General features: G+C 42.4%; 1 protein-coding gene across 5 annotated transcripts; it reads left to right on the top strand.

Annotated features, from left to right (window-relative positions):
• Positions 1–16,544: 16,544 nt before the first annotated feature.
• Positions 16,545–56,073, top strand: ELOVL5 (ELOVL fatty acid elongase 5). Of its 5 annotated transcripts, none has more exons than XM_005518100.3 (8): positions 16,545–16,607; positions 39,265–39,333; positions 41,187–41,374; positions 48,235–48,312; positions 48,910–49,081; positions 50,602–50,726; positions 52,555–52,689; positions 54,168–56,073. In XM_005518100.3, the coding sequence occupies exons 2-8, from the start codon at positions 39,276–39,278 to the stop codon at positions 54,297–54,299; spliced, it is 888 nt and encodes a 295-aa protein (XP_005518157.1). In that variant the 5' UTR covers positions 16,545–16,607; positions 39,265–39,275; the 3' UTR covers positions 54,300–56,073. The 5 variants fall into 5 exon arrangements, with proteins under 5 accessions (XP_005518157.1, XP_087908918.1, XP_087908917.1 ...); XM_088052792.1 differs by having other exon boundaries at positions 16,588–16,607; positions 39,268–39,333; XM_088052791.1 differs by lacking the exon at positions 16,545–16,607 and adding an exon at positions 20,359–20,377.
• Positions 56,074–60,948: the final 4,875 nt, after the last annotated feature.

Consider the following 60,948-nt stretch of genomic DNA (forward strand, 5'->3'; position numbering starts at 1 on the left):
AGTGGTGCTTTGTTTCCCTTGTAAAAGTAGGTTGAAGAAATCAGGATACATCAAAGCTGACAGTTCATTGAATTTGGCAGCAGTTCAAAGATAGAACATCTTGTCCATGCTGTGCAGAGCTCACACCCACTATCTGCAAGAGGTAAGAAACAAGGAGCATGGACATCTCACACAGAATAAAGGAGTGAACTGATCATGCTTCCAAGTCTGAGAGGATGCTCTATGCAGCCCCCTACACAGGAAATGCATATAGTTAATGAGAAACTACTGTAATAAAATAACAACCCCTCTGGCTGGTAGGTGGCATAAAGGAATTATGTAAAAAAACACACTCCATTGAGCCTCTAATACTTCTACTGGTATACAACAAAAAGACAAGAAAAGATGTTTACAAAGACTATCCATCCAATATTTTAAGTCCACACAAAAAGTGGAAGGTGAGGAGGGTGTGAGGATATCATCTATCTGGAGCTAAAGCTTCAAAGCAGTTTTTCTCAGTGATAACTGCATCTGGAGGTTAGTGCATTTCAGCTCAGACAATTTTTAACTTGTCTAATTATAGCATGTTGGTAGTCATACTATAATTATGAGAACAGAGGCACTCTCATATACATGCCTCGAAGAGTTGCTGGTGCCAAGGAGAGCTGTTAGCAGCAGTAAGTATCCTCAGCATCAACTGAACTACTTTAGTTCTTGTTAAAATATATGTAAGGGCTCAGGAGCCTGCACCTGACCAAGTGCCCGTGCAGGAGTAACAGCTAAAAGCTCTCAGTCCTCAGCAAAAGCAAAGCATGGTACCTTTGATCTCAAAGGTTTAGACTCGTGCACTTCACAAACAACTTAATTGTGTGGCTTTATGTGGTAATTCATTAAAGAGCAGTAACTTGGCATTTCTGAGTTGCAGCTGTTCTGTCCTGACACAGAGAAGCCATCCTGGAGATGAATGGCTCCAGGGACATCCCACAACAGCCATTCCTACACAGAGGCTGGGGGCAGCAGTGAACAAGCCGCAGCAACTTTCAATTTTAGAAAAATTCAGTGTATAAAATTACTCCAACAATAAAATAAAAACAGCCTTTAGTCCAACCATACTAAAGAGCTTCATTTTAAATGAGAATAACACAATTACAAGAATACAGAATGCCTCTAAATTTGATTAAATACAAATTTGGTATTTAAAGTTATCAAACTGTAACAGTACAGCTATTTGACAGTGATACAGCTGAAGCAGAAAATGAGATCAATTTCAGAAACAAAATCTTTTTGCCACAGAAATCACGGAAAAGATAAACCTTAAATGCAAGAAACAAAATTGTAGCAGGACTCAAAAAGAAGAACTTGCCTCATTTAAAATGAAATTATGTGGGAGAAATAAGGACAGAGAAGAAAAAAAAGATTGGATCTCCTAATTCAAATGCTTTCATAAAAGTGACTGCTTGGAGGTGTGGATGCATTAACCTTCCACTCAGGGAAGCAGTCAACATGACCCACATCTACCACATCATCAGCACCATGAAGCTAACTAGGATGGATATGGATGTGAAAGGTCACTAGATAGACTGACAATAGTGTAATCATGCCATCCTCCTTTTCAAACAGACCAATAAACACAAGAAACCCTAGTAATTGTTAGTCAGATATTGCTGCTCAAGTACTGAAATGAAAATTTGTGTCAAAGGATTGGAAACAAAAGTAACAGCAAATAAACAGGTTTTAGCAGACAGCCGCTTGAAAATGCTAAAAATGCAATAAATTATGAAGGCAGGAAGTTGGAAAGAAGACTGTAGACCAAATGTGTACCAGAGGCACAAAAGAAATGTTAGGTATCACAGAATAGGTGTAAGGCTTAATGAAAAAAAACATTGAAAACAGGACTATAAATTTATATGCAAAAGACAAGTCTGGAGAAATGTCATCCCAGCAGCATTTAAAAAATAGTTTTGGAAGCAAACTCAAGTATTTTAAATACTATTTTCATGCTGAAGTAAGTAGACACTTTGTTTAAAATGAGCTGTAAGGAAGGAAAGGCACTCAAGAAATTAGTGAGACTGACCATGGCATTGTTTTAAATATAATTTATTTTCAAAAGCATAAATCAGGCTTGTTTCTTTGAAGATTGTCCCTCAGAGACTGCAGCCTCTGCTCAAAGCAAGAACTCTTCTTTCCCAGGACCCTATCACGACCTCCTGTGGACTTCAACATGGCTTTGGTTGGCAGTCACAGGCTCAACCTACACCCTTGGGACTTGATGATCTGTGGGGCTGGGGGATGTTCTTTTTGGCTGCTGACTTTGCACAGCAGGAATAGTTCAATATCTCTGGATATGCTGAGGAAAATCTCACTCTGCCTAAGGGTGAGGGAATGGATTCAGCCATCTCTAAGACTTTTGTTTACTTACAAACTCATGATGAGCCCATGACACTGCTCTGGATAGCGACCAGGACTGCAGCCAGCCTTCCCCTAGAGCTCCTTGTGTCAAAATTGCTCCAGGGGATGTGACATTTCTATACCCTTCTCCCATCTAAGTATTTGAAGTGTACTATGCATGCACATAGTGGGAAAGAATCCCTGACCTGAGTTTACAGTGCGAGTGGTCAAAACAAGATAAGAGTGAGGGAGGAAGAGAGGAATATCCAACATTTTAATCTCATTATTTACCTATATCTTGTATTATACACAGCTAGGAAAAGAATGTATTCCTAGGAGAATAAAAACCAAACCACCCATCCGTCCCAGGGAAAGCCAAAATACTTTTTGTTGTAATGCAGTTAGGAAAAATGGTAAGACCCAAAAATGTACCCCCGAAAATGTAGAATTTTAAGTTGCTTTCCCTTATCTTGGTCTCCCCAGTTCCCCTTATTGGTTGTGTAAATTCCCCCCACCCTTTTCCCCCGTCTTCAAAAAGGACTGCTTATCGATACCTCTTCCTCTTTCCCTCCTGCCATCTCATCCCAAAGGGTCCCAAGAAATAAAGCTGAAACTGCCATCTCAGCTAAGGGAAAGAGCCTCATTTTTAGGATCTTCTTTGGCAAGCTAATCTAACACCCCTGTCCCCCTGGCTGCTGTGAGCAGACAGTAGTGGCAGAGGGGCAGAGGACCCTAGAAATTATAGCAACTTTTCATCTGACAAGAAGTAGGGTTATGTTAAAATACCTCCTACACAAAACCTGACCTGGATTGGTTGCCGTATCACTCACCAAAGATTATTCCCAATAGCTGGAAGGTTGCTGCTGGTAGCTTACAGCTGAGGAGCCCCATCACAGTTCTCCTGAGGCCAGCAGCAGGGCTAGAAATATCAGCAGCTAGAAAAACAGCAGCCACTGCTTTGAGTGGCTCGCTCTTCAGCTGCACGTCTCCAGGGGACTCTCTGAAGATGGTCAGTGAGAATGGGAAGAACCCCAAAACACCAGTTGTTTTGTATATTTAATTTTTATCCTGGCATCTTTTTCCAATTGCCTATAAAATACATTCTCAGCCTTCCTTTTTCCCGGGCCACATGAGTGGAGGTCCCAAGAAAACTGCAAACACCACAGGGCAAAGGCAGGTTCTGCCTTCCCAGGTAAGAGCTGGAATAATCCTTAAAAGTGGGAAAGGATATGTGAACAGCAAGCAACAGATACAGCACATTGTATTTGCATATTCTGCTGGGAAGATGGGCAGGGGAGAGCTCAGAGATGTGTACTGAGGCTTTAGTACCCTGCAGCCAGGAAGGCAGGCTGCAGGCTGGTCTGCACAAATAGTGATACTTCAATAAAACAGACTATTAAAATAGTATACAATACTATCACATTACTATTACTACTAGTACTATACCAATAAATGTCCAGGTATAATGGTTTTCTCAAAATGCCGAATAGATTTTCTATGGACACTTCAGGCTGAAAGATAAAAGGAGTTATATCAGGATCAGAGTGCTCTGTAGGGAAACAGCCTCCTCAAAAATATGACTACAGTGATGACTTAAAAACTATTCTGACTATCAGGAGTTGGGACCATGACATCCACCAACAAAGCAGTTTGAATGGATTTCATACTTTAAAAATTCCAACACGAAATGACAACCATTCAGATTCATGTACATGTTTTCATACAAACCAGAGCATTTACAAAAATACTTTCCCTCATCTCTTTTTTTTAAACATGATTTACTGTTTGCTCTAAGCAGGAAGACAGTGTTTTCCCTCGACAGGATTATCTCAAACAGTTTACACTGGTTGTGACTGGTTGTGATTAAAGAGAAAGGGATAGACAGCATGGCACATGAAGCGGGACTGCAAATGCTACCCTTAACTGATTATCTAAATCAGAACACCTAATACTCTTCATGGAAATACAGTGTTTCACTCTTACCAGCTCCCTTATACTAACATGACAACTCCAAATCCCAGTCTCACTAGTTCTGAGATTAAGAAGAAAATTGTTGTCAGGCTGCAATGGACAATGATGGATAAACCACATACTGTTTTGAAGGATTAGATGTTGTAATCCATACAGCAAGTCAACAAAAACTCATAGCAGAAACAGGCAAGGAGAAAAGCATCCAATTACTAATGCAAAATAATGCAGTTTATGCTTTGTTCACTGCACTGTGATTAGCATTAGCTATTATAAAATCACTCTCCTCCAGAAGAAGCTGCTTGCTATATGAAGTGAAAATATACTTTCCCCTTAAAGAGCTTCTGCTCCTCACTGTAGATGTGCCCAAATTTTGAGGGTAATACCCAAAAGTAGGCAAATAATACCCAAAAAGCAGAGCAGTAGGACAGAGACACACCAGGGTGACTGTCCATGCTGCTCCCTCTCCAGCGCACTGCAGCCACCAGCAAATCCCTGGATGGGCTAAGGTGGGTCATGCCCTGCCAGAGGCTGGGTCTGCCTCAGGACGAGAGGTGTGGTTTGAGTACAGGCTTATAAACAAGCCGGTACTGGTTTCCACTTCTCTGGCAGATACTGTGAAAGAGAAGGCAGTCTGCGGACAGAAGACACTAACCACACTTGTTAGCTAACATTAACTCAGTAAACTGAGTAAATTAACAGTAACTCTGGGTTAAGTGACCACTCTCTTCATGCCCATTTTGGAGCTACTTGATGTCTTAGTTTAGGGCAAATTAGGAAGGAAAACTCCAAATGGGGATTTCCCCAGGGAAATGCCCCTCCCCACTAACTGGTCCGGGAAAAGAAAAAAAATTCTTTAGAGAGAAGTGGAAAAAGCTGTTTATTTAACAGAAATTGATTAATATTAAATAATAAAACTTCTTGCTGTTCGATGGGATGGCAAGTCTAGGAAGAAAAGTCTTTTTCATGTGGTGTAGCTCGGCTCGCTCAGGTTCTTATCAGTCCCTCCGGCGCTGGAAAGTGCCGAGGCCCAGGCCCCGGTGGGGCCACAGGCGTGAGCTCCCGGGGTTTAGCTGGGTGTCAGTCCAGAGCAGGCTTGCACAGATCCAAGAAAATTGGGAAAAAAAACAAACAAAGGTCTAGGGAACTCCTCTGCCTCAGCTAGCTAAAACTAACTAAAATCCAGAGAGAAGCTCTGTCTCGCTGTCTGTCCGTGCTGCAGACACCACAGTCCAGGAGCGGGATGTGTGGGAGTGATGTTTTTCCTTAACACAAACTGCGCGCTTCTTCTTCCCCCTCTCTTGCTCTCAAAGCCAGTCTTAAAGGTGCAGAACTTAATATATAACATAAACCAGACGATTGGGGATACCAGTATCATAAAGTCACTCCAGGACATTCCACCCCTTATCCCCATATCGTCAACTTATTATCAAAATTAATATATATATATTTTAACTCTACAACACATACATTATATGCAGACAAGGGCATTTATTCATGATTTTTACTTAACCATCAGATCTCCCTGAGGTACACATTGTGTTGTTCCATCTTTCCGCATTATCCACCATGTGCAACCCGGTCCTTGAGCAAAAACAACTCCACGAATGGGTTTGTCTGTACTTGAAGTAGAATTGATCTAAACTGTCTTTCTTAACAAACCTCTGAGATGTACTGCTGGGACTTTGTCTCCGTCTACTTTATGCAGGGGCTCGGATTGGGCTGGGCCTGCTCGATTGGTGGAACCTCGGGTATTAATTATCTAGGTGGCCTTTGCTAGATGTTGCTCTCAATTTTTGAAAGATCTCCCACTCAACGCTTTCAAGGTAGTCTTTAACAGTCCATTGTACCTCTCCACTTTTCCCGCAGCAGGTGCATGGTAGGGGATATGGTACACTCACTCAATGCCATGTTCCCTAGCCCAGCTGTTTATAAGGTTATTCTTGAAATGAGTCTCATTGTCTGACTCAATCTTCTCAGGGGTGCCATGCCTCCAAAGGACCTGCTTTTCAAGTCCTAGGATGGTGTTCCGGGCAGTGGCATGAGGCACAGGGTAGGTTTCCAACCATCCAGTGGTGGCTTCTACTATTGTGAGCACGTAGCGCTTGCCTTGGCGGGTTTGGGGCAGTGTGATGTAGTCAATCTGCCAGGCTTCCCCATATCTATATTTGGACTACCGCCCACCGTACCATAGCGGCTTCAACTTCTTGGCCTGCTTGATTGTGGCACACGTTTCACAGTCATGGATAACCTGGGAAATACTGTCCATGGTTAGATCCACCCCTCGGTCTCGTGCCCACTTATAGGTGGCATCTCTACCCTGATGGCTTGAGGCATTATGGGCCCATTGAGCTAGGAACAACTCTCCCTTGTGTTGCCAATCTAAGTTTATCTTTGACACCTCTATCTTTGCAGCCTCATCTACTTGCTCATTGTTTCGGTGCTCTTCATTAGCCCTACTCTTGGGGACATGGGCATCTACATGACGGACCCTCACAGACAGTTTCTCTACCCTGGTGGCGATGTCCTTCTACTCATTAGCAGCCCAGATTGGCTTTCTTCTGCGTTGCCAGTCGGCCCTTTTCCACCTTTCCAGCCATCCCCACAGAGCATTGGCTACCATCCATGAATCAGTGTAGAGGTAGAGTTTTGGCCACTTCTCTCTTTCAGCAATGTCCAGGGCTAGTTGAACAGCTTTGAGTTCAGCAAGTTGGCTTGATCCACCTTTTCTTTCAGTGGCCTCTGCGACCTGTCGTGTGGGGCTCTATACGGCTGCTTTCCACTTCCGGTTCATCCTTATGACGCGACAGGAACCATCAGTGAACAGAGCATAGCGTGTTTCTTCTGCTGGCAGTTGGTTGTACGGTGGAGCTTCTTCAGCTCGTGTCACTTGTTCCTGCTCCTCTTCATCAATGAGACCAAAGTTTTCACCTTCCGGCCAGTTTGTAATTATCTCCAAAATCCCAGGGCGATTTGGGTTTCCTATACGGGCGCGCTGCGTGATGAGGGCGATCCACTTGCTCCATGTAGCGTCGGTGGCGTGGTGGGTAGAGGGAACCTTTGCTTTGAACATCCACCCCAGCACTGGCAGTCGGGGTGCCAGGAGGAGTTGTGCTTCTGTGCCAATCACTTCTGAGGCGGCTTGAACTCTTTTATAGGCAGCTAAGATTTCCTTCTCTGTGGGAGTGTAGTTGGCTTCGGACTCTCTGTAGCTTCGGCTCCAGAATCCCAGTGGTCGGCTTCGAGTCTCCCCAGGCACTTTCTGCCAAAGGCTCTAGGACAGACCGTGGCTCCCGGCTGCAGAGTAGAGCACATTCTTCACATCTGGTCCTGTTCTGACTGGGCCAAGGGCTACTGCATGGGCGATCTCCTGTTTGATCTGAGCAAAGGCTTGTTGTTGTTCAGGGCCCCACTGGAAAGTGTTCTTTTTGCGGGTGACCAGGTAAAGAGGGCTCACAATCTGGCTGTACTCAGGAATGTGCATCTTTCAAAAACCTATGGCACCTAGGAAAGCTTGCGTTTCTTTCTTGTTGGCTGGTGGAGACATTGCTGTGATTTTGTTGATGACATCAGTAGGAATTTGACGCTGTCCATCTTGCCACTTTACCCCCAGGAACTGAATTTCACGAGCTGGTCCCTTAACTTTGCTCTTCTTGATGGTAAAACCGGCTTTCAGGAGAACCTGGATGATTTTCTCTCCTTTCTCAAAGACCTCTTCAGCCGTCTTTCCCCAGACAATGATGTCATCAATGTACTGCAGATGTTCTGGAGCCTCACTTTTTTCCAGGGCAGCCTGGATCAGTCCATGGCAGATGGTGGGGCTGTGCTTCCACCCCTGGGGCAGTCGGTTCCAGGTGTACTGCACTCCCCTCCACGTGAAGGCAAACTGAGGCCTGCATTCTGCTGCCAGAGGAATGGAGAAAAATGCATTAGCAATGTCAATAGTGGCGTACCACTTCGCTGCCTTGGACTCCAGCTCGTACTGGAGCTCCAGCATGTCTGGCACGGCAGCGCTCAGCGGTGGAGTCACTTCATTTAATGCACGATAGTCCACAGTCAATCTCCATTCTCCTTTCAGATTTACGCACAGGCCAGATGGGGCTGTTGAAGGGTGAGTGGGTTTTGCTGACCACCCCTTGGCTCTCCAGCTCTCGGATCATCTTGTGGACGGGAATCACAGCATCTCGAGTTGTTCTATATTGTCGGCGGTGCACCGTTGAGGTGGCAATTGGTACTCGCTGTTCTTCCACCTTTAGGAGTCCTACTGCAGATGGGTTCTCTGACAGTCCAGGCAAAGTGTTCAATTGCTTGATGCCCTCTGTCTCTACAGCTGCTATCCCAAATGCCTACCTAAGCCCCTTTGGGTCTTTAAAATACCCACTTCGGAGGTAGTCTATGCCCAAAATGCATGGGGCCTCTGGGCCAGTCACAATGGGGTGTTTCTTCCACTCATTCCCAGTCAGGCTCACATCAGCTTCTACTAAAGTAAAGTCCTGTGATCCCCCTGTCACACCAGCAATAGAAACAGATTCTGCCCCTACATATCTTGATGGGATTAGGGTGCACTGTGCACCAGTGTCAACCAAGGCCTCATATTTTTCGTGGTTCTGATGTGCCAGGCCAACGAATCCACACAGTCCAAAAGACACGGTTTTCTCTAGCTCTACCTGGCTAGAGGCAGGGCCCCTCTAAGCCTGGTTATCCTTCTTTTCTTGGGTATATGTCTTGGAGGTTCCTTCAAGGGAGTCAGACATGTCATTATAATACTTGTCCAGTTTCACTCCAGGCTACTGGAGCGGCTTTCTTTTTGGTAGAGTATCCCCCCTGAGTCTTGCTGTCTTCCAATTCAAGCATCCGTTTTGCCAGAGCAGCAGTAGATTTTCCATCTCATCTTTTCATGTTTTCTCCACAGTCACGTAGGAAAAACCACAGCTCAGCTCGTAGCTTTTTCTCTCTATCTGGGGAACTTCTGCGTTGAGTACCAGGGCTCCTGGTCTGTACTGCCGAGACTGGAAGAAGGTCCTCCCTGAGTTTCTTGAGATTCTCCTCTATTTTGTTTTGGAAGTTTTGCATATCTGTTCTCACAGTTGTAATTGTTGCCTGCATGGGGCCATGCACGGTATCTGCATATGCTCGAAGCTTTTTCGCCATATCTAGCACAGTCTCCTCCCGGTCATCCCGCTTCATTGTTGCTAAAGCAGAAGCGTATTCTTGTGGCCCAAGTCGAACAAGTTTTCGCCACATCACAGATGTACATGGCACCAAGTCTGGATTTCTAGTACCTAAGTCACCCACAAAGACAATCTCTACTATTGCCATTTCTCTCAAACGCTGAATGCCTTGTTCTATGGTTTTCCAACGAGTTTGCTGTATATAGAGATCGTCTGCACACAGATATCTTTGTGCCACGCTTCTTAGGACCCGTTCCCAGAGACTATAAGGGTCAGCCCCCCTCATCATCTCCTGGTCAATAACCGGATCGTGTGACAGGGACTTCAGATGCCTCGCTTCAGTGCCATCTAGAACTGTAGCCTCACCTGCAGCATCCCACAGACGGACTAACCAACTAATTATAGATTCATCAGCTCGTCGAGTGTAATCTTTTCTCAGGCCACGAAGGTCCTTCAGGGAGAAAGGTTCACCAGTGCCTTCGGATTTTTGATCAGTTGCTGGTCTTGAGGGTCCTTCCTCCGCATCACCATTATCATTATCTACTGGCCGATCGGTTTTGGTTTTGAATTTCATGCCTCTCGTGGCAGGAGCAACAGACACTGGCTTAGGCTCACTGTCTGGTTTGGCTGCTGGCTTAGGCTCACTGTCTGGTTTGGCTGCTGGCTTGGCTGCAGCCTGAGTGACTGGGGTAGCTGCTGATTTATCTGCCTGCCCTACAGTATCTAGCAGCGTGCGATAAGCATACGCTAGGGCCCAGCTTATTGCAATGATATTTTTCTTCTTAGAATCATCACAGCAATTCTCTTCCAGATATTTCCCTACTTCATCTGGGTTCTGAATTTGTTCACGTGAAAATTCCCAGGCTGGGGGATCAGAAAATTCCTTCAGAGTCCGGCCCATTCTCTCCCATTCTCTACACCACTCAGGATTTCCCACACCTGAGTCTACTTCTGGGGCAGGGGTCTCGTTGGCTCCTCTGGATATCTCAGCCCTCACTCTAGAGAAGTTGCAGACCGTATAGAGGAAGCTCAACAGCTGAACTACCAGGAAAGTGACCAGGAATGTGGTATCCTTAACACTCAGGGGAAACTGGATATTCTCAAAGAGGGACATAACAGATTCAAAGGAGAAGAAGGAAAGAAAAGGCTGAAAAGCCTCATCCCCTGGTCTTCTTCTAACAAACTGGGTGCTATTACTAATAAACTCCCAAAATGTGCTACTGGGACTGGGAGGCAGGGTCGGGCGAAGAAACCATAAACTAAACATACCTGACAGAAACTTCAGTAGTTCTATAAACTTCTTATAAATCATTATCACCGAGCCCAGCACAATAACCATTTTAATCCGTGCCTCTCTACTGTGAAAGAGGGCAAAGACAGGTATTAAAACCTCAAAAACTTTTAGGGACCAGGTCCACATGAAGGCCTCCACCCCAAGAGACATTATGTATCCAAACAACATGGCTACTGACTGCTTTATCCTAATACAGAATAAATACAACCAACACTCAGTACAGGTTTTTCCACTTTCTCTTGCCCCACGTTGGGCGCCAAAAAACTGTATTTGTCTTAGTTTAGGGCAAATTAGGAAGGAAAACTCCAAATGGGGATTTCCCCAGGGAAATGCCCCTCCCCACTAACTGGTCCGGGAAAAGAAAAAAAATTCTTTAGAGAGAAGTGGAAAAAGCTGTTTATTTAACAGAAATTGATTAATATTAAATAATAAAACCTCTTGCTGTTCGATGGGATGGCAAGTCTAGGAAGAAAAGTCTTTTTCATGTGGTGTAGCTCGGCTCGCTCAGGTTCTTATCAGTCCCTCCGGCGCTGGAAAGTGCCGAGGCCCAGGCCCCGGTGGGCCACAGGCGTGAGCTCCCGGGGTTTAGCTGGGTGTTCAGTCCAGAGCAGGCTTGCACAGATCCAAGAAAATTGGGAAAAAAAACAAACAAAGGTCTAGGGAACTCCTCTGCCTCAGCTAGCTAAAACTAACTAAAATCCAGAGAGAAGCTCTGTCTCGCTGTCTGTCCGTGCTGCAGACACCACAGTCCAGGAGCGGGATGTGTGGGAGTGATGTTTTTCCTTAACACAAACTGCGCGCTTCTTCTTCCCCCTCTCTTGCTCTCAAAGCCAGTCTTAAAGGTGCAGAACTTAATATATAACATAAACCAGACGATTGGGGATACCAGTATCATAAAGTCACCCCAGGACACTTGATCATCAGAAGCACCTTGTTATTCTTTCTGTGTCTCCTATTAACAGCCCCAGCACTGCCATAGGAGCAAAATGGCTGTTACATAGTGACAAGATTCTTGGCACTCATTATTCTCTGAACACGGAGTAACTAAAGCTTTAGCAGCATTGACAAGGGTGGACTTTAATCACATTTTCTCTCTCTGAAATGATGAGCAGCACGGTGAGAAAGAAGAACATACCAACACCAGTGACAGAGAAAATTCCATAATTATTTGACCTTTTTGACAATTGAAACAAAATATTCTGGTCTAGTGGGACACTGTTTGGGGTAAATCTGGCTCATAAAATACACTGCAAGTTTGGTGAGTTGGTGCAGGTCTTCAATCCTATTGAATTATTAGCCTACAGCACCGCATGCTGCAGAGAGACATAAGAGGAAATGCAGCATAGTAACTACTGTTAATGTAAAATGCATGAAAATGGATTATAAGCACAGGGCCAAGAATTTTTTTCCACTCTAGCCCGTAAGAATTTTGCAAAAAGCACCCTCAAGAGCTAAGACCAGGTTGTAACGTGATATACGTCATACCTCAGCACAGATAGTGAGCGCATTCACACCAGCTCTGTGTTGGAATCTCAAAATAGAAGCTTCATCCAGTCACTTGCTTATGAGACCTGAAAATACAAAATTGTGAAGGAAGACTTGCTTGGAAGCTTTTTCTGCAAAGGTCAGGTACTTAAAGGTTAGACAAAGTTGTACACACAGCATGAAACATTTGTCGTCTGCACAACAGAAGAAAACATCATCTTCAGAAGAAATAGATGCTGCAGTTTCAAGCCTGATTCTTTAGTCCAGTGTTTGATCTAGGAACAGTAATCGTATCCCATTTACTGTACTGATAAAAAACATGAAGCTGCCACAGTCAGTCTGGATGGATGCCAAGGCAAACTCAGGCAGAACTGAAAAATCCCGTTAAGAGGACTGAGTGGCAAATGATGGTTATTTATTCTAATCAATTTGTTAATTTACTTCTGGAAAAACTGGATTAATTTGTTTCTAATCAAAATAAAGGCCTATTCATTACAGTGTGTATGATGAACCACTACTACATAGGCATAGATAGGATTTCTAAGAATTTTTTTGTAAAAAGGAAGACAGATTGGGTAATTCACCCCCCCAAAAAAAAACCCATTTGGGCTTGTTTCCCTGGAACACACACTTCTAACCCTTTATCCAGGCTAATTTCAAACACCATGCTGGCGGGCCTTCCATTCCAAGCTCTTTTGTCCTCTCAGTGCTGCAGCCCTCTCTGACTTTTCACTCTACTTTCAAATATTCCAGCTGTTCTCTTCCTACCCGTACTCTCAAACACTATTTAACCTCCTCCCTTTGCGTACCATTAAGTGAGGACAACCCTATCTGCTGAGGCCTCTTTGTCACCTCTGCTGCTGCTGCTGCCTAGCAGGACTTAGCTTTCCACAGTGCTCAGATTCTGCCTCTTCTCTCTCAAAAGGTAGGATTACAATAGTCATGAGTCACAGGTCAAAATCATATGCAAGGTATAACTTATTTTACATCAGCCCTAGAAATCCTTCTGTCTAAATCCTGGATAATGTTTAATTTGCCCTTCTCTGAACTCTAGCGTCATTGATTCCACTCTGATAACAAGGTCTCTGAAGCTCCTCCTGAGCAAACATACCAGCAGCAATTTCATCTCAGTGGAGAGGTCAATGATAATGTCTTCACTGCTGACAAACCTGCAGATGCTCCAAGAAGGTGAGGATGATGCTGGGACTCAGTACATCTGCAGCCCAGAATGACACTGGCCAGCTCCTACCCCTATTAAATGTCAAACATTTCATGCCAAAACATTTGGCATTGTTTGCTTAGTTCTCCCAAATGGGTAATTCTGAAATGACATTTCCCATTCTGTGACCTTGCTCTTGTTCTCTGACTGATAACAGCATGAGCACTTTGGAGAGACTAGGAGAGGGATGAACCAGCAGACCAGCTAGCAGTCTGGTAGCCCCACACTGGAGCCAGGCTGGCAAAACCAAAACCTCACCCCCCAGCCTCATCATTTCTTCCATCAGCTGTTGTGTCCTCCCTCTCCAGTGCCACTTACTTGGCACCCTGGGTATACAGTGTCTCATTAAAACCCCACTACCCAAGCAAGAAAGGCAAGCTCCAAAGTGAAGGGAGGCACATCAGATATGTGCCAGCCTCTGGTGGGCCTGGGGCACACTTCCCTGCCTATGGGATGCAGTGTGAGGATCAGGAAGCAGCACATCCCTTTCCTGCACAGGGTGCTGCTCACTCCCCAGCTATACTCCCTATGCTCTGCTCCATCCCCTTCTGCATCTCAAGTTCTTATTTTTTATTTTTAAACAGCCAGATTGAGTCTTAATTATTTAAGCACCTTCCAGATTTAGAAAGCTGTTTTGGCTGTGAAAGTAACACTCAGTGTAATCATCCTTCATCAATAAACCATGGAAACAAATGTGTATGCCTGTTGGGAATGAATTTTATTTAAAGCACACTGAAAAGTGCTTTAAATAAAGTGTGAAAGATGTGAAAAGATCTAATGCTGGTCATGTTTCAGTGAGCTCAGCACATTTTGGCTCAAGTGAGAAAAAATCGGACTTGTGCCTTAGTCAATTAAGATGGCTTGACTTCTCACAAATAGGAAGGGATGCCTCAGAAACATCCAAAACACAAACTTGGGTGAAGGGCCCTCAGAAAGGCACACTCACCTGACAGTTGTGCTGCTTTTCGCAGGGTTTGGTGTGTTTTTTCCAAAGTGTTAAAACACATAGGCAAGGGTCTGGTCCTTCAGGGAAATAAAGATTTGAACTTTAAAACAAAAGGAGGAAAAAAACACCTCCAACATCAACCAAATAGCATTCCTAACATCTTACTGTAATAAAATAAATAAGATTAAAGAACAGTGGAATAGCCCCAATGTTTACTTTAGTGAGAGATTTTGTCTTATCCCAGAAAGAGCTTAAGGAACATAATTTCTGATCCCACTGGGAAACACTCTGCATTATTGTACTCAAATCATAGAATCAGTATATGCTGAATTGGAAGGATCAGGATCATTGTATCCAACTCATGACCCTGCATAGGACACCCCAAGATTCACACCGTGTGCCCAAGAGCATTGTCCAAATGCTTCTTGAGCTTTGTCAGGCTTGGTGCTGTGATCACCACCCTGGGGAGCCTGTTCCAGTGCCCAATCACCCTCTGGGTAAAGAACCTCTTTCCTGATAGCCAACCTAAACCTCCCCTGACTCAGCTCCATATTTCCTCCAGTCCTGCCTCTGGTCACAAAAGTGAGGATATTGGTGACTGCCCTCCACTGTCCCTTGCGGCAACATTGAAAAGCACAATGAGGTCTCCCCTCAGTCTCCTCCAGGCTGAACAGACCAAGTGACCTCAGCTGCTCCTCATACGGCTTCCCCTCAAGGCCCTTCACATCCCTGTGGCCATCCTTCTGACAGTCTCAAATAGCTTAATGTCCTTTTTAGATTGTGGTGACCAAAACAGCACAGAGGATTCGAGGTAAGGCTGCCCCAGTGCAGGGCAGAGTGGGACAATCACTTCCATTGACCAGCTGATGATGCTGTGCCTGATGCACCCCAGGACACAGTTGACCCTCCTGGGAGCTCTTCTTGACTGTTTACAGCCCAGCACCACCTCTGAGCTTCAATAGCGAGGTTGCAATAAATTGCTTCAGAGAAATGACCATGGACTTGGGTCTTGGTAAACGACTGTGGTCCAGGAGAAGCAACTAGATGTTGGTATAGTCAGTTTTGATGGCTTCACCCAACCAGCTGTCCTCTGTAGCTGAGGGAAAGCTCCAGAAAACCCTTTTTACTACAACTTTCTAAAATTGCTAACTGTTCCCCATCGAGTGGAGATGCTTGATCTTGAAGAAACCCCATGCAAATTTCTGCTTGACTCCTCTCCTTTGCAAAGCAAAGCTGCTCTTTATTTATGTAGCATTTTCATTTAATTAACAAGGAGATGGAACCAACCTTAGGGAGGGGGAAGAAATTAAAAGGTCATCTTCCATCTCGAGGGAATACGTGAGAGAGGAAAAGAAACAAACTGCTTTCTTCCTGTTTGCCATCTGAACAAGGCACCCTCACTGCTGCCCCGTTAGGACCTCGGGGAGGTAATGGAGTGTCTGAAGAGCATGGACAGAACTTTTCTTCCTCTGTTGAGCATCCCTGCCATTGGAAAGGAGCCAAAGAGGGTGCTTTGAGATTCCTTCCTCAGACATCTGACACTGTGGGGACCAGCTCTGCATATGCATGTAAATTACATAACAAAACCAGCCGTTTTATTGTACAACCTAATTAAAATACTACCTACTTAATTGCAGCCAGAACTTACATTCAAAAATACTGTCACGTTGCAAAGCCCGTTACTTCAAAACACAGGAAACACCAACTACATCTGTCCGTGACCTTTAAGTAGGCCCGCGGCTCATCTCATTATGATAGTCTTTAATTACATGGTCCCATATTGTTTTTCACAGGGGCCCCCCGCTGCCAGGGCCCGGGCTGAGAGTCCTGAGGCCCGAGGGGCCGCTCTCCGCTCCCCCGCCCGCCCGGGACCTGTTGGACGCGGCGGCCCCGAGCCCCGGGCGGCGGGAGCCCCGCGCGAGCCGCTCCCGAGCCACCGCCGCCGCCCGATTGGCTCTTTGCCGCCGTGACGTCATAGCGCCCCTCTGCCACCGCCCGTGAGCCCCCCGCACCACTCTTACGTCACCGTCAGCCCACGGCCGGCGGGGGGGCGGGGCCCGGTGCCCCGCGCCCGCCCCTCGGCCCCGCCCCCGCGGCTCGCAGCGGGACAGACCGGCCGGTGCCGCCCGCTGCCCCCAGCGTCGCCGTCGCCGCCAGGTAGGGCCGCGTCCCCGGCCGGGAGGGAGCGCAGCGCCGGGGCTCTCCGCCCGGAAACGGGATGCGGCGCGGCCACTCGGGCCCGCAGGGGGATGCGGAGGATGAGGGGGACGGGGGCCACGGGGGCCACGGCGGGCGGGGGGCGCCCCCCCGCGGGGCGCGCAACAAGTGCGGCGGCAGCGCGGGGGGTGCGGGGAGCGGAGGGGGAGCTTGGCGCCCGGCGGGGAGCGGCGGGGCTGCGGCCGGCAGTGGCGGGCAGGCCAGCCGGGGAAGGGAGGGGACGGGGCGGCGGAAGGGACGGGGCTCTCGCCGGGAGCGTCTTTTCCCCGGTGCAGTTTAGTCAAGAGCATGATGCAATCCCGCATTGCCATGGATACTGCATCCCGGGCGGCGGCGGCAGCGCCTTCCGCCGTGCGGAGCACGGGGTGGGGTGAAATAACAGGGGCAGGAAGGGAAGAGACCCCGCGCCTCATCCCCCATCCTCGGCCGTAGCTGCCTTCCCGGAGAGCTCGCGGAGGGCTGAGCGCTGCCACGGCCCCAGACAAAAACCCTGACCCATCTTTTCCCTGGCGGGTGTGTGGGGTGTGCAGCTGAGGCGGCTGCTGGCGGCCAGGGGAGCAGCCGGGCGGAGAGGCGGGGTGTCAGCGGAAGGGGTCGTCGGCCTTGGAAAGGAAGGCTGTTACTTCTCCTTCCCTGAGCTCTTGCCCAGCGTCCCTGGCCGCCTTAGTGGTTTAGAACTGGAGCCGCTGGCACGGTAGTTCCCGGGTCTGTGTGTGGGACAGGGCAGACGCCGCGTTAAACCAGCGCCCTGGAGATGTGCAGTGCTTCTAAAAGGGGCCGGGCCGTTTTAAAACCTAGATCTTTAAAGAGTGTGTGCCTTAGGAAATGAGCAGAAAAGGAAGGGCAAATGGTAGAAATGTGTCAGTGTGTCAGATGCCTGTGCAGGGACTTTCTTAAAAACTTTATGACTTTGTTTTTATCTGTTCATCTCCTGGAAGCCCTCGGGCACCAGCAGCATTAGAAGCAGTGCCCGGGGTTATGTGAGGTATTGTCTTGGGCAGCGTGTTTTCTCCTTCTCTGCCGCGTTTGTTGCTCTCCTGCCCTCGTTCCTTTCCCCGTATTGCCAGGGATGCGGCATCTGAGGATCCCGCTCCGAGAGCTTTCCGGTATCGATCTGTGCTATGAGTCTGCAGACAAAAGGTCAGTTTTGCAGAGCTGGCAGGAATAGTAGCACCTTGGTTGCTCAGCAAGGAGGGCTCCTGGCAGACGACAAGAGGCGTTTCTCCCTCCGGCAGCTGGGTGCGCCGAGTCCCGGCCGCGGCTGAAAGGCTGTGCTCCGTACGGCTGATTTGTATTCTTCTCAGTGTTTCGCGTGATCTCTGATGCTGTGGGATTCAATGCCATGGCAGAGTTCTCATGGCTGTGACAGAAAACTCCAGCAAAGTGCTCAGCCGGCTCCTAGCGATGGGGAGGGAAAACAAGGCAGGGGCATGGCTGCAGTTGGGATCCTTCCCATCAGGAAGTTTCCAAAACCGCTCTGTGGAAATGGAAACACGCCCTGCAGCTGAAACTAGAGGAGGATGAGCGTGCCGGTGTCTCCCGTGGCGGCACAGCCTTTCCCCGGAGTTTTGAGCCAGGTTGCTTCCAGGGTGAGGTTATCTCTGCCACAGCAGCTCCCTGCCAGCGCCAGGCAGCCGCGGGCCTGCCGTGAACCGCCGGCTGAAATTATCGCCGGTGGCCGCGGTTGGGTGGAGGGTTTGTGGCTGCGAAGTTTTTGTAGATGCGAGCTAATGGTGCTGCTGCATCGGTATTAAGCTGCTAGCGTAGAGGGAGGGGTTTTATTTGGTTTAAATAAGAACTTGTAAATAGCGCTGAGGAGTTTTGGGATGTATTCCACTCTAAGTCCTTCTCACTCCTTCGGTGCAGTCGCAGCCCGAGATTATCCTCTGCTGCTAAAATACTCCATAGCTAGAGGTAAGTTCTGGTACAGGCTCACCGCTGCTAACAGCGGCTGAAGCTGTGTCGGAGAGAGTCAGCCTGTGGCACACGTGATCGTCTGATGCTCTTTAGCAATAAAAGATGGAGTTTTTTGTATAAGTATTCATATATTTGTGATGCACTAGGCATAGTCTGCTTTCAGAGCAGCAAGTATGTACTCTGTACATGTACTCTGGCTGTGGGTAGCTGTATTGTACACAGAGAGGGGATTTTACCTGAAACTTGTGGTACCTGGAGATAGCTGGGGTCAGCTGGGTGGAGATCCCTTCCCAGCTCTTTGTGAACTTAGAAGCAAATGAAAAAGACCACTGTGCTGGGTTTGCCGAAGTTAAGCATGGTTTTGCCCTCAGGGATGCTGTTGCCAGCTGATACTGGTCAAGAGCAGTAAAAGACATGCCAGAACTTTGCTTGACTTTACTGAATTTTGTACAAGGCACACATTACATATGTAATGTATGCTGGAAGCTCCTCTTTGTGTTTTTTATTCATAAGTAGCTAAGTGAATTTATCATGTGTTCTGACTTAAGACTCCTGTATTTTAGCGTTCAGATGCAACCAGGGAGAGCAGCAGTGAAATGAATATGCAGTGTGGCTTTATCTTGCAAGCTGACAAAGGTCTGGCTGATGGTCTCTGTGCCTCATGCTGCTTTTTAAAAAACAGCTGCACTTTGTGAGTTAGTGCCTTTTACTTAGCAGCAGCTGATCAGATGGTCTATCTTTGATTAAAACTCATGCATATTTGGTACTTAAATACAGCATCATTAATGATATTTAGTTTATGTGCTGTCTGACCAGTCTCTGGGTTTACTTATTGCAGTATTTTTAGTAAGTTGATGTTGTTCTTAAATTTCTCAGCATGAAGTCTTTTTGTTGCATTCTTTGTCTTTAATGCAGCCACACTTGAAATAAAATAATTTGAATTCTCTGGTCTAATCTTCTTTGCCTCCTGACTTTCATTTTGTCTTGTTTATAAGAGGAATTAACTCAGAGATGATAAGTTAACAGAACAAAAAAAAAAAAAAGTAAGTTGGAAGTAGTACTGTAGATCCATCAGGCCTCTGGACAGTTCCTTTAATTGCACTTTCTTTTGCAACTTACTAGGAGCAGATTTTTGGAAGTATGCTTGAAGATTCAAAATTTTGGGAATGATGGTGGAACTGACAATATTTTAGGATTTCAGGCTGTCCAGGTGCTCAGATCCAGCAGGCACAGTTGGAGAGCCCAGGGCTAAGCGTGATCCAGAGCTGCCCCTTTGCATACATGCTCCTTGTAAGTGACGTTCAGTTGCTAATTAGTTAAGTGCTCTCAAGTACTGAGCTGACTGCATTCCTTTGCCTTCCTCATTTTTGGGGCAGTAAACATTGCAACATCAAAGGCTTCTGTTTCTGCTGAACTTGGAAAAAAATGACACTCAGGCAGAGCACAAGGTTAAAATTGTTTTCTGCATTACTCTGGTGGCCTCAGCAACCCCCACTCCATGACCGACAAAGCAGATCTCTCAGTTAATGCTGTCTGTATCCCACCTAAGAAAAAATTTTGGAAGAGAAACAGCAGTTGCCTACAGTGGCACGTTAAAAAGTGTCATGCCTCTGTGTACTCTTGTCCCCTCTGGCCCTCTTGGACTTAGTGCTAAAAGGATGTCACCAGTGAGCATTCATTCTCGCTGCTGCCTGCCTGGTGGGCAGGGCATGAGCAGAGTGGTGGTGTGGAGCAGTGACTGGATGGAAGGGTGGGCTCAGTGCCATGTCAGGTGTCACCCTGCTAGCCACATGGTAGGTAACTTAGCTCTCTGAGTCTGCGTTCCCAGCACAGCAGCAGGGAGCCAGAGTGCCTGCTGTGCTGAGTTGTTCCCTGTGACAACTCATGCCAGCAAGGCTCTCTTGGATTGAGAAAGCCCTTTGGAGTGAATGGGCTCTTAGTGGTGTGTTTGGGGGTTTTGGGGTGTTTTTTTGTTTGTTTTTTGCTTCTGGTTTTTTTTGTTGTTGTTGTTGGTTTGTTGGTTTTGGTTTTTTTTTCAGTACATGGAGGTTTTGTTCTTTGACTTTGAACTAAGAGAGTCAAGGGTGCTCTTTCATTGATTAGTAGCAGAGCCACAAATACCTCTACCTATTCTTTCTTGGCATGTTGTTTTACTCCTGCTGTCTTAAGATGTATCAGAAGCAAAATGTTGGTTCTTCACAGCTACAAAAGCTTCACTTAGATTTGGCAGCTCTTCTTTTAGGGTGTGAAGGAAAATATAGGTAATTATATTGTTTGGTATAACCTCTCCTGCATAACAACTCATTCATTTTGTCATCTTAATGTCAATCCTTTTTTGTTACTTTCTGTCATTACCATGTCCTGAATTAGTTGTGTAGGGGTGAGATCTATTAAACTGTTTAGACGTAGGAATACCATGAGGGCTCAGCTCTTGCAGTAATGCTTTTGTTTTTCTGTTTTTACAGTATACAAAATTGCTTTCTTCCAGGCTACAGCGTAAGCGTTTCAAAGCTGTTTAGCTATATAATAGACTCAAGAAAATTGATGCTTTCTGCATGACAGTCAGAGCACACTTCTCCATGTGCATACAGACACTTCACAAAACTGCCAGTAATCTTTGTAATGTAGTTGCTTATTTGTTTTGTGATTCTTAAATGTGTCAAAAATGCAGATTCCTGCAGTTTGTGCACACTAGCATTGAAAATGCTTTTTCTCTTAAATGGAAGAACATACAAGGACAAATGAAAAGGATAATCAATGAATTACATAGAAAGTGGTCTGTTTAAAAACTTTTTTCCAGGTCAGATTGTTTCACTATGACCTTTCCTAAGGCTGTTTAAATTTGGTATTGCAGCAATACGGTTAAGAGGGCGTTGCTTAGGCTGACATCCCTGCAGTTCCTGAGTGCTGATTGGTAAAAGTGATTGATATCTGGGTTTCTGAGGGCACCAAAGCTTGCCCACATCATCTGACAGAACAGCAGTTACATCTTTGTTTGGTGAGGATAATGCAAACAGTGACATTAATTGATTTTTTTGATTGACAAATAAATGCTGCCTTCAATCTTATGGAAAGAGCTTGTAGAGTTGCTGTTGACTGTATATGCATTGGGTCTCTGCATATCTATTTAATGAAATTAATCTTCTGAAATATATTGCCTTGGTTTCTCTGTTTGTGTTTTGGCATTTAGAACAGATTATCTTACAGGGCATATAAAAGCACAAGAGCAGGCTTGTCTGAAGTATGTAGCTGGTAAATGGTTTCCTGCTGTATTGGATGCATTGGAGAATTATTTAGGTTTTTTTATGAAATAGTTGACTCGCATGAAACAAAAATAAACCTCCTTACCAAGTGTAGAGGTTTTACAAAAAATGCATGCTGCTAAGTGCAATTGTCACTTCTCCATAAACAAATGAATCATGCTACTTATGCTGAGCTCAGTACCATGAATTGAGGTGGCACTGGCATCCCATAGCAACTGGGTATTTTTCGTGCCCTTATTAAAACTTTATTAACTGTAGAGGTTGTGCTTCATTAATGATAGCTTTGTTAATGACCAGTGGTATACTGGGCAGGTAGAAATATACAGACATTTCATGAACTTGTATTTAAGCTAAAGTTGTCTGTATTTAATTGATGTCTGTCAAAACTTCATATCAAACATTTGCCTGCCAACTGATCTGCTTTGGGCAGTAACTGAATATGCTGAGTTGCTCTAACGTTTACAGGGATAAAACTTGATTGTGCAATACAGCAAATGTGGAATAAACCTTTTTTCCTGCATTTTCTAATTGTGCCTTGCACTTCGATCCCTACATAACCCTCTTCTCTGAGACTCTGGGTCAGTGATTTGAACAAAGTGACTGTTCTTTTGCTATCGCTTGGAAGCGCTCCTTTCCCTCTTGACCTTGAGAAAACTCTTTCTCTTCTTGCCAGCTTTCTTTGCAGTGACTGGAGGGCAATTGCTTTCTTCCTATATGCATGTTCAGGCTCTCTGCTGTAAAGCACTTGATTTCAAAAAGGATGTAGTCTTGATTTCAGGTAACACTCCAGCTTTTCTGTATGCCAGTGGGAGGTTTTGTTGGTGTCATCTTAAGGATGTTATCAGGGTTAGACAAAACTAACAAGTATTAATTCACAGAATAATGTTGTTTAGTTTATTAAACCTAATACACCTCATATGTTTAGCTAGTTAATTCATAAGCAGGCAAGTTTGCCATTTTTCTTTTTTTCTTTTCTCCCTCACTGTTTTTGCTGTTAAAAGTTTGCTGGGAAGCATTTCAGGCTAAAGCAGTATTTCTGCTGTGCTTGTGTTGATTAAGGAGCCCTTAGCAAGTGCTAGCTGTGGGAAAATGCCTTCTTCCCTCAGAGATCATATGGTTAAGGTTTGGAGCAGACCACAACTTTGTGGAGGAGCAGTTCCTCTGCTGAGTTAAAACCATGACACCTATATTTAAATAGATCTTGAAGCATTTAGAAATTAATACAAGAAATCTGCTTACGTTTGCCGGTGCTGTATCATTGTCAACACAGTGGTCTGAATGTAGAGGTCTAGTCCTTGAGCTGATCCTGTGTCCTCAGGTTTGGGTTCACTTGAGACAGCAAAGATTTGGGAAACTACGGACGTTTATACCTTAATCTATGAAGGCTTCCCTTCAGATATGCTATTTCTATGCACATAATTGAATCAGAAAGCTTCAGTTAACCTTTTCCTGAAGGAATATTTCCTGCTCTTGGGTTACTTTTAAAAATACTAGAGTTTTGAATCATCATTTTGAGAATCATCTCCTTGTCAAACAGTAGGGACAACCTTTGACTTAAAAAACAATAATTAAACCTTTAACTGGTTAGGAGGATGACATTCTTCAATGTTTAACATCACCCTGCCCTTTAGAAAAAGAAACTTGAGAAACCTTTTTGCATGTTGAAGTTCAAATGTCATGTTACTTGGGGTGCATGGCCTGTGTGTTTGCCAGAAACCATCTGTGGGGTCAGTTCATTCACATGGCTGCTCGCATAGGTTTGAGGAAGGGCTTGTGTGGTGGCTGCAGGCCACTGTTGGGAGAGGCACACAAATCTGGATTTGGCTGGATTCGAAGGATGCAGTGAAAGTTGTGCCTGTGTTTTATGTACGTGCTTCTGTGGATTGTAGGACAGCAGATGCTTATGGTGAATGTCTGATTGTGGTTTGGTGGTTCATTCCTGTTTTGCAGTACTGATGTGGAGAGGTTGCTCTTAGCTCATCACAGACCCTGTGAACTGGTGCAGACTCAGCTGGTTGTCCTAAATTAGGGTCATGCATTTATCCCTTGCATCATACATTTATCCCTTGATTCATTTGGTGTACAGTGGCCTTTTGGCATGTTGCTAAGGTTTGCATTAATCTTTTAAGCATGACTTGTGCATGCATAAAGCCTCATTAATGGGAAAAATACCTGCGTTTGTACAACATGGTACAGAATGTTCTTTTTTTATTAACGTATGTGATATAGTGACAGAAAGTAAGCTGCCAGTCCAGTAGGCCTAGTTACTTATGGGGTTTTTTTCTCTGCCTCTGTACCACGCCTAAGCAGAAAAGCCTCTTTCAAAAGATTTGAGCAGGTTCTTTCATATTTTTTTTAAATTCTGACTTGTTTGCCACCCAGAAGGCGCAGCTTAGACCATGGTTGCCTCTGCAGCCTGTTTGCTCTGGCTGTAGGAGGGCTGGCTGGGTTTGCCAGGCCCCAGGCACCGGACTGAGCCATGGGCTGGGAAGTTTTATGTGTCTCCATCACCATCTGCAAGAGCTTAAAACACGGTGTAAGGACTAGAGAAGAACACAAGTACAAGGGAACACCAACAATATAGGGTGCAAGATGCTTACACAGAGATTGACAGAGATGGTCCTGAGCAAGTCAGTAAGGAGTACTGCGTTTGTTTGCTTAGTTAAAAATGAGGAGTAAAATAATAGTAATTCAGGTAATTATGGAAAGCCCATTGTGCTTCAGTGTAGATCATTGCCCTGCTAATCCATGAGTTGTTGCTGCTGCCTGTGCTTTCTTACAGGTAAAAACTGTGCATGGCTGTAAGTCATGCAAGTCTAAGTTTTTAGAGTTGATGGTGTCAGACCACTTGTCATATGAGTTTAAATAGTAAGAGCTCTGTGTCCTAGTTCCATCTGGAATAATTTTCTTCTTAGTAGCTGGTACAGCGCTGTGTTTTGGGTTTTGTATGAGAATAATGTTGATAACACACTGATGTTTTAGATGTTGCTGAGCAGGGTGGACTCTAAATCAAGGACTTTTCAGTGTTCCATGCTCTGCCAGTGAGCAGGTGCATAAGAAACTGGGAGGAGGCACAATTAGGACAGCTGACCCAGACTGGCCAGAGGGATATTCCATACTGCAGAATGTCATGGTCAGTGTATAAACTGAGGGGAGTTGGCTGGGAGGACAATAGCTGCTCAGGGGTTTGGTCAGGCATCAGTCAATGAGTGGTGAGCAATTGTATTGTGCATCACTTGTCTTTCTTGGATTTTATTCCTCTCTCTCTCTTTTTGTTATCTCCTTTTTCATTATTATTAGTTTTGTTGTTATTGTAATTGTTAATTTTAGTTCATTTATTAAATGAATGTTCTTATCTTAACCCACAGACATTACCTTTTTCTGATTCTCTCCTCTCTTCCATCAGCTCTGCAGAGGGGTGGCCAAGCAGCTGTGGGGTGTTATTTACCAGCTAGAGTCAAACCATGACACTGTCCTCTGGTTTTGCAGTCTTCATTAGGTTCCCAAGTAATATTCCAGAGGACATACCTGATTCTCCATTTTTACTTGACAGGTTCCCAGAACCTCTAACTTCTTTATTCTTTTTTTAGCCCTTTCAAAACCATCATCATCTCCCTTTGAAGTGCACAAAAGCAGGCTGCAAGTCTGGTCATGCCTTGCAGAATAAAAATAATGTCTTTTGGTACTTCTTTGTATTGATTTCTTGTTCTATCAGCACTGCTAAGTGGTTGCATTATGGTGCAGGAAGGGATTGCTAATGTTGTTTTCAAATTTTTTTTTTAAGTCTGTTTTAATTGGCTCATACTTTGTAAATTCAGTGCTGGACTTGTTTAGATCAGAGACTCAAATCTAAACTCTAGTTGAACAATTGCAGAGCTATGATGAATTTCCAGTTGTGCAGACTGAATGCTTCCTGGTTTCAAAAAACACGTCAGGCTCAAACAATGCATCAGCTCAGGTATCGATTGCATGTAGCACTGCAGTTTTCGAAGCATGTGGGATTGACTTTCTGTCTTAAAATATACATTTAAGAAGCTGTTAAAATATATTTTTGCATCCTGAAGAATGAGAAACAGAGATGTTTCTCTGTGAGAACACAGTAATGTTGGCAGGTTTTAACTGCACTTTACAGAGTATGAAAAACAATCCTCTTGGAGTGTTTTATTTACATCCTTTAAATAGTGCTGTGTTGCCTTCAAAGGAGAAATGCATGGCCTTGGAAGATGACCATCTTTGAACCTGCAGTGACTGAGTGGGCAACTGCACGTGTGAAGAAGCCTAGCAGAGAAGTGATGTAGTTTTCTGCTCCTCTCCTTACTTACTTTTTTGTTGCTGCACCTTTTTACACTTTCATATGTCTGTCTGTATCTATTTTTCAGTCTTTGCTTTTTAAAATCTTACTCACCAAACACCCTGTAGGGTTGTTTTGCAGAACAGAGGAGCAAGGCTGGGTTTTGCATTGAACCAGTGAAGAAGCTCTATCAGCCATTGGTGGTTCTGGCACATCCTCACTTGCAACATCATTGCTCTTCTGAGATCCTTACCAAATTCCCACCTAAGCTGTCAGTACTAACCTGAGAGCAGAAACATTAACAAAATTTTTTTGGTAGTTTTTAATTTTTGTTTTTTTCCCTGCACTTATTCATCCACCACTTACCAGTTCCAGTGTGGGGATATGGACTTGAGCTTTTAACTTCCTGGTTGAGAATAACAGGTCTGTTTAATTGAAAGGTCCTTTTGCTGCTGTTTGGTTTAGAGATGACACATCTATGTGGAGGGTTTGTATTACACAAAGGTAAAATCATTGTGGAAAAATAACCTGCAACTACAGGAATGGTGTTTTGATACTTAAAATATTGCTTAATGAAAGAGTTTTTTGCATAAAAACATGTTTTGCTTTTAGCATACAGTAAAAATAGAGATGTGGTGGTGGTGAGATTCCAGAGGGGAAGACTTTCAGAAAGCTGCTGACATGAATAAGAAATTTAATTTCCTAAAGTGTTTTTCTGTATCCTACACAGTCAGTACAAAACATGTATGAAATAGGTGTGCTCAGAATGTACAGGGTTTACTTGCTGAGCAACTTCTAATATGTTGACATTTTTATAGTTAATGTGCAGAGTCTTAATATAGAGGCTGAAAAGCACGTCTTTTGCCCTGAGTTTAAAGAGCTGCTTTACAAGTGTTGCTGATGAAACACCACTTGACTGTGTCCTTTCGCTCCTGGCAGAATATGAGCACATATAAAATACACTATAAGTTAGGTTTTCACTTATGCTGCATTGTTTCTTATGTGTAAACCACTAGTTGCATAACAATGTATTTTTCTCAACAAATTTAATAATGAGCTTTGGGCATCAAATAAAAAATATTTGGAATTATCAGAAAGTCAACTTCCCATTGAATTTAGTCTTGGGCAACTCAAGATGTCTCAAATCACTAGTAAGGTTGTTGTTTCTTACAGTATAACATATAAGGCTGAGAATTAAAGGAGATTCTTCCCCTCTGTCCTCAAGGCCCTCAGCTGCAGGCTGACCAGGGTGTAGCAAGAGATTTTGGTCATATTCACTCTCTGGTTAGCTTTTTATTTCAGTCTTTTTCTGTGTATTTATTTTAATTAGCACTGTTTCTGTTGGAATACTTTAGCTGTGTTTAGATTGAATAAAACATTCAAGTTGCCTTTTCTTGAAATAAACATTTTGTTGGTTCTTCATGGGTTTGGTCTCTTGATGGTTAAGTTTTTTCCCATTCCCATACCTGACCTGCCATGAGACAATCCTTAGTCCTGCAGTTTTCAAGACAGAAACAGGCTAACACATCCTAACATCTGCCTCTTTCATAGTTTGAACATGTCAAGATTGGGTTTTTTGTTGTTTGCTTTTTACAGTGCAATAATTTATCACTTCATACTGCTACAATTATATTTAAGAAATCTTCTAAGTTATCTCTGTGTGACATATCCTGTATGACCTTTTGTTATTTTGTGTGTTCTTTTTTCTGCAAATTTTGTACTTTTCACTAGAGCCATTCTTATATGTAAAATGATGATTGTGCAATGCATTTTATTTTGGCCTCCTCTTAATAGCATTTTAGAGTTCTGCATTAGACAGAATTCTACATCTTCCATTTTGTCTGTTTCATTTGCCTTTCTTTTTGCCATGGTTCCTTGCTGGATGCAGTGTGATGGCTTTGCTCATCTTCAGCCATGTAAGACCTCTTCATCACCCACATGTCTACGTCATGCTACTGCTTCTCCTGCAGTAAATCTGTAGTGGGATGGACCCAGCTGAAAGCTGATCTTCTTGCCTGGTTGGTTTCTTTGGTGCTACCTTAGTTTTTCCAGGCTCCTTCCATCCAGGCAGGGTGGGGAGTAGGGAAGGAATGAAAAGTGTCAAATCCATTCTTGTCTGTTCCTTGTTACTGCACACGCCCTGACTATGTAGATGGTTATGTGGTTATGATTATAGAGTGGACCAGGCTGAATGGAGAAGCTAGAGCAAGGATCAGGTGATGTGGTGACTCTGAGCCTGAGGGTTGCTGGTGGGCATGAGCTGGCATCACAACTGGATGGATGGAGATGCTTATCTGTAGGAACAAGATGCTGAATATGTTGTTTAAGAGGCTTTGCACACACAGTGAGGCAGAGGAGGCATGTCTGGTGCTCCCTTTTCCAGGGGACTGCTGCCCTGCATAGAATGGGTTGGAAACCTGTTGCCTGCTGTTTGGGTGGATATTGCTTTGTCCCTGTATTTAAAGCAGATATATTACATCAGGTTACAGTGCTGACCCTGCCGTTGCACCAGTGCTTGTGAAAGTATGAAGCAAATGTGGCAAAATTTTCTACATCTTGTTGCTGGAGCTGGGGATACAGTTTAGCTGTGTTCTTCCTTGGAACAGATTTTAATGGCAGCGGGGTTTTCACTACACCAAGGATTTGATACCTCTTATTGAAAGAAAAGAGTGGCTAAACTTTGGAGGAAAGGTACTTATTTTCCTGGAATTCACTGCCTGACTTCTGCAGGTAACTGAAGCCTTTATATTATGAGCTTGCAGAAAACATCTTGGAAGTTGCCAGATAAGTGGTGGTTTTTTCCTCCAGTAGTCTATTTAAAGTTCATAGAAAGAGTAAGTGATAAGATCGCACACAGCAGTACCATTACAGAATTTACTTTAAATTGGTTGGCTGGTCTTTCTACCCTTAAAACAAATAATAAAATATAAGAAACCACAGTACTTGCCTCCTGTAGCAGGGTCTTTTGATGAAGTAACATTTCAGAAAGTGCTGCCAAAATCAAACAACGGACATGTGCAGGGACCAATGCTTTCTTTGCTAACTACTCCAGGAGTCAGTCCTCTTTCAGGGGCTTTTTTTACAGCAATGATTTGATACACAAAAATTTGCTGATTCTCAGCAGAAGTTGGTTTGACATGGTGCAGGCAAGGATGTTCAGCTCCTTAGGATTCACCAGGCTTTTCAGCCCTGAGCTTCTCTAACAGAAATGCCCTCAGCTGGCTTTGTGGTTTTGGCAACAATAACAATTTACAGATGTATGAAGTACAAGAAGGGAAAGATGTGGGGAAATGATCTGACAAATGCATTTGTAAGCAATCTCCTGTCTCTTTGTTTTCTGTCCCTGTGTCTTCACTTTCAGTACTCCTTGTGCATCTTGGGCAGGAGGAAGGTCAAAAACTTGCTTTGTATAGCTTTAGCACCTTTATCTTTTAGAAAAGCAGTTAGATCTTAAAGGTAGTTGATTCTCTGAATAATGACTCTATATTTTTTTTACTATTTTGAAGGTGGGAATTTTAACAGGGTACATAGTGGTTAGGATTCTGTCCTGAGCAGCACAATGCCATGGCATAACACTTCTACCTAATTTTTTTTGTCTTTTAATTCTCAGAGTGGTGGGAAAAGGAGGATTTTTTTTTTTTTTTTGGTACCTCCTTCTGTTTAAAACCAGCTGTCATTCATACTTGCCTGACCTCTGTTAGTACTGTTTACTTATGTATGATGGTAAAGTCTGGCATGATGTTTAGCATCTTAAGATGAAGGCACCAAGCTGCAGCCACGAAGGGTCTCACAGGTGTACAGGCAGAACATAGAAAAGTTTTAAGATTGATTTCTCATAGCATGTCTAACTGTATGAAGAAATGTCAGCAAGGCAAGCACTAGGGTGCATTTATAGTGCCAGTATGCATCCTTTGTTCATTTACGTAAAAGTATAGAAATTCACTTGTGTTGAGGACTGTAACTAATTCAGTGTATTGCATGTAATTTTGTGTGCTAGGGCTCACCAGAAAATTTCACTACTCCCACAGCACTCCAGGTATGACCCCACAAGCACAGGAAATAGAGTAAGCACACAAATAAATACTTAACATACTGTAACTTGCCTATGGGTGACTTGTTTGTATGCTTTTTCAGTGTGATCTGGTTTCCAAAACACAAGTGGTCCTCTGAAAGGTGTCAGTTACCCACCTGAACACAGGGGTTGTAGTTTCACATCTTAGCAGGGCATCTTAATTCAGGTTTTATGTGCACTCTTATCCCTGTACAAGTCAGATTTGCATGGTGTAGCATTACCTTTGTGACTGCCACACTCAGCTTTCATGGTCTTCTAATTCCTCCACTTTTTATTGGATTGCTCTATCTAGTCAGCATGCAAACCTGAGATAACCTTTTTATAGCTAAGCCTTGTTTACAGGATAACTGCACACACCGATTTTTTGCTTTCTACAGTGTTTCACATGTGCAGGAGAATTTTAATTACTTCTATAGATTAGATGGCAAACTTTGATGTGTCAGGCTACTAAATGCAAAGAGTTTTATTCTTGAGATGTCCCCTGGGTTCAGAGCTCAGTGCAGGATTTTGGCATGAGGAGTGGGCAGGTGGATGATAAATGTTCTTGGTGTTCAGGTTTGGTGCTGCAGCTGTGGGGTGTTGGAGGAAATGAGGGACATGTGGAGAGACAGTCAGACTTGTCACTCTTTTTTATCCTACTTCTTGCTTTTTAAATTTTATTATGCAATTATGGGCATTTAAAGAAAAGGTAAGTTGAAGCTTACTGTCTTGAATACATAGTGCACTTGAATGTAATGGTCATGCAAGACTGCGCTTCTCCATCCTTGGTCCTACTTGCTGTAGTCTCATTGGTTCTGTTGTTAGAAAATGCAACATTTTCACCAAGAAGGCTCATTAAAATAGGCTTTGGGGACTGTAGCTTTGTTTTTCTCCTGTGGAAGTATAAAGTTGATTTGAGTGAAGTGCACAGATAGATTACAGGAATCCCGTTATTAAAGGAGAGAAAATTTTTTCAGATTTTCTTGCAGGTGGCTTTTGAATAGAAGAAATGAGACCAGAAATGAAAGGTAAAAAAAATCCTTGTGGCCCTCTGGACTTTGCTTTTTTCCCTTCATCTTCTCAACTCCCTTTAGCTTCCCAGGCCTCCTGAGGCTAATTTTCCATTGTGAGCTGCAGCTAACAGTGTTATCACAGAATAAGCTGGGGTGAAACAGGCCCACAAGGATCATCAAGTCCAACTTCTGGACACAGCACAGTCCCCAGGAGTCACCTCATGTGCCTGAGAGCATTGTCCAAGCAGTTCTTGAGCTCTGTCAGGCTTGGTGCTGTGACCACTTCTCTGGAGAGCCCAACCACTGTCTGGGTGAGGAACCTTCTGATATCCAACCTAAACCTCCCCTGGCACAACTTCAGGCCATTCCCTCAGGCCCTGTCACTGTCACCACAGAGAAGAGATCAGTGCCTGCCCCTCCTCCTCCCCTCACAAGAAGCTGTAACTGCAGTGAGGTCTCCCCTCAGTCTCCTCCAGGCTCCAGCCACTCCTCATACGGCTTTCCTTCAAGGCCCTTCACCATCTTTGTTGTCCTCCTTTAGACGCTCTCTAATAGTTAAAATATCTTTTTCATAGTGTGGCACCCAAAACTGTCCAGCACTTGAGGTGAGGCTGCCCCAGTGCAGAGCAGGGCAGGACAATCCCCTCCCTTGCCCAGCTGACCATGCTGGGCCTGATGTCCCCAGGACAGCGCTGACACTCCTGGCTGCCAGGGCAGTGCTGACTGATACTGAACTTGTAATCGACCAGGACCCCCAAGTTCCCTTGTTTCCCCAGTTGCAATACCAGCACAGCTTTTGTAAAAAGATGGAGCTTCATATTCAAGAAGTAGCTGTTAATAAACATTGCCCATAGTGCCTAGCAAGGGGACCTTTGGAGCAAAGCTCCTAGCAAACACTGTGCTTTGGCTTTCCATACAAAAAGTCAACTTGTTACTCTTGTGCCATGTACATATTCTCCCTGTTTTCATGTAACCTAGTTTGCTACAGATACTCTCTTCTGTTTCAATAGTAATTTAAAAAAAAAACCAAACAAGAAGGCAGAAGTTCTCTGCAGTGTCATTGCTGTATATTACAATTACAGCAGTTGAAATAAACCTGCATGCTTTGACTTTTCTTCCTCCACGTTTTATTTCTGTAAATACTCCTTCAGTCTTGACGGTATTGTTCTCACAGCACCAGGCTGTAAGCTGGCATCAGTGAGGAGGTTTCCAGTATTGCAGTGCTGGTGTATGGGCATAGTGCTCGGGCACAGGATATTCCCCCTTGAACACTTTATGTCAGGAAAATGTATGCTCTTGTGAAAACCACAGCACTGAGTGATGCCAGATCTGCTGTTGCTGAGGGGGGCTTTGCAGCATGAAATGTCCTTGTTTGTAGATGGATGCTAGATGCATCCTCTGGCATATAGAAGCAGTCATGAACATTTTCCTGTGATTCTAAGTACTTCCATGGGTGTGTTTGTGTTCTTGCTTCCAACTTTTTCTTCCTGTTTGGCCATCACCGTTAGTGTTTTCCCTCTGTCTGAAGTTGTCCCATGCTGTATCAAGAGCTGTTGGGTACAAGGGGATGAATTTTGTGCGAGTGTTCTATTCCTAGGATAGCCAGATCTTAATTTGAGCTATTTTAGGTCTGCTGAAGGTGTAAATAAAATTGCAAGGACCTATTATTTGTCTTAACTATCTGAAGATAATTAGATTCTCATTTCATGAGGTATTATGTAGTGAATGCAATTAGTTACTCTGTTTTGCAGTATCCTTTCTTGTATTTATTTCTGTTCTGTAAAATACCTGTATTACCACATCTCTGCTTATGTAATAAGGTAACCATTACTGAAGGATTTGAGGGAATGAAATTACAGGAGAAGTAATGTTATGAAAATATGTATGAATATACATACATATATATATAAATTTGTAATGTCATAACATTACTTCTGTATATTACCCCCTATATATACCCCTGCCCAAAGTCTTCCTTTACCCATGCATTTTCAAATGGTTTGAAATCCCACTGAGGTTAAACTGTTTGAAACTAGCTTCTCTCCTTTGTTCCACATTTGTTACGCTCCCCTGAATTTTATACAAATGATTTATTTCTAAACTTCCTTATGCTGGTGCTGCTGGTGAGTGTGACAGCTCAGCATTGTGGGTCCTGATGTATCAGCAGCAGGGTGGAAGGCTTGCTGCTGATGCAAGGGGGCCAAAAATCTGAATCACTTTGCTAAAGATAGATGCAAAATAAAGTTTAAAAAGCTTCTTGTATTTTAACAAAACTAAAATGCAAAATCCTAGCACTCGTGCTTCAGCTGGTTTCCTGTAAAATAAATATACCTACACTTTCAGATCAGAATAAACTGTAGTCCATATTGAAGTCCTTCTTATTGCTAACATTAAGCATGGTTGGGACCTAAGAGTGTATTCAGAAAGTGAAGGGTAATCCGGAGTTGGCAGGAAGTTGAAAGGCAAAGGGAACACGTTCAAGGGGCGGTTAAGGCTTGGGGAATAGAAAGAAGAAACTGGGGAGCTTTGGCAAATGCACAGAAAACAGCTGACAGTTTTGATTATCAGTGCTGTCTTCCAGTTCTCAAGCAGCCGAGTGTTTTCAATTCCAGTACATCTGCGAAAGCAAACAGCAATGTGATCATTGGTTTTTGGAAGAGGGATAGTTTGTACTTTTGGACGAGGAAAAAGAGGAGTCACCTCTGCAGTGGCAGGGACTGGGAAACATTACTTTAAAGAGAAAACACAAATCAAGACTTCCAAAAGCAAGTGCCTAAATTTAGGCTTCGAAGTCCTAATTTAAGAACAGAGAAAGTGGCTGTTTTCCAAAAAGGCTGAGCAGCCAGGCTTGACAGCATATTTTTCTCAGAAGCCAGAACAATTATTTAGATGCCTATTTTGGGGATTTTGTTGGAACTCAAGTTCAGGAACTTAGCTGTGAAAACTGGGATCTGTTTCAGGGAGTTCTTCAGCAGCATGGTGAGCACTGGAGGATCCTTCTGAAAGGGAACAGGCTCACGGTGCTTTGAGCTTTCGGCTTAAATTTTTTTTTTTTTTGCTGTTGTTTGATTTTCTTAGAAAGGGTGCCATGGGACAGAAAGCAAACCTTTGTATTTTTGTGCATCTTCTTTACACCTGGAAAGTTACTCCAAGAAGAAATTCAACAAACACCATCAAAATATGATGAAGCGTTCTTAGATTACTTCATAGCATAAACCCTCTAGAATGCATTTTCTGTGGAAAGCATAGGAGAGAATTTCCTTTGAAGGGCAGAAGCTGGTTGAAATCTCCAGTATGTAGTATCCATTTCCTCAGAGAGTAGTTATATGCATTAGAAGAGCAGGCTGTCAATGCTGGTAGCCTGTATGAAACACTTTCTTTAAATAAATTTTTAAAATGTATTCTACAAGAAAAACGTGTTTTTGTGTAGGCTTTGAACTATATTTTTTATTGTCACACCAAGAAGCACTGGGGGCTATCTGTGCCTGGAGTGAGTGGCAGGGCAGAGCTTCACATCTTTTGCCCAAATACATGGGTGGTTACTGGAGCATGGTGTTTGTCTCAGCTCATAGTGCCAGAAATGAACCCAGGATGCCAAATGATTTGTGGCTGTCCAAAAAAAACCTCTCCATCAAAATCCAGAGGATTATTGAAAAAGTAGTATTTTAATGATGTTGCTCGATCTTGTTGGGGCAAGGTGCAAGTTTACCCTTTCTTATGTTTGTGTTGCAGAATTAAATTCCAGTAATTTTGTTTGTGTAAAGCATCAGATAGGGATTTTTAATGGATTATATAGGTGGACTTGAAGGAGTAAAATGTCTTCTAGATTGTAAGCCTAAGTGCTTCCAGACTCTGATCCAATTTTCCCTGGTCAAGTGCCTTATTGCACTGATAAAATCTGGTGGCAAAAACCATGATTTCTTTCTCCATTGTAGAAAGGCAGGTTAGGAAAAAATAACTGGTATATACAGAGGTACATGTTTTAAAAAGCATTGTCTGACCTAATTGGGTCTTTTTTTTTTTCCTGACTGTAGGTACTGAATACTATGGATGTCATTGGTCATTTTCTACAAGGCCTTTGACGCAGTCCCCCACAATATCCTTCTCTCTAAATTGGAGACATGGATTTGATGGGTGGATTGTTCACTGGAAAAGGAATTGGTTGGATGACCACATCCAGAGGTTAGTGGTCAGTGACTCAGAGTCCTGATGGACAAAGTGGTGTCCCTCAGGGGTCCATAGTGGGACCAGTACTGTTTAATGTCTCAATCAGTGAGTGACATGGACATTGGGATCGAGTGCACCCTCAGCAAATTTGCCAACAGCACCGAGCTGAGTAGTGTGGTTGACATGCCTGGGGTGCCATTCAAAGGGACCTGGACAGGCTCAAGAAGTGAGCCTTGGGAGCCACAATGAGGTTCAACAAGGCCAAATGTAAAGTCCTATACTTGGGCTGGGGAAGTCCAGAACTATCAGTATGGTTTGGGAGATGAAGGGATTGAGAGCAGCCCTGCTGAGAAGGACTTGGGGGTGCTGGTAGAGGAGAGTTGGCAATATGTACTTGCAACCCAGAAAGCAAATTGTGTATTGAGCTGCATCAAAAGGAGTGTGGCCAGTAGGATGAGGGAGGGGATTCTGCCCCTCTGCTCTGGTGAGACCCCACCTGCAGTGCTGCATCTAGCTCTGGGATCCTCAGCACAGGAAAGACATGGGCATATTAGAGTGGATCCAGAGGAGGTTAGAGAGCTGTAGCACCTCTCCCTATGGAGACAGACTGAGGGAGTTGGGGCTGCTCCGCCTGGAAAAGAGAAAGCTCCAGGGAGATCTTACTGTGGCCTTACAATACCTGGAAGGGGCCTATAAGGTAAATGGATACAAACTTTTTAATAGGGACTGTAATGTTAGGACAAGGGGCAATGGTTTTGAAATTAAAGAAAGAAGATTTAGTCTAGATGTAAGAAAGAAGTTTTTTCACTGAGGGTGTTGAAGCACTGGAACAGGTTGGTCATAGAGTATATGGTACATGCCCCATGCACAAGAACTTCACAGATTGGATGAGGGTCTGAGCATCTTGAGTGGAAGATGATGGGGTAGTTGGAATAGATAAGCTTCAAAGGTCTCTTCCAAACCAAACCATTCCATGATTCTGTGAATAGTATGCCTTTCTGTGGGATGACTTGTAGGTAAAGGAGCATTGCTGCTGATCTGCTCATGTATGCAGTCAGCTGCAGAATTTGCTTACTTTCAGTATTAGGAAATAATGCCGATCACAGTGTTTCGAATGGCCACTGGTTTAATTTTTCTGGGAGTCGATGTTTCTCTGAATTGGGAAACTATTCTAATTTAAAAAGAACCCTTGTAGTTGCTGCTGTTGAAGCAGTGTTTAATGTTGTGTGGCTGTTGGCAGGAGACTTGATGCATTTTCACATGACCCCTTCTGGAACAAAAGCAGATTGTTTCCTTCTGTTTTTCTGTTACACAAATGAGTTCCTTTTGATACCGTTTCTTTTTCTGCAAATTCTGGAAATTGACACCAGGAGTAGTTTTTCCTTTGCTGTGTCTTTTACAATCTGCTGTCTGATAATGCTGGCACAAAAAAGCTGCTTTGGGGTACCAGCCTGAAAAAGCTGAGACCTCTGCAGAGAGCCTTCTCCTCTTGAGGAATGAGTTTTTCTTCCAGTTTCATGGAGGAATTCAAAGTAGACTTACATTTCTTGCTGCCTTTACTATAACTAGGCAGAGTTTGTTACTGGTTTCTTAGTTGTTTCATTTACATAAATGCATTTTTAGTGTCCAGTAAATGTAGCAAAATATGTAGCAAGTCAGTTCTGGATTGAGCTTTTTTGGATATTTTAGTTTAACAAACCACTGATTTTTGTACCAGTCTCTGCCATCTGAAGCCTTTGCCTGTGAGAAGCGAAGTTGAAGTCAGATGCAGATTATTGGCTGATGCAGTGCTGCATAACTAGATCAATTAGTACTGGATCAAAAGAGCAATAAATTGATTAAGTGGGAATCTCAAACAAAATTAATCATCCACCAGGGATTTGGTTTTGTGGCAATATTTAATAGCTGACAAATTTTTAAAAAAGATGAGGTGACCAAAAAAGGTGCTTTCTCTAAATATATTTTTTTTCTCCTTGTAATTATATACTCATTTCTCACAGCCTTCCTGATGTTCATGCTCCTGGTGACACAGGTTATACTTCCTTATTCCTAGGACACCAGTGTGCCAGTGCTGGCCATTCACACAAGTGCTCACAGTACAATAGCTGGTGAGGTAACATAACCCCAAAAATGCACTTTCTTCTGAAAGTGTTTGCTTACTTGATCTGGGCTTCTTAAGTCAGAAAATAAAACCAGTATGAATCAGGGCTGCAAAGTGCTTTTAACACTTCTGGTTATTTTGATCAAGCCTTTTTGTATGTGCCTGGTGACCAGATTCCAGTGATGTTTCTGTGGCTTTCTGTAGTCCCAAGCAGTGTGACACGGAAGGAAGAGTCTCTTCTGTGTGTCCCTGAGAGCCCCGCAGGGAACAGTGGGTGGTGGTGCAGGCAGAAGTCCTCAGAGAGCCTATCGGTCTCCTGCCTGGGGCCCTGCACTGCAGGGATATGGGCTTATATAGAAGACCACAGAATGGAAATGCATGACCTAAGCCCCTTGTATTTGCTTGGTCCCATGGGAAGTCAAAGCCCCTGAAGGCCTTCCAGCACTGGCTCCCAGTCCTGCTTGGGACTGGTGAGAAAGCATTGTTTGGATCATGCTTGAATTTTCTTGTTGGACCTGGATGAAATTGAGGTTTCAGTCCCAGATGACTAAAACCAGAGGATATATGATTAATTTAACTTGCATAAAACAGAAATCCCCTAGAGATGGGATTTGCACAGGTGGCAGAGAGATATTTCCTTTTGGTAGTACTAAAAAAACCAAAAACAAACCAACATTTTTTACTTAGCCATATAACTACATAAAAGCTTGTGTAATTGGTGCTGTGGGTATTCTGACAGCATGTGTTACTTATGTTATTTTCTCATAGCTAAAACTTGTTAATATTAGTACTTAAGGAAAGGAGAAACACCACAAAGTGAAAACCATTCTATTAGAAGTGGATAAAATTCTGTTAGTGAAAATACAGTATAGTTCTGGATAGAAAAGAGGAAATTGGAAGGGTTGGGGTTTTTTGTTGTTTTTTTTTTTTCTTAATCAAGAAGAAAATTACTTCCTCTTCTCTTGGAAACAGCTTTGTGCGCAGTTGTCTGTGCTCATGGACATTGTAGATGCTTGTTTCCTGCTTTTCCTCCTTTGTGTAGTGAGGTACTATAACATGGGTGCCTCCATGTACAGACCAGGTGCTACCAATAAATAGTGGCCATGTGAGGAGCTGACAGATGACATTTGAATCACTGTACTGATGTTGGATGAATTTTATCTGGTAATGTCTTACCAGTAAGCAGTTTCTGGAACTGGAGATGCTCATGCCATGAGATGCTGCATTTTCTCCCCGGACTCTGCAGCCGTGACTGTTGATCTTTTGGTTTTATGGGCTGTTAATCAGAGCTGTAATCGGTCACCTATCTGCAGGCGATAGCAGAGCCAGTTTTTATTTTTTTCCTCATTCCCTCCTCCCTAGCTAACCTTGCTAGTTATTTGAGACCCTTTGTTAAAATAGCTTCATAGTCTTTATCTGAAAATTTCGATGTTGCTGGCTTTCTCAAGTCCAGTCCTCCTTCTCATTGAGGGATCTTTCAAGATGCCAGCTTTTATTTGCATGTACAAAATACAGAATTAAGCAGAACTTCAGGTTAATCTGAACTCATTATTTTAAGCTTGTGTGCATCTATAACTATGATTAAGTACTTCAGTGGGAAATGTAGCTCATACACCAGTGACTCTCTAAGACTGGAATAAGCTTTATGTACTTAATATATTCTGAGAAAGTCCATTATGTTTGCTATAATTCTTGCATACTAGTATTTTTTTGTTAACCCTAACAGAATGTGTTCATGGTTAAGCTATTTTCATGAGCAGAAGAACTAACTTTCTCCTTTTCTTTCCATTTCAGTAGGTTGTAGAATGGAACATATGGATAAAACAATCAATAGCTACTTCGATGTTTGGCTTGGACCCAGAGGTAAGATTTCTCTTAAGTTAACACATAAATAAAACTGATCTTACTAGAACATAAGTAACATTTTTCCTCTAACTTGACATTGACAGGTGACAACTTTCTTTAGGATCTGCAAAGCATCAAAATGTCTGACAGTGTAATAAACAAGAATCTATTCAATGCTTCTGATCTTTTGACCTGAAGAGGTCATTCCTCTTACTATCAGTTAAGCTCATGTTGTCTTAGTGGTTGACTTACCTTATTCAGATCTTTGCTACTTTTTTCTTTCTTTTTAATTTAGTAATAGCTTTTATTCTAAAAAAAGCCACTTTAATTTTCATTTAATTAAATAAAAAATACTCTTGCCTTCATAAGTAGAACTTCTCTGGAATTTTTCACTAAAAATATCTGTAGTTTTTGGAAAACACTGCTTCTTTGAAACCGTTATTTTTTTGAAGAAGCAACAGTTTTGGTAGATTTTGCCCAGGGAAAACCTCTGCAGGTGGAGAACTGCAGTCATGGTCAGTGTGAGGAAGTGAGAGGTTGTGGAACCAGGACAAATGGTGGCCTTATGCTGTGGGCTTGGGTAGGATGGTCCCCTTCCACTTGGTTCTGACCAGGCGGATTACATGACTGCATCCTGCACAGAGTATGCAGAGCAGTGCTGCTCAGTGGCATGTGCTTTTTTCTTCTGACTGCTTCAGTAACGCCTTTTCTCTGTCCCACTCAAGATCCAGTGATGGTGCCCCTTCTTCACGGGAGAAAGTCTGCAGGAGGTGGAACAAGCCTCTGATTCTTCCAAGTGTGTTTTCTGTTTGCTTTTATTAGTGCTTTTATCTCAGTGCCCTTGTTGCCTCCTTCTTCATTCTAAGCGTGTTTAAATTAGCCTGGATGTTCTGATACAACTATTGCATGTGCTGGCATATGGTCTCTATTTGCTGTATAAGAAAAATCATGAACCATAAAGGTGGCAAATCCGAACAATTCCTTGGCTTGCCTACCTACTTTCCAACCTACAGTTTTAAGGCTTCATTTCTTACATTCAGGATCCATGTTTGACTCCTTTAAAATTAAGTCAAGACTGTGAATGACAGCAATACTTGAATTGTTCATTTATATTTTGGTTAACTTGGTTTCAGTACTTTGGTTTGACTTTAGTGAGATGAGAGAGACACTGTGCTGTTGCCAGGTATGGACAACACAGTTGTGGTTCACAAGGATCACACTAATGTTCCAAGTAGTCCCCTAAAATTCTGATTCAGAGTGGTTTATGTGCTTTTCCTGAGAAGTTGATGCATTGCCAGCTGGTTACTCAGGCGGAACTGACTGCTCTGTGTTCCATACTTGTCCTTGCTCATACAAGGAGTCCAAAATTTAATTCTTTCCAATAGCACATATATGATCTAATTGTGTTACTATTGACTGAAAAATAACTATTAACTATAACTACAAAGGTACCTGATTCACTCCTAGGGTTGCTGACTCTAGGAAATAAGATGTGTACCATTGGGAAGGGTTGGTTTGAGAAAGTAAAGGGGAGAGTTTTGTTGAAGCTTTTCTTTATAATTGTATCTGTGGTATTCAAGTGGGTGACATTCTGAATGGTAATGGGTATTTAAAAAAAATAACTTAAGAAGTAATAAGAATATTTTTGCCTTAGGAAAATAATTACTTCTGCTTTCTTAAATATGTAAATAAAATGTTGTTGCTTGTAATGAGCAATGTGGCCCTTAGTAAGAGGGCTTGCTGCACGTACTTCGTTTTTCTTTGATATTCCAGCTCTGGAAGCATTTTGGGTACAGCTATTTTTAGATATGTTGAATTCTTCTCCTTACAAGATCTAAGTGTTTGATTGTTTTTGTTTGTTTGTTTCCCAGACCCCAGAGTAAAAGGATGGCTTCTTCTGGAGAACTACACACCTACCTTTATCTTCTCAGCCTTGTACTTACTCATCGTCTGGCTAGGGCCAAAGTACATGCGGAATAGGCAGCCGTTCTCATGCAGGGGTATTCTAGTGATCTACAACCTTGGACTTACACTGCTTTCCCTGTATATGTTTTATGAGGTAAGAGAAAAAAGGTTGGTCAGTTTTGCAGTGTCTGTTTTAATTACATTGCCTCATGTTGAAAATAATCTCTGAGCAGAGTGCTTCTGAATTCGGGAAGCATCTGCAGAAGTGGTGCGACCATTTTCAATGTCGCTTCTCTGGGAAGAAAACCCTAATTGTAGTGTTACCTCTAAGGATGGTGTGAAACAAGCCCTGCCTTAAACATCCCTGCTGACCTTGTTTAGCAGTGTTTCAAATGTGCTTTGCTCAGTGCAAGTGAAGGCCTGATCTTTCAGCTTGAACTTGGCTCTCCTTTAGTAAGTTCTCCTTGCTTGATGTGATTGAGCTGGTGGACTGTAGAAAATACTTTGTAGCAAAACTGGCTTTATCTGCAGGGTAAAATGGTTTATTTACTTGTGTTTAATCATGCACACACTCCTTGCGTCTATTTCCGTAAGCTTCCTATACGTTCTTTTGCATCCTCTTAGTTTGGCTTGGAAAAAAAAAAGTTGCTGAAACAGTGGCATTGTGATTCATCTGTTTCTTTGAGCTTAAAATCTAAACGTACAAATATATTTCTCACTGAACTGAACTTTCTGTGAATTTATTTCCTTTCATAAAAACCCAAAGATATAGGCAGTGTAAAGTTTTCCACTTCCCAGAGAGCTCTTTAGCTGCTTTTACTCAATACTGTATGTTTTTGTTCAAGTGAAAATTAAGAACTATGGTAGTGTAAATAATGTTGTGGTCAGAAAATTACTCTTTTACTTTAATGTACAGAATATTCTGGCACACTTTTAAACTAAAGTATTTTGTCTTTCTGTAACAAGATATTTCATTTTTCAACATCCTCTTTTAAATTCTTTCACTACAGTCTTTTCAAATACAACCTAGGGCTAAAACTACTAATTTTTATTTTTTTTTACCTCTGCATGAGCTTAGAGGTGTATATAAGCTGCAATTCTCCTTTAAGTTTGTAGTTAATTCTGTAGTGTTTTACAAGGTGTTTAGAGATGAAGTGATTTAAATTCAATGTTATTTCTCTTGTATAGTGAATTGTCTACTCAAAAATTACTGTGTTGGGTTATTAAGAGATTTGATACTTAATTGTTCAGTTGGAAGCAGTTTTGGATTCAGTAGGTACTTGGAGCTACTTGTGTTCTTGATGTGCTTACATTTCTAACCTCCTTGTAAGGATGTTATAATCCAGAAAAGGTGTGTGTTGATCAGTTTAATTTGTCTAAATGTAGTGTTGATGTTGGCATCAATGTCCATCTGTATTATTTTTTGCAGGTAATATTTACAGTTATATAGTGATCTATTGTTTTAACCTTCAGTTATGTTATTGACAGTTGACAACTGCAGACTTTTCTTCAGTTGTACCAAGTGTGGATAAAACTCCCAGGATAGTCAATCTTTCTTCTTTGAACACTTGGAATAAAACTCATAGTTTCAAAATTACTGTAACATTCTGCTGTGTTACAAAACTTGCTGGTAAATTTAAACAAGAGAAAATGCCTAAACTGTTGATCCTATAAATGCCTTTTCCCTGCTAACAGTAAATTGGTTACCAAGGGAGGACTGTTCATTATATGCTGAACTAGTCCTCATACTTGTAACCAGATAAATAGCTGTTATATCGTGGAGCAACAACATAACTAAAATACAGTGAATATTAAGATCCCTTGTTCCAATATAATGAAATGTTTTACATGAAAATGAGTGTTGTTCTTAATCTAATACTATCCTTATGGAACTGTTCATTGGTATTGTAAATAGACCTTCTCCTTGTAAATGGACATACATAAAGCTAGAGCATTTATGGAGATCATTAAACACATGATGGTGGCAATGAAATGTGGTTGGCAGCACTTACAAGCTGGATGTGAGGGCAAGTGATGCTCTGCAACAAGGGACTGATCCCATTAAAATGCAACAAAGCAGAAAGCCATGCTGACATAATACCACAGTATTTGGTGTTTGCAGGGAGACAGCCAAAGGGCATAGGGAAAAAATGGGTTCTTGCATCTCCAGGTATGTTCTCTATCTCAAGTACCTGCACAATTACCCCCATTGGTGCACGTGATACCCTTGGTTGTGTCTATCAGTCCTGGAAATTTTCCTTTGAAGGACTAGCCATATATCAGTAGCAATTTATAGTACACTTACTTGTTTTTAAGCTAGAATGATGAGGAACAACATTCAGAAAACTTGTGTAACTCCGTTTTTCTCCTTGTTGACATTTTGAGTTTCAGTTGGATGAAAATTTTTCAGTCCTACTGTGTGGAAAATCATAACATGTCACCAGTTATGAACTCGTTTAGTAGCCTGTCTGAAAATAAGTTGCTTTAATAGCTTGTGTACAGTACACCTGAAACCCTACTTTGAAGTTTTTCCTGAATTATAGCTATGGTGATTCAGGTCATGATTCATAGCATCACAGCTCAGTTTGCATATTATGTGACCAAAACAAGATGTTAAAGTGAGGCATCCTCCCAACTGGGATGAAAAGGATGACCTACTTGGTTTTCCAACCTTTATGTCTGAATTATTGTAAGAAATATCATGGGGGAATTTGGCATCACAGCATTTGTGTAACTCTAGGTATTGTGCACTTTGGTCTAATATCGCTAGAAATTTTAGACCTGTTATGTGGTATTCCTAATAGTTTCTGTCTGTGCTTGCTATACCTTTTTATTGGGATATTTAATGATTTGGCTGGGTTTTGGTGCTTGCAGAGAAGTGGATTGCACTTGTCCCTGACAATATAACAGGCAAGACAGATCTAGGGGAGCTGGAGAGGTTTCTCTAGGCTAATTTATCACATACTTCAGGAGGACAGTATGTTCTTTGGGGACAAACATATTTTTATTCAGTAAAAATCTACAGTGCTTGAACTTTAAGTAGAAATAACATTCTTATGCCTCAGGCAGGGGCTTCAAAGGGAGTCATCTTGTGTGGTGAAGGTGCCTATCAGGGACTGGCAGGGGTTATAGGATATGGGCTGATCACTTGCTGGCTGGCATGGCCGTGTCTGGAGGGGCTGCAGGAGCAGCTGGAGCAGCAGAGGCAGCACTGCATCCCCCTGTGCTGCTGCTCTGTGCTGGGATCACAAGGTGTCTTGTGAACACTGAGTAGGGCCGGTGCCTCTCTGCTTGAGTCTCAGCTGGGTGATTTAGCAAAGAGGGGAGAGTGCCAGCTACCCCGTTATACAGCACACAGACCTATGTTATTTCAGGGTGTTTATTAGCAAAACTGGCCAAGTGATCTGGACCACCTGGGCTTTCATTAGAGAAAACTGGTCAATGATGAAGGCTCACTTTCTTAATCGATTTCTTTGCTGTCTTTTTTCAGCATCTTCTGAAAAAATTAATTCCCTACTGAATCTGCCTGGGAAAAGTCTTAGATTTTCCTGATGAGTGGGGTGTTGCATATGCTGTAGGAAAAGTTTTAGGAAGCAGGGGACTCTGTGAAAGATACTGTGTCACATGAGCCATGGGTGGCAGCTAGGCTGCTCTTTCTTCTCCCCTTTCTTTCTCCACCCTCCTAAAGCCCTTGTCTCTGCTTTAGAGTAACTGCGTTCATGTAAAGATAAAATTCCCTATCTGTGCAGGCATTTGCTTGCTTTGATCAGACATGACCTTCTGTTTCTCTTCATTCTGATCTAGCTCTGTTTTGAACCTTGTTGATCTAGCTCTGTTTTGAACCTTGTAAACCCATCACGCCTTGACAGCATGATGCAGTGCTAGGTCTCCTATCTGCCCCTCTCCAGTTAGTCTCAGACTTTAGTTTTATCATGAGAAAAAACCAAAATCCTCCCAGTAACACCTCTCCTCCACCCACTCAGACTGGCGTTAAGAGTTCTGCCTTATTTTGGCAGCAAAATTGATAAAATAGCATATGCCATGGCATTTCAAGGAATTCAGTAACAGAATTACAAAACTGAATCAATAGGAAAAAAGAAAACTTCATTGCAGGGGAGGAAAGTGTGGGTTGTTTCAGCACAAATGCAACCTTGAGCTTCAGGTTTTTCCCCTGAACTGAGGGACTTAACGTTGAGTTTGAGTACCATTTTAATTAGCTTATGAAGGAACTGTCTTTTTGTGCTGTTTAGAAACCACATGACGTGGTTTACTCAAGTGCAAATGGTTATAATTGGCCTTTTCTGCACATGTTAATTTCTTGAGAGAAGATTTGCCTGTGATTGTTCATCAGCAGTGCCATCAGCAGGCCTGGACTCCTGCCAGCCTGAAGATGAAGGACTTCTGGAGACAGCAGGCAAGAAAGGAAAGGTTGTCTCAAGGCTGTGTTGACAGAGGAGCCACCGCTCTATTTCTGGGCAAGTCTCAGACCTGCTGTACTGTAGTGCAAGGGGAAATGCTGGCCATCCAGGGAACAGACCACAAAAATTGTGTGAGCAAGAACTTAAATGCACTCCTGGAAATTTCTGACCCTTCCTTATCACTTTTGTGGTGGCAGGGAAGCAGCTCCCTGGGGCTGTATACCCGTGGATAATGGAGCCATTTGTGGTCATGTTTCAGAGTGATCTCTTGGTTTTGTTTTCTGAAGCCTTCCGGCATGTGATGAAAGTATTGTGGGTGCAAGAAATAATGGTTCCAGGCAAAAGAACAGCTGGATAATTGGGGAAAAAGATTATTTACATGTATGTTGCACTGAGTAAGGTTTGTGGGCAGCAGCAGCAGTTTGTGGGCAGCTGTAGCAGCTTTTTACCAATTAGTTCCTTCTGGAAAGTGGGGAATGAAATTATTTTTGTGACTATACTAGCTATTTATATGATAAAAGATGCTGACATTTCCTACAAATGTTGCTTTGCTTATGTCATTTGTGATTGTGAGAGTGTTACAATTCCTGGCATACAATAATACATTCTTTTTTAAACAAAGGGGTACAAGGTTGAGCTCAAGCCACTGCTCATAGCCACACTGATGGCATTCTCCTTTAGAGAGGTGGGATCCATGGACACACCTTTGGTTGCTTTACACTCTAGGTGGTGAACCTGTACCACTTGCAGGAAAAGCTCTGTGGATTCACTATGCCAGCCCTTACTAGGAAGAAGCTTATGGAGTGCAGCATTAATGATGGACATTGTTTGGATTAATTACAATATAAACAATGTTATTTTCCTTCTATTCCTAACACTTCCTTGAACTATGAGAACTGTGTGAAAACATCTGTAAGCTCTTAACATGATCACAGCACAATGTGGTCTTCTGTCTAAGGGACTGGCGGGCACTTGCAAGGCCACACAGTCTTTCCCTCAGTGGCCTGAAAGTGGCTTGGTGCAAAGCTTGCTCTGGGGCACAGCTGGTCCTTTAGCAAGGTACTACTTTTAAACTGGTGTCCACTGCAGAGCCCTGCAGCCAGGAGAGGAGTCCTTCCATGGCTGCCTTCCCTTTATTGCTTGGGTAGGGAAAGTGCCTAGGCCTGCTGCTGATGTGCATGGCTGCCCTGCCCTTGCTGTGGCAGCATGCTATTGGTTTATCTCTAATACAGGAGATAGTTCCAGGTCTGTATATTATGATATAACTAGATGTACATTTTTCCCCTAAATTGCAGCAATAATTCTGTCTCAGAAGGTCAAAAATAATTACCTAGTCTGACTGAGTATTTTAAAAGCTAATTTAGGGGGAAAATGAGGCATGAAAGAAATAGCATTGGGGAAAGGTAGATCATTTAAGTGATAATCTTTATTGAAGCTTTTAAAATTAGCTTCCTGTTCACAGTTCTGAGCAGCATTTAGTCATACCAGATATTGTAGTCCTTTAATCAAGTGATCTTTTAAAATGGCTTTTAGTGCAAGGAGTTTCTACAGTGGTTTTGCAAAGCTATTTTTTATTCTGCAGTTAGATAAGGCCAAAAACATACAACTTGCTTCTGCCTTTCAGATGTTTTTTAAGGTATCTAACAGGGGTTTTTTTCACTTGGGAGTCGCCTAAAGCTGTTACTCCTCTCCTTATGCTATTCCCAAGAGGAAGAACATCTTTATAAACAGCTTATGTCCAACGATCCTTTCTGTTAAGATATTAAAGGGGTTCTTGTTCACATCCTTGCACATACTCCTTCCTCCCATTCTACCTTCAACCTGTCCTACCATCTCTGAAAGGGTGAGAACATCCAGCATGGGTCTTGTTTCTCTAGAGATTTCAGCCAGCCCTCCACAGCAGACACCCTGTCATCTGTCATGACTAATAAATAGTTGGTCATTATTCTTAACGGTGATTTTTTTATCTTTGAGGTGTTACTTGTTAGGCCAGGAAGTCAGGCAGGCAGTGGCATATCTTGCAGAGGAAGTCACTTATATTGGGAAGGTTGTAATGTACTTGGGATGAGTGAATTGCTTAAAAAGATCTTGAAGAATGGCAATGCAGTGAAACATCTGTTGTTAGCTGTTAAGGAGAGCAAAGCTGAAAATATGTGGTTGAAAAAATTGTAATCACATCTCTTGAGTATAAAATTTCTTAAAGATGTAACTCTTTCTAAAAGTAATCAGAAGAAAAATGTACTTACTGAACTTTGGTTATTTTCTTTCTCTAAGAATGAGATTATTAGCAAAGAAGGAGATTTCTTGAGAATGTGTGTGGAATATGACTCTGAAAGTGCTCACATAGTGTGGGATAAGTGGGGATAAAATGTTACCCCCTACTTTTATTTTGGTATACCTCAATTGGTAAAATGTATTAATTCACCCTTCCCTGTGATTTGATCACTGCTTGGATCTTGTATTCAACCTAATGCTACCCTGAGGTGCCCAGGATTCTCTTGACACCAGATGTCTGGGCAGAGCCACTGTGGCAGTTCGCAGGTGCCACGGAGTTCAGCCTTCTCCCCAAATAACATTATTTTTTTCATTTGCTCAGCTGGTGACAGGAGTATTGGAAGGAGGATACAATTTCTTCTGTCAGGATACACACAGTGGAGGAGAGGCTGATATGAAGGTACTGTAATGGAGACTTAGAGCTGGTAATGTTTCAAATTGTCCACTTGAGTGTAAGTGAAGAGCAGAAAGGTATTGATTATGCACATTTGGCTTAAACTATGAACTTTGCAATGGACAGTGCACTGTCAGACATAAGGTATTTTTGTGAATAACTATGTGCAAATTTTCAAGTGTCCCCAGATGAAAAAATGAGGACTTGGTCTTCTGACTGTATCCCACCACTCTGTTTTGAGACTACCCTTCTCTTTCTGAGATGGGGTGATACTTTCTTCTGGTCAGACTTCTGACCACTCCTTTACAGAGAGCACTGCAGCACCAGCTGTAGTTAAGTATTTTCTTATATCTCCCAGGACAATCCAGATGCACAGCACTAGCCTCATGAAGTAGTCTTTGTCATCCTGTTTTCAGGTGTAGCTATAGATTTGTTCCTTGATCTCCTATGGAGAAACATGAGGCAGAACTGTTACAGAATATCCCAGTAGTGTCTTCAGTCCAAGTAGTGCAGGGCAGAATCTGGATTTTAATTACTTAGATAACAGAAGTTGAAAGCCCCCACAACGTGCAGTGCTTCTAAAACTTGATTCCTCCTTTCCAGATCATACGTGTCCTCTGGTGGTACTATTTCTCCAAACTCATTGAGTTCATGGATACCTTCTTTTTCATTTTGAGGAAAAATAATCATCAGATCACGGTTCTGCATGTCTACCACCATGCAACAATGCTGAACATCTGGTGGTTTGTTATGAACTGGGTGCCTTGTGGTCACTGTAAGTACCTGGGTTATGGTGGGGGAACATCTGCAACAGGGGATTTGTTTTGGTGGTCTTTTGATCAAATATCTCTGGTACCTTCAGCTGCAGGATTTGTTCTGTACCATATTAAGCTGCTTTGCTGAATTGCAACTATTGTAGATGGTTGCAGGAATTTTGCAGCCAGTGCAGCCTCTAGGAAAGAGTGTCTGTGTGACATTCAGAATTTATGTGGCAGTGTGACATTTATCAGGTGAATTAGCCTAGGTCAGATACCTATCAACCTTGCTGTCTGTTTTTGCTGTAGTTACAGTCCTTCTGATGAAACAATACTCTTTCCCAAGTCAAACCAGAAGCTCGTTTCAGCTGTAGAACAGCTAAAAGTGACTCTTGTCCTTGTATCTTTAAAGTGCACTTGAGATATGACTTTCTTAATTTAATCTTATTATACCACTGGCCATAACAAATTATTTCAATTAAAATCTCGTCCCCTGAGCACTAATGAACATGAGGGAATGAATCTTAAGTGGAAGATTTCCATGTTTCTCATGTCTAAATCCCGCTAACCTTTGGCAACCTGGCTTTAATTCTTTATTTCCGTTGCATTTAGCTGGCCATCTGGTTTCCTAACTGCATTAGCATGGCATAGCTGTGGTTAGGATGTGCAACTTATAGATATTAGCTTTGTTGAAAACTCCATTCAAGAGAAACCTTTTCAAACCCGATGGATGTGAGCTACTGGCAATGCAGACCAAAAGGCTGCATTCCTTAGGAGTCTGCTCTCTGAGCCAAACAGCATAGAAACTTGTATTTGTTTTGTGTTGTCAGCACAACAGTGAGTAATACTGAACTTATAAAAAGCCTGCATCTGGAAACACATTCTCCTCCAAGGAAGTCAATCGTTGTTAATACAGCAGTCAAAACTTCATATACTTAGATTCTATCTTGTTCTTATGTGGTCTTGAAAACACTTTTGTGCTATCTAGTCATGTGTTTTTCTTCTTCTAAGCTTTATGTTCTGTTGTGTCATCACAGTTCTATGCAGTTCAGTGTTAAGCTGGAAGTTTCTTGAATGACTAAAGCTGTAAACAAGGACAAATAAAATAGCTAACTTGCAGTTTCTGATGGTATCTGAAGCTTTTGGTTATGACAAAATTGGCTTCTGCGTGGAAGGAAGTGAAATCAACCTAAAAGTAGATGGGTGAAGCTATTGATTGTTTGGTATGTGAGCATTCCTCCTTCTTATCAGTTTCCTCAGTTCCCTTGGGAAACCACAATGTAGATGTGAAAAAGAATAACTTGAGGAAACAAAATCAGAAGGCTGGTGTAAAGCACAAAGCTGCAGAGCAGCTCAGCTCCTCCATTGGGTAGGCAGAATGAAAAACAGGGTAAAAAAAGAACCCTCTTGCTTTTCTTCTAAGATAAATCGTATTTTAAATAGTAACATTTTGAACTTGTTATTTTTGTAGGTTCCATGAAACAGCATGTTCCTTCTTGGTAATGCAGTGTACTTTCTTTTTCCCTTGCCCTTTTTTTAGCTTACTTTGGTGCCACACTGAACAGCTTTATCCATGTCCTCATGTACTCCTACTACGGATTGTCCGCTGTTCCAGCAATGCGTCCTTATCTGTGGTGGAAGAAGTACATCACTCAGGGGCAGCTGGTGAGTGATTGGCTCTTCAATGCTTCAGCAGGCTCTTGTATTCATGATGAGGTCTTCTTGTCTTTTCCAAGTCAGGAAATTTTGGCAGGGGATAGAAGAAGAGAGAATGAGAGCTAGTACCTTCTACATCTTGTGGTGCCTACATCACCTTAGAAATCCAGCCTCTGCACGTCTGTTTGCTCTGTTTTCAGGACAGCGGGGAGCTGGGGACTGGGATGTACATGAATCAGCGCTGAGGTCTGTGGGATTTTTCTCCCCCCCACCATGTTGTGTCGTTAGATGCATTTGGGAGTTGGCAGTGCTGGGATTTCTGGGACTCAGTAGCCAGGGGAGGAGGCTTTTCTTCCAAGCCCACTTGAACTTGCCTGCTCTTCCCTGTGCTTGGTTGGGCAGGCTGGGACAGATCAGGAACTGAGTGCAATGCCATCCACAGCTAACAAGGGCCATTCTAGCCCTGCAGGACAATGCCTTTTTTTGTCCTACTTTTGCATGCAGTTGTAAATGGTTTATTAAAAACTATTTAATGTTTCTGCTCTCTTTCTGCACTTATAATGGGCAGATTTTTTTCTCTTGTAATTCTGTGTCGGACTCCTTGTATCTGTTTGCATTGTTTCTAGTGTGTGTGGTGATGAAGCCTGACCACTGTGTGCTGGAGGTGATAAGAGCAGGGAAATTAAGGAATACAGCACATGCGGTAGTGATACTGCACAAGAACCAGGTTTCAATGTGTACATGTCAGAACACAACAAGGAAATGTGCACGAGTGTTCTTGCTTCCCCATTTTGTAGGGGGGGGAAAACTGAAACCTAGAGATAAATTATTTATATTCTTCCCCACCCCCCACCATCTCAGAGCTGTGAATAGTTTTAAAAACATTTGCTGGTGATAATTAATAGCATTTACTGCCAGCAGTTCACAGTGTTGATTCTCAACATGTTTTTTTTAGCAATGTTTTTTCTGAAGGATGGCTAAGTATTGTAGCTGAGGGCTCATTATTTTCATGGGAGGCATGGGGGGGGTTGCTTTGGTTTGAGGTTTGTTTCTGTTTTTCTTTCCGGATTTAGGCTCTGTTCTTCATCCTGGTTGTTCTAGTGCTAGAATGCAGTGTCTTGGAGCTTCAGTTGCTCCCCTGGCTATTGTCATAGCTGCTTTCACTTCCTTGCCTGCCCTACATGCATAGCTGTTAGGGCAGCAAAATAGCAGGGCAGAACAGCCTTTCCCTTTTTAAATAAACATTCCCTAATCTGGTAGCCTTTATGTGAGGATGAATTTTGCCTGAGGCCCTCTGCATCACATAAGCCCAAACTCTGTTTTTCCAAAAGAGATAATTAAACATAATTGTACCCTTATCCTCCTCCCTGGCTCCTCAGCTTCGCTGCCTTTACCCCAAAAATTCTTCCCGGGAGCCGTATGTCAGACAGTTCCTGTCTGTGGGAAGGGATTGCAGGGGTCTACACGTAGACCAAGTGACCCCAGGTCTTGTGCCGCTGAAGCAGTGAGATGCAGATCTATTCCATTAGGATGGTAAAGTCAAATCCCAATGAACTTTCACTAGGAAAAAGGTGGTGTTTCTTCCTTGAGACATTTATACATCAATTCTACATAGGTTACTCTAATGTTCTAAAATGGAAAAATATAAATAAACACACCTAACAGCATACCACAATCTGAATGTTGCTAACTCAGGTTTACGGGGAAAGCACTTCCCAAACACACAGTATTACGTACTCTACTTGTTTTGGAAATAACTGTTGAGATTTTGGTCATGGGTTTTTCCCTCCTTCCATTAATGTGCTCCATTTCTCTTATTTTTGTTTTCTCTCTCCAGATTCAGTTTGTCTTGACAATCTTCCAGACCAGCTGTGGTGTTGTTTGGCCATGTGCATTTCCTCAGGGGTGGCTGTATTTTCAGATTTTTTACATGATTTCTTTGATTATCCTCTTCACAAATTTCTATATTCAGGTAAAAGTAATATTCATCAACTCTTTCTAGCATTCTGCTGGCTTATCTCACTGGAAAGCTGTTACAGAAACATGCTTGGAATGTCCTTTTGCTATCTTTCACTAACATGCATATGTTCTCGAAGTATAACACTTGTTGAGCTACTGTCTACTTTCAGATCTTCTGATGTTTTGTACCCATAATTCAGGGTGCTTAGTAATTTCAGTAAGCCAGAGTGATACACAAAAATGGCTTACTGCGATTTTAACTTCAGGTAAGGGAGAGGAAGAGCTTTACGTAAGACAAACCTTTCCAGTCTGAAATATAAACCAGCAGCATGTGAACCCATGAAGCATCTGAAGGAATTGTTCATTTCTGCTTTTACAAGGGGAGACTTCCTAAACTCACAGCATGCAGAAATCTAGATTTTGTTCACTTCTACAGGCATTTGATTGTATTTTCATATGGAAAATTAGTGGATTTAGTTGTTTCTATAAATCAGATTTCATGTTTGAACAGATCCAGACTTGGTATATGTTATTCTGAGTAGTTCACAACTGGGCTCTGTACAAAGATGTACAACTACTGTCTACAGAAATTCATGTACTACTGTGTGCAGAAAATCAAACCAACAGCCTGCTGCCCCCAAACAAGCAAACTCTGTTATAGGTTTCAAATGTAATTTGAGATATTTGAGCATTTTGGTTCTGGTGAGAATGATTCATGGGGGGAAGCACAGCAGGCTTCCCAGTCTGTTCTTCAGGTACTTCTTGAACTCAGTCCCATGATTTCTATCAATTGCTGCATATGAATATGCTTATTAAACATTATAGTATATTCCAGATATTACTTGATTTTCTTTGTCAGTTTTGCTCATATTTTAACTTTTAATTGTTTAAATTCCTTTGGGGAATTTTATTTGGGGAAATTCATTTGGGAAATGTGCTTTTGTCAGGCAGCTGAGCCCCTTTGAAAAAAAATAATATATATTTTACTGTCTGTAATTTTTTTAGACAGTCTCCCCAGTCTTGTTGGTTTTTGATTCTTGTGTTAGCCAATGGAAATTCCCATCACATTTCTATCTCTGAACTTCCCTCACTTTTGTTGTTTACCTACCTCTTGTTCTGGCTTAGTTCAAGGTACTGTCACCTGCAGTGCCTCAAACCTTCTTCCTCACATGTCATTTTGAGTATATTCTTATCCCATAGTGTGCTCATAAAATTGCTTCCCTTGTTTCTAATTTACTATTAGTATAACACTATCATCATACTGCCAAGCCATTTTCTTTTCAAGTGAACTACTCCTCTCACTGTGATGAATGAAAGGCATAGTGTAGTCTCATACACAAAAAGTAGTAGAGCTTGTTAGACTCTTACCACTGGCACAAGGTCTTCAAAAATGATGAATGCAAGTTTACTTTTGTGTTTCTAGAGTTACTGTGAGGAAGTGGTTATTTATATCTAATTAAGCAAAACCATGTGTCTTTCGGTGTATTCTAGACTTACAACAGGAAGGCATCCTCGAGGAGGAAAGAGTATCAGAACGGCTCCACGGCCATTGCAAATGGGTACACAAACAGCTTTTCTTCCCTTGAGAACAATGTGAAACAAAGGAAACAAAGGAAGGATTGAAGACCAAACTGAAAAACCATTTTGATAACCCCAACAACAAAATCATCTGATTGTAAGCACAATGAGAGTTGTGCACTAATACTCTAATGGCTACTGTAACTATTCCTGCCTAGAATAGTGTGATTTATGTAGGACTTAACCAGTGCAAACACCCTAGAAACTGTATACAGAACATAAAAGTAGGTTAAAGTTTAAAAATAATTCTGGGCTGTCACTGACCCTGCTATAGACTATGGAAGGGAGTATTATCATATTATCCGACACTGCTGTTGCCTTACTAGTCAATATGATAGGTGCTGAATTATGATTCACAATTTGAAAACACTGTAATCTAAACCTCCATTTTTTTAACTATAGATCATGCATGTGATTGTAGAGGTAATTTGTATGATGCTGGTTTCAGTAGATAAACACACATGCCTTAAATTAAAAAGCAGGGCCCAAAGCTTATTACTGGTTTAAAAATTAGGGTATGTTTAAACTTTTCAGTTGACTGACTTTTTAATAAAGGTCATTTAGAAGAATCCATTGATCATTTTACTGTTCTGTATGTGATACACGATGCTACGTATCTCTTACTCGATACAGTGAAATTGGAAATGGCGCATTTAGTTTTGTATATTTGGCTTTAATTGACCCAACAGTCACAAAACAGATGGAAAAGTTATTTTACCTTTTTAATAGATCTTATTTTTTTATTTGAAGTGCGTCACTAACATAAAAGTAATTGGAGCTTACACAGTCGAGTAAGATTTAAATATTGTCTCTAAAGTTTAGAGCATATACAGGGTGGACCCATCTATTCTTTTTACTTTTTTTCTTTTTTTTTCCTTCTTATTTCTGAGAATTCTTAAATGCTAAATGAAGAGTGTTTTTTAATATGAAACTGGCAGTTTCAAGTATTATTACCATAGCCATATCCATATTTTAGGAGCTACTGTTTAAGTCTGTGACATATCCAAAAGTGTATTTAAAAGTAGAGCCAGAAAGATGTTTTTCTGATGGAATTGTCTGTATTTAAGTTGGTATCTGAACTGTTCTTCATGTAGCATATGTTCACTTTCAAAATGTGCCTAACACAAAGATGTTTGTTTTTTTTCCCCAAACAAGCAAGTTTCAACAGTTGTAACTCATAGCTAACGTTTTTTAAATGTTACTGAAATGTGCTGGAAATGTCTGTTTCTGTAATGTGAGTTGTGTGTATCACTGGTAATGTTTTGGCTTGTTATCTAAGGATTTGGTTTGAGTGCTAGTTAAAGTTACTCCTTCTTGTAAAATGCTGTCTTGCACATATGGGGAGTCAGTTGCAAAGCCAGTATCTGGTATTCTGGTATCTGCCATGGTGGAGTCCATTAAGCTCTGAAAAATTGAATTGCGCAAGACATTCTCCTGGTGATTGCTCAAGTTTAGCTATTTGGTTTTTTGATATTTATATAAATGCCAGTTTTAACACGTTTAATTGTTTTTAAATCTTTCTTAAAATTTTTGCACATCTCTTAAGGAATTAATAAGTTCTCTAACTAGCCTTGTGGGTTTTCAGTCTTTGGTTTGAAGGAGACACTGTCTGTTATGTTTACATTATCAAAGCTTGTGCGTGTGTCTACATTTCTAGGTACTGGTTTTCAGAGTCTTTACATAGCTCAGTACAGCAGCTATAATGTTCAAAATAGGCTAAATGTGCTAGAAATAAACTCTTGGCTCATCTGAATATACTTCATTGTTAATGTTTGACATGGTTTAATCATTAAAACACTTTTGATGATCTTTGCCTGAATTCTGTGGGTTTGTACAGATTTAATGCATTGCCCCAGCCTGCATCAGGCCAAGGAGGAGCCACCATGATGGAAGAGTAGCTGCAAATTTCAGGGACATTTAGCATACCAGAGATTTGGCAAAATTTTTTTTATAGAAACCTTTGGCAGTTACCCTATTCCCTCGCCTGGCTGTGGAAATACTGGTCCGTGTGCTGGATTTAACTCCCGCTGGGATTACTGACTCACTGAATGCAGAGCAGCCCCAACAGCTCCAGATGATGAGTGCCCAGGAGCAAAGCTTAATGTGACTGAGAGGGACTTCCTGCCTCAGCTGTCCTGTCTGTAAAATGGGGATAATACCTCTCTCCAGAATGGGAGCATTTCTCCAATTTCCTTGTAGCTCCCCTTGCCCTTAGGTGATTGTTTTGGAACCCTCTGATCTGAGTGTTTAATCAGTACATTGCAACAACCCCAGATAGGCTGGTGATGGACTTGGTAAAACAGAGCTATGTATGTAGCTGGCTGTCTTTTCCCTTGCAGGCTCTTAACACAAAAAACATAGACCAGGGAAATGGGTTTACACTTAGTGTGAAAGGCTCACAGATTTTGTGCTGTGTTGGTCTCTGCTGGGAGGGTGCTTTGAATGCCTGAGGTGGTTGTTAAGACAGTTTCCTTCACATGCCAGTTCAGCTATGAAACTCTGTCTGTTTCTAAGGAAGGCTCAGTAAGATGCAGTTCTTTGGATGTTAAGCCAGATCTCCAGGAAGTACCTAGGAGGCATAAGCCACGGCCCCAACCTGGCCTCCCTCTGTGAGCCAGCAGAGATGGGGCTGCTGCACTGCAAACCTCACCTTCAAGGTTGATGGCACATGGTGACAAAACCAAGTGACTTTGTCCAAAATTGGCAGGAGATGTGACCTTGGGAACATCAGCAGTGTCTACACCTGTGTGGCAAAAACTGTGGTTCCTGGATACTCCTCTACAATCTCAGTAGCAACTGAAAAGTGTCTGAGAGCTGGATAGGTTTGATCACATATCATCTTGCCATAACTGATGGAACAAGGCACGAGCCTTGGGTCTGCCCACCTGCTCAGCTTCCAGTGCATCACCTGGCTTGGGGCAAGTAACAGCCTTTGGGTTGCCTCAATTCCCTGATCACACGATCCTAGTAGCTGGGATTGATGCCTCAGACTATGAGAGAGTCCTCAGAAAGGACTTTCTGTGTTGTAAAGGCAGGAGAGTTGATGAAGATTAACTGCTGCCAACAGGATGGAGAAGGTTTCATGTAAATGTGGCTGAGGAGAATGAGATAGTTCCATTATTTGCAGAGAGAATGACCAAGCTACAAACCGTTAGGTTAAGATCTTGTGCGGTTCATGAGCTGACGAAATCCCTCCCTGCACTCAGGCTCTACAGCCTCAGTGATGAAAAGAAATGTTAAGCTTTTGTTCAGCTGTGAATGAGATAGGTAAGCTCAAATGCTAGAAAGCAGCCTTTTTAGAGTGATCCTGCTATCAAGACATTGAGTGCTGCATCATGGATATACAAGCCATCTGTAAGACTGGGATAACTCAGGAACTGGGATTCTTAAATTGGCAGGGAGAGGAAAATCAGAACAATTCTGGAAGTCTTTGTGGCTGATTGTGTATTTTACTTGACACAAGAGAGATACTAAGTAAGAGTTGGACTTACCACAGGACTTGTATCCTCAAAACTGGGGTAACGAAAGCCCTAAACCTCATAAAGAACTGTTCAGGGGGTTGCATCTGCCTTTGATACTTGGTAGCTGTCTTGAGTTTAAGTTGATAAAATGTGTGTTTCTTTCATGAGATTCAAATGTTATGTTGTTAAAACGTATACATTATTCCAAAAAAGAGAAGTAAAAGTAAGATGGATGCTGAAGAGAAGTATAAATAAAATCAGAGGCCAAATTATTTGAACTGTGTGGGTTCTGCAGGGAATCCCTTTGAGGCAATGCAGGGAATGATGAAATACAGATAGAGATCTGTTAGAGAAATGCCGCTCCAAGTTGTATTGGTACAGAGGATTAACTTACATTGTCACTGTCATCCTCTTGCCAAAAATTACTTGCACCAGCAAAAGTGATTAGTTGTGATCATCAGGATGCTTCACAAACTGATTTATAAGGCAAACTTTGATTTCATATTCAATTTTTAATTAATTTACTTTAAATAGATGGATATACAAAACAAGGTGTGTCTGTTTCTCAGTTTTGGTAGAATGCATTTGTATGAGCAGGGGAAGCTGGAGTCCCCAGGCCTCCCATGACATGACAGTAGCAGAGGCATTAATTTTTAAGTCAAAGGTATTAAAATAATCTCCAACAGAAAGGAGGGAAAAGACTGACAAAGGTCCAGATAAAAAAAAACAAAGGTGTGTTATGTTTAAATCAGTCAAACTGGGATGTGGAGAAGGAGAAAAGAGGCTTACTCGTTTTGTATTTCAATGATATATAACATAGGTACTATATTTTCTATAGGAGGAATGTAAAATCTCTGATAGATGGTAGACTTGATAGTCTGATTCAATATGATAACAGGTTTCAGAATAAATGGGAAGAATGAGTACAAGAAAGTAAAAAGAAAATGTGAGAAAATGTAACAGTGCTTTCCTGGAATTAATAACCTCTGATAGACCCATATTGTTTTTTAATTAAAAAAAAAAATACTGTGTAGACAAAGGAAATACATCTTCCATCCCTCTGGAATCGGTAGTATTTTTAATCTTGGAAATTATTATGTAAACTAAAGGGTGTGGTGACCAGCAACAGGATCCATGGATAAGCAAGGTCAGACTGATGACCGGATGGTTTGTTTCAATGCTTTCAGCCAAAACGAAGCCCATTAATAATGTCTTAGAAGAAGCCCTGGTATAAAAACCAGATCTGCTGTACAGAAGAGTTACTGAGATGGTCAGAGAAATGGAGAAGTTCTGCAAAACAGACATTTAATTTCTGTGTTGAGAAGGAATGTAACCTCAGCCAACACAGGCATCACATCAGTAGATTCAAATTTTCGTGAAGGAAAATGAGCTATTTTAAGTGTCATGACACAAATCAAATGGGTATAAGCTACCCAAGAGTCTTCCTAGGCTATAAATAGGGAGAGTGCCTTTTTTAGTGGAATATGGCTCTGGAGCATTTTTCCCATAAGAGTAGTGAGAAGCTCTGGGGGATTGCTTGAAGATGTGTCACTGACCACTTCTAATGCTGGTAAGACCAGGATGGGAACCCCTGCTGTGCTGCTCTGCATTCTGGCAAAAGCAGCTGTTGGTGCCTCTCTGAAAGTGTATCTAAGAAAAGGCATGACAAAAGTGATGACAAGAAGCGTATCTAAGAAAGTGATGACAAAAGTGTAAGAAACAGCCCTGCAGACACCAAGGTGGGAGAGGAAGGACGGGGAGGAGGTGATGCTGGGCAGATTCCCCTGCAGGCTGTGGAGAAGCCTATGGCAAAGCAGATACCCACACTGCAGCCCATGGGGGACCATGTGGTGGAGCACATGGACATGCCCAGAAGGAACTGCAGCCTGTGGAGAGCCCATGCTGTAAGTTTTTCCTGAGGGACTTCAGCACATGGGAAAAGCCCACACTGGAACATGAGTAGGAAAGAGAGGAGCTGCAATGGACTGACCACAACCACCCCCACACCACCTGGAGCATGGAGGTAGAAGGGGGAACAAAGGAGTGAAAGAGCCTTGGAAGAAGGGGGTAAGGAGTAGGTGTTTTAGTTTTGTCTTTGTGTCTCACCATTCAGCTCTATTTTAATTGGAAATAAATTCAATTCTTTTTCCCAGAATCCATTTGAGCCATGACAATTAGTGCTGAGTAACCTTCCTGTCTTTATCTCAAACCTCAATCTTTTCATCTTATTTCCACCCCCAATTCTGTTGAGGAGGGGGAGAGAGCAGCTGAGTGGGTGTCTGGTAGGTGGCCAAGGTCACTCCACACCACATGGACACTTTGTCCTCTTCCAAATGAGCAGGTGAGGCAGAAGGCAGCCTCCTTGATCAGAAGGAAGATCTGCCAAAGGCCACGAGGTAGCCGGCATCAGAAAGCCTGGAGGCCATCCTGGTACAGCTGCAAGTCATGTAGTCTGGGAAAACATGCTCCCTGGAGTGAACCAACTGCTTTGGTTTGGTTTTGTTTTTAATTTTTCTTGTTTTTATGCAGATCTAACACATGTTAAAGCAATACCTTTTCCAGGAATCTGACCCATAAATCTTGGAAAGTTTTTAAGGTACAGTAGTAACTTCCTGTTTGCTGATGGAAGGTACCGCAGTGGCATGACATGTGAAGAAAGCCTACGTTCAGAAGAAAGGTCTTGAATTCTCTCATGAGAGGAATTGCCTCACACCCTTCAGAGGCAGCTGGAGCTCCAGCTCAAACAGGGATGGTCCAGCCATGTAACAAAAAGAAATGCAAAACTGTACTCATTGTTGCATTTCATTTGGGAGCAGGTGAAACTTGAAGTGAACTGAATCTGTTGACATAAAAATGCTATCCCATAGAACTGTTTACACCTGTGCATTTGCTGCTGCTGCTCTGGTGTAATGGGGAATGCACAATCCCCATGGCACAATTGCACTTTTACTGCCTGAGCCTTGCCTAAGTGGATAATCACAGCCTTTCCACTAGGATTGGCCAGCACCAGAGGTCATTTTATGTGGTGATAAACTACTTGGTTAAAATACTTACAGTGAAATGAAGTGATTTTTTTTTCCACACGTACTGAAGCAAGGTATTGTATTTGTATAATTGATTAGACATACAGTGTCTCATCCCATTTAGCAAGCAGGAAGCATGTCTTTATCAGCTGTTCTGTCTGTTGCTGGAAGCCAAATGTTTACTAAATGCTACTAATTCAAATTTACTAG

The sequence above is a fragment of the Pseudopodoces humilis genome, chromosome 3 (assembly GCF_049639895.1).
Source record: "Pseudopodoces humilis isolate 2021_Gansu_Grassland_sample_001 chromosome 3, ASM4963989v1, whole genome shotgun sequence".
NCBI classification, from domain to species: domain Eukaryota; kingdom Metazoa; phylum Chordata; class Aves; order Passeriformes; family Paridae; genus Pseudopodoces; species Pseudopodoces humilis.

Bases quoted from the DNA above. Each gene is read 5' to 3' on its own strand.
- ELOVL5 (XM_014263575.2), top strand. From the start codon at position 35,324: ATGGATTTGATGGGTGGATTGTTCACTGGAAAAGGAATTGGTTGGATG. The intron at 41,375-48,234 runs GTAAGAGAAAAA...TCATTTGCTCAG, and splicing joins CCCTGTATATGTTTTATGAG to CTGGTGACAGGAGTATTGGA. The intron at 52,690-54,167 runs GTAAAAGTAATA...GGTGTATTCTAG, and splicing joins TCACAAATTTCTATATTCAG to ACTTACAACAGGAAGGCATC.